At 36.0% G+C, this 60,948-nt stretch overlaps 1 protein-coding gene and 1 long non-coding RNA gene across 2 annotated transcripts; one reads left to right on the top strand and one right to left on the bottom strand.

Moving 5' to 3' along the window:
• The first annotated feature begins 33,415 nt into the window (after positions 1-33,415).
• LOC114307823 (GYF domain-containing protein) lies at positions 33,416-57,458 on the top strand. The gene is made up of 10 exons (XM_028253241.2): positions 33,416-33,729; positions 45,772-45,860; positions 46,062-46,976; positions 47,057-47,177; positions 47,270-47,344; positions 47,665-48,417; positions 48,571-51,244; positions 56,187-56,380; positions 56,452-56,511; positions 56,842-57,458. The coding sequence occupies exons 1-10, from the start codon at positions 33,681-33,683 to the stop codon at positions 57,231-57,233; spliced, it is 5,322 nt and encodes a 1,773-aa protein (XP_028109042.2). The 5' UTR covers positions 33,416-33,680; the 3' UTR covers positions 57,234-57,458.
• A 2,004-nt stretch (positions 57,459-59,462) lies between these two features.
• LOC114307751 (uncharacterized) lies at positions 59,463-60,339 on the bottom strand. The gene is made up of 2 exons (XR_003645232.2): positions 59,951-60,339; positions 59,463-59,801 (listed from the first exon to the last, which is right to left on the bottom strand). It is a non-coding gene; the product is annotated as an uncharacterized LOC114307751 (long non-coding RNA).
• Positions 60,340-60,948: the final 609 nt, after the last annotated feature.

Below are 60,948 nucleotides of genomic sequence, written 5' to 3' on the forward strand. Positions count from 1 at the left end.
GGAGCTATATCAAGCATGCCAAAATCAACTCAAACAACCTAGGACAGACCTAGAACATGGCAAAACATGCACAAAATCTTCACAAGACTAAGCCTAAAGCATGCTCCAACAAAGGCTAACAACCTAAGACATGTTAAGGCATAACAAGGCATTAAAAGGCAACTATGCTAAGCATGCATGGAGTACCAAAACCAACTTAAAATCATGTTATATTATGGATATATAAGCATGAAAAACAGCCTAAACATGCTCAATACACACTCAAGCATAATGCTCTCTCAAGAGGCCAAAACATGCCCTTTTCAAGGACAACAAGGAGAGGGGGTGGCCCTCTCCTTCTTGGGACTTCAAGGCATCATCTTCACCACTGAAATCCCTCAAGATTTCAGTGGTGAAGAGACCCCAACACCAAAATCCCGGAGCTAGCACAAAATGGCTCAAAATGAGACCTTTTAAGGCCTAAGGGTGGTCAACAACCCTCAAACAACAAAACACTCTTAATAAACAACAAAGAGGGCCTAAAAACAGAACTTTTTTATGTTATACAATAAGCACAAAAACAGCTCTAAGATAGGTAGAAAATCAATGCAAAAATAGGGAATAAAGATGTAAGTTTCTTACCCTTGATGATCCCTTCACAAATGGTGCTCCAATGGCCTCCTTTAGCTTGAATCCAACACCAAAACTTCAAAATCAGTCCCTTAGAACCTCAAGAGCCAAGGGAAGGTGAAACACTAGGTGTTTCTGTGCAATAGTAAGACACAAAACACCTAGTGCACAAATGAGAGGGAAAGAGAGATAGAAAATGTATGTAACTCAAACCCTAGAACTAGAGCTCAACAATGGCTGTCTAAGCTCTCAAAAAATCCTAAGTCTCTAACCTAAGTCCTCTCTTCTTGTTCTAAGAGAGAGCCTCTCTCTATATGTCTTGTAAAGCTTACAAGACAAGCTTTACAAGAGGGAGATCCCTCCATACACGTGTATGGAGGGATGCAAAAGTAAGACAGCTGTCTAAAAATATCTGCAAAAGCAGATGAACAGCAATCGGCCGGCCAAAAATGCCATCATGGCCAAAAAGAGTGCCGACCGGCACAAAATAGTGCTGACCGGCAACAAATAGTGCCGGCCGGCAATATACATTGCCGGTGGCAGCAAACACCAGCCGGTGGCCTCTAGCCACTGCCGGTGGTGGGTGGGGATGGTCTACAAGCCCTACCCTGCCTCTCAAAGGCAAGATGCAAGTGTTTGGTGCAAAACCAGACACTAAACGGTCAAGTTCGGAGATCCTAAGGCAAGGCGCGCGAGCCGAGACCTCTGGGAACTCCAAACGAACACAAACATGGATAATCACCGAGTGTTCAAGCGGTGACGTCCAAGTCTTGAGGACGGTCAAAAATGGGGTGTCTACAGTATGTCTTCCAACCTCACGTCTTTCTTCCCTTTTATTTACCTGCTTATGGTGGTAGACTAGGGCATTTTTAAAATTAGCATACCTTATGCTATGCATGCGTGCATCCATGCATTTGTATTGCATGCACCGGGCTCGGTACATCATGCTAACTGCATTTGTACTTCAATTCCAAATTGAATACGTGCATCAATTGATTACATTTCACATGCCATGTTTAGGTCAACCGAGCCTATTCTAATTGCATTTTTGCATGCGATGTATTAGGCAATTTAACATGAGCTAGGACATACATGTTTGCTAACTAGTTTATTGTTTTGGCACGGAGTACGATGTAAGTGTTTTCGCTTTAGCATATTGCATGAGTGTGAATGCTATCATGACAGCATGCTTACCATGTGGCTAGATGCTTATGTGAGATAAACTGTTTGAATGCCTGTGGGTGAAAGTTGGATTGTTTGAGTTGGAAAAACTCATTGAAATCCGTGTTTTAGCCTACTTGCGAGTAGCAAATTCCAAAGCGCTTTTCAAAACAAACGGATATGCAATGCTTGTTTCCAACTTAGGCAATCTAGTCTATACTTGTTTGCTGTGCGCATAACATAGTAATTCTAAGCTAATACCCGGAATAAGAACACATAACGTTTTCAAAATCAGATATCACGGTTAGTAGGGGCCGGTCTTCGGACCGGGCGAAAGGGGGTGCTCATAGCTGACCTTCCCCGATCGTACCCAAGCTCCCGAGCCGAGATAACTCCGGTGATGACGGACATGTGGCCTTCGGCACCGAGTCAGGGTTTCCTAAATTCCCCCATTTTAAAATATTTAGGTGGCGACTCTGTATCTGGCAAAGCAGTCCATGTTTGGCACTTCTTCTCAAAAAAAAAATCTATTTCTCAAAACGATTTGCCGGATTTGGACTCTTTGGTTCAAGATTAAGAACCGTGACACAAATCGAGTCCGAACTGTAGCGGGGCCCCTCGCGGGCGCGTCTACAGCAGGGTCACAAAGCTTCAGCTTGCCCTTAGAAAGAGGGAATGCAACTTCAATAGCGATCAACTCATTTTCAGAGCCAGTCTCAGAGTAGTGGTCTGGCTTCCACTTGTTATTAATGTGAACAATTAGGGCACATGAAGAGACTTTGTGTGTAGTTGGTAGAAATCCCTAGTGTTTCGGGATCCCAGTAGTCGCATGACCTTCAACCGGATTCAAACCAAGAATAACTCCACCAGTCAATCTAGTTACAAGATAGAAGACTACCCATTTGTTTTAAGTGCAATCAGCCGGGCCATGTTAAGCACCACTGCCCTCAGAGTGGGCGAGATCAGTTAGGTAGTTTGAACAAGGACAGTGAGGTTATAAGGGAGTAGCATGATGTTTTGTTGTTTTGGTATTGTATAGCTATGGTAATATTGGTGAAATAGTGTAATTACAGATGTTGCACATGTATAACTGTGTGTCTTTCCAAGGGAATTGGATTGTAATGAATTGTAAATTCTATATGTTTTGATGAATTCTTGTTAAAATGGGTAATCTTAGTATTGCACGAAGATGCTAGTATCTCATAAAGTTATTTTACGCTAAGTGTGTATGGTTGGGAGTAGTGTAACCAATAAAGTTATAGAGCATGATAGACTTATTGATGTAATGTTGAGGGAAATTCTTTGAGAACATTGTAAGAATTGTGTTGCTTGAAGAAGAAAGTAAGGGTCAAGCTTGTTGTCTTGTGTGTATGGGCCGCATGGTTGGTTAGGTTGTTATTAAGTCTATTGATTCCTTGATGGTAGGAGGAGTTTTAATTACTATACATGTATGTAGCATAAAGTCGGTGGTGTGAATCATATTTTTTGTGAATATTGCTTCCTTATTGACCTTGTGTGAAATCCCTGGTGATGGAACGATTTCCTTGGAAGTTAGGGTGCTTGTGTGTGATAATCTAAGGGGTGATGGAACGATGTTTTGGCCATATAGGCACATGAATGGTGGTCTGTTTGGAAACATGAGTAGTATAGTTTGGTTTGGGAATCTAGTATGAGTTCGAGGTATGCGTAGAATGGGGTGTGTGGAACTCTTTATAGGAGTGGACAGTGTTGGGTAACATGTTGACGTTTAGTATCGTGTGTAGGATTTTGTTGAGTTGGTTAATCGGTGGGTTGATATCGGAATCTATTTGACAAGTAGTCACCTAGAGAATAATTGGGCTTAAGTAAGAGGGTTGTAAAGTATGGGTGCCCTAGTGTGGTTTAGCGAGTGTAGAGCCTCGTGTATGTGGTTGTGAAACTAGTGTAAAACTTGCCTTGGGTTAACGAAACTCCTCAAGTTAGAGTACCATGTTGTAGACTCATTGTCTTAGCATGTGCGAGATGCCTCGTAAAGGTAAAAAAATAAAAATAAAATTATAATCATGTTTATGGCAGAAAGAAATTGCAGAATCGTGAATTTTCTTGTGCTTTACTTGTGTTGGTAGCACATTGTTATTCCTATTAATTATTATTATAAAAATGTGGAGTACATGTTGTTGTTGTATCACTGGAAGAGTGATGGGTGTTATTGGGTGACGGTAGAGGTTCACCGAGTGTTATATGAAAAATGAAGTAGGAATGACTTTTTATTTTATTTTATTTTTATTGTAGATGGTGTGAGTTTGAGTACCTTTTGAGAAATATTTTAAATACAAGGGATTGACTTTCAAAGAATTGTAAAAAAGAGAAAACTTTCTTTTAATAAGGAATTATGTTGTTAATTGTTTTACTTGGAATAAAGGGGTTGGGTAGCAACTTTGTTTGAATCGTTAGTCATAGGTTTGTGTGGTTGATTTGAGGAGTGTTTTGGGATGGTTGGGGCTTATTACGCCAGAGTGTTGTTTTGACCATGTTTTGCTGTAAGTCATCTTCTTTGGTGAGAGTTGACCAAAGGTTCTATTGTGAGAGGTTTTTCTGTATTCGTGTTAAACACTCAATGTATGACATTTTGTTTCAGGTGACCGCTCGAACAATGGAAATACTGCTAGAGCGGAGATTAAGTGCTCCCAATAGTTTGTTTTGTAGGTCTAGGGACCGCTCAAGCAAAGATGAGGGGTTCCCGGTATCTCATTTTGCAGACAAAGATAATGAGAGATATCGTTCACCGCTCGAGCGTTGAAATGACCCCTCGAACGGTCTATGCAAATTCAGCATTTCAAAAATTAATTTTTAGATCATTTCTTTCACTTTTCTTTTCTCTCTTCCTTTCTCTCTTTCTAAGTCCAAAAACCCTAGATTTCTCTCTCTGCATATCTCTCATTTCACTAAGTTTCAAGCCAAAATCACTTGCAAGTAGGGGTGCTCGCAATTTGATTTTGGACAGTTCGGTTTGTAGTTTGGACCTGCCCATATATGTGCGGTTTGGGGAAAATTGAACCCGCAACCGCCCGCAGTGCGGGTTGCAATTTGTGCGGATAGGGTTCGCGGATATGCAGACGATTGTGGGCGGTTTGCAGATTGGCCTTTTTTCTTTAAAAATAAATGTCAAATTATGTTTGCCGAACCAAGCCTTCAACAAAACTTCCAGGGAAAATTTTCCTACTGTTAGGCAAACATCTTTATTTCTAAACAAAATCAAGTATAGTCACTAGTCATTCAAAATATGCACCTTCACAATCTAATAGAAAATACAAATTAATTTCAAGAACTGAGATGAAGAGAAAGCTAGTTCAAAACATATTTGTTTTTCCCCTTCTTTATTCTAAAAAAACAACAAAGCAAAACAACTGTAGTTTAAATTCTTTAGAACACTCACGAAGCAAAACAATTTGGTTTTCCCTTTTTTTATTCTAAAAAATCAATGACACATAGATGAACTGAATAAAATTTCACCTGTATCAGTGCTTCAAAATCAATAACCCCAATAAAGGGAACAACCCTTCAAATATCAACATAAAGGGAACAGGTGAAAAATTGGAAAGAACGAAATCCTCTTCTTTTTTTTCTTTTTTTTTTTTTTTTTGCATTACCTTCAGTTCCGATCAACTTCTTTCAATTCTGATCACCGGCCGCCAATTGCCACAAAGAGAGTTGCTTCTTTCAGTTTCGATCAACTTTTTTTAGTTCCGATCATCGTTCACTGATCGCCATAGAGAGAGAGAGATAGAGAGAGAGATGGAAGAACGAGTATGAACAAAAGTGAGTGAGATGAGAAGAGAGAGGCTGCTCAGTGCTGCCTTTGTTAAAAGATTAGGGTTTGGTTTATTGGGCAAAAATATCTAGGATAGGATGAATGAAATCAACGGTCTAGGTTTAAAAATAAAAAAATTTAAAAAAAGGGTCTAAGTACAGGCGAGTTCTTGCGAATGCGGGTAAAACCCACAACCCCCAATAATGCCATATTCCAAACCGCATCCGCCTGCATTATGTCTGCGAAACCACTCTTTTGTATTCAAATTGGTTCGGGTAGGGCGGGTTGTGCGGTTCGAATAATCCTATGACCAACCCTACTTGCAATAGCTGGAGTCTACGTAAGAATCTTGCTTTTAACATTGGATTTTGATTCTATGAAGGATTCTTCTAAATAGTCTAATTTTCTTTCTCTTCATTGAGGTAGGGTTACTTTTAACTTAGTATCTCTTTCTTTTGAGGATGATTATATGGTATTATTGGGACTATAATAGAGTGTGAGTTCGGGTAGAGAGTCGGTTTTGAGAATAATGTGTTGTGTTGGTACCCATGCGGGAAATTAAGGTACCCAATTGCCCTATCTTGAGCTTATAGCCAGACGAATGTGGGAAAATATTTTTGGGTGTCCACTAATCCTGCCGTATAATAGTCAACAAAAGTGGAAAAACGGATGGTTTTGGGTGCCCACCACCTGTCATATTAATAGTCGGCAAATGTAGGAAATAGTTTTGGTTATAAACCTATATGTATATGTAGTACAGGGCTCTTATGAGGGATTCATGGCATATTTACCTCCTATATTGAGAAAGCTTTTCTTTCCCGTGGAATAGAAATGTAAATGTTTTCTTACCCATCTTATTTGGGAACATTAACTCTAAATTATAGTTGAGTTATGATGATGCCACTTGGGTGTTCAAATAATTAGATACTCTGTTAAATATATCTCTACGGGGCATATTGCTCATCCATATCTAACATTTTTCAGGAATTGGTGATGTGCCACCACCTCAGTAAGATGAAGCATACTGTTTTGTTTTGATTGGAGCACCGAAACTCATGGATGTTCAAATGTGGAAGCTCCAAGCTTATATGCTTAGGACTGTGAGTTCATTTTTGTTTGTAACAAGGAAATGCCTAGAATTGTTGTAAGTCATTAAGGCAATTTATTTTGTCTTCTATCTTATTGAACTTTGTTATAAATGGAAGTGTAATTAATATGTTGAACATGGAACTGTAAATGAAAACCTTAGTTCAATGAGGAAGAGGATCTCTTGGTGTTAACTATGTTTTGATTGATGTATTTATATTATGTATTTTAGGGGCGTTACACGATGGTTTTGTGCATGTTGTTGGTGTTTGAAGCGTGGTGAACGTTCCTAGGGTGCAAGTTAATGTTGTTATTGTTGTTCGTGAGTCTTTGGGATCCCGAGATGTTGGACCAGAATTCAGGGGCTTTGTCATGACCCAAACCCGCCCCTATGGATTAGAGTCATAACCGGCCAGTAATCATGAGATTACTTGCGACCTCAGTCAGAAATCAAACCATATTTAATAAAAGGGGGCCAAACTGCGAAAGCAACACGTACAAGAATTGTCCAACGAGGCGTGCATACATGGTTTAATCAAAAACTTTCTCATATACATAAAATAACTCACATCATGCAATATCTACGTTATGTATGTACTACGTATATCCAGGATCACTTTACAGTTTCAACACCAAGTTCCAAGGTTATACACAGCGTTGGTCATACCTGACCATAAGAGAGCAAAAACAAAAGTAAAACAAAAGTAAGGCCTCTGCATGAGGCGACCTTGGTTGACCTCACAAAACTTGGTTTCTCAACGCTCACTAGGGTCGGGGTTGGACGTCCTATTGCTCACTTGCATACATATAAATACAGAGTGAGCTAATGCCCAGTGAATAATACCAGAGTAAAGAGGTTAATGAGTCAGTTTCGTTCACAATTAGTCATACTTATAAATTAAACATTTGAACTACCATTCCCATTCACATACAGATTTGTAGATCACAACAAAGCAAAACAACCTTGGGTCCAATACATCATAGCCATATACACAACGACCTCGGGTCTAACTCAATATAAAACAAAACGACCTTAGGTCCATCCATACAAAACGACCTCGGGTCCAACACTCATTGATAGACCAACTTTAGGTCTAATGGATCCATGTACCAAGGACCACCGGTCCTCCATATCATATTACTAAACGACCTTGGGTCCACTATTCTTATATTCATAATTATGTGCATATGATCGTGATCACATCCATACTCTTATTCAAAACGACCTTTGGTCCAATCAATTCTTTATTCAAAATGACCTTTGGTCCAATTTGTATATAAGATGACTTTTAGTCTATCTTGATAAGCATCCCAAACAGCCTTAGGCCCAATCTGTGTCCTCGTCAAACATGCCAAACGGCCTTAGGCCCATTTCATACTCATATATCAATCACTTCACATGCTTTACTACGAATCGAGCGAATAGAATACTCATTCATAGTACAAATTTATAGAGTCAGGATTTTACCACATAGGTAACATTTAGAAAACAATGCATACATAAAAATATCGTTACTAAGATATTACTCACAATGTTCCGGTGCTTGATTTGCCCTTGCACTTGACCCTACATAATTCATAACACATTGGGTCATAATTCAATTCATTTCGTTCTTTAATTTGCATAATGTTCTTAGGCTTCTTTCATGCTCTTTAATTCATTTAGAATGTCCAATGCATGCCTAAGAGTGCTTAGAAATGAAAAAGAATGGAAAACGAATCATAAAATGACTTTTCAAAATTTTTGAAACAGGGCCCTACGCTTGAACGCAACTTCCTTCACTCGAGCGGGGATTAAAAAATAAGGGTGGTCACTCGAGCGTAACTTCCATCGCTTGAGTGGTCTGCAAAAGTACTGGTTGCGTAAATTTCACACTTGACGGTCGCTCGAGCGGAAGACTAAGTAAAAAGGGTCCTCGCTCAAGCGCCACTTTGGTCACCCAAGCGATCTGTAAGATTTTGTAAAACTTCTGGGAACTCGATTTCCACGCTCGAGCGACACTTTCTGTGACGCCCCAAAATTTAAGGACATCATAATAAGATTTAGAACTTAAAATTAATATTTCCACCAATATTATTAACATCCATTAATTAACAACCCAAAATTTAAAGTTCTTACATCACAACTTAGTCTTACTACATAAAAGAAACGACACAAATATAAAAAGAAAACTAGAGAAAAACTAGAAATTTTAGAAAATGTTTCATGGAACTTGGGCACTCTTTAAGCTAACCAAGGCTGAGTGTCGCCTTACAAGGCCTCAGTATTTCTTTCGATTTCTTCGGTACCTGGCATAAAACGCCAGGGCAACGGGAATGCCAATGAGCGACGAGCTCAATAAGATACTATAACCCAAAAATACCCACCCCGATAATAATACTCACAATTTATGAATAATGTGTAGTAACAGAACAACAAATAACATTTAGTAAGCATAAAAGGAATGTTATCAGTTGAAATAATAACAATAGATAATAATAAATAAAATAAATAAAATATATAACAAACGGAAGCAGTATTTCATTATAAGGAATATGCCCACCTTTCTTTTTAAATTTTCATAGATTTAGTTTATCAGATAAATTTAAGTAACTCCCCGCGGAGCACTATTTCCACTCAACCGCTAAGCAATAGCCACAGGCAATTCTGACTCCCCCTTAGTCAAATGTTCAAATGTTACTTACTGTAACTACCAATGATGCCCACGCACCAGAGTTACATACCCGAGTCGCGACATCACGGTCTGCCCCAAGGGAACGGTCTATGTTGTGACACCTGCACCATCAACCTTATATCGCCTACACCGATAAGAGCCGAAATACCTTCCCGTGCCATGTTAGGGTTCGCAACTCACTTGCGCAAGATTCTAAACCGGGCTCATCCCATCACTTTTAAATTTTAATGTATCGTTGGTTAAATTTCATGTTTCTTTACTCGTTGAGATATTCACAATAATTCAACATTTAATTACCAATAATGTTATACCAACTCATTAAAATTTCCAACATAAAATATTACATATGTCACACAATAATAAATAATTGTACAAAATTTAAATAAACAATTTATTTAAACCATGGTATGAAATAATAATGTAGATATCAAAAAGAAGAAATAAATCATAATCACACACATGCATGGATTTTTTAATCTACAAGATTAGATTAGCACAATATTAAATTTTTGTCCAAATAAACAATTGAAGAGATAATTTTTTTTTTTATTCCTCCTTAATCTGCCAGAATTTTCAAAATGCATAACTCGTAATTAAAATTATAAATAAATTGCTTATACAACTCTAAAATTCATATGAAGTTACAAAATACTCAATAAACATGTTATGGTCATTTTTCAGAAAGCCTTTTCCAAAAGTAAATTATAAATAATTTTGAAAAATCCCAAAAACATTTATGACACAGATTTATCACATTTTCTTAAATTAATTCCATACTTAAATTTATAAATTAATTCCATAATCTAAAAATTTATTACGAAACTAGACTTCTCAAATTTCATTTTTTATTTAGAAATTACCAGATTTGTTTTAATATAAAATTTTTAATGATTTTTCAAACACATAGTAAAATCTGCCTATAACTCCAGATTTGGTTAAAAATTTGTATAAATTCGTACAAAACTCAATAATTGTTGAAAATGTTTTTGGATGAACTAGACATCATTATCAATAACTTTTTAGAAGAAATCATCTTAAAATTTTGAGTATAAAATTATCTAAAAATTTGTACAACTTTAAAGGGCCAAATAACATCTTCAATAATCTTTGTAATGGCATAAACTACACATGCAAGTCCAAATTCCACAATATTATCATGATTTTTCAGACTACCAATATTTGATATACCATCATAAATTTTCATACAATTATAAATAAAATTCTATCTACAAGTTTAGACATTTTATCATATGTATATAATCTGAAATTTTCAAATATAAAAAAAAAATGAGAGGGTTAAGAGGGTTTTCTTACTATGTTAGGTTGCTAACAATTTATCGTCCGAGTTTGATTTATGATTCTAATCGTATGACCGTCCGGGCTCCATGATCGTCTCGCTGAAATTTCATATTAATCAGACGCGATCTCACCGTTGATCTTCCATTGGATTCTCTTAGAACTTTTAGTTGTTGATCATCATCTTAGACTTAGAATTTGCAAGATCTAACCCCAAAAAATGGATTCTACACGTCGAAAAACCTAAGGGTGGTCATCCCCAAAGTCATAGGACCACTCGATTAACCTAAATGTATTAGGATGCACCGTAGCACCATGGGCCGAGAAACGCTGGATAAAATTCAATTCATTTTCTCCAACAGCTGTAGCATGTACGAACAGAAAGACAAGAAATTTAGTTTCAAATCCACTACTTCAAGTTCTTATATCTTTTTTGTCTTAACTCCGTTTCGTCTTATTTTAACGTCATTGGATTTACCTCACAACCTAGTTTTTGTTTCACTCCTTATACGCCTCGTTCCGTCTCTTTTTTTGCATGCCATTAGATCTCTAAAATTTGACCAAAAATAAGATTTTTCCTCCCATCTCTAACTTTTCTTCGAACCATCTTTCGGACTCCATAACTTTATTAATTCTTAACGGTTTTACTTCATTCTTTCGCCAATCTCTTCAACTTACTTTGTACTTTATCTTACATAACCTATTTTTCTCACTTCTTCCCGGAATGGATGGTTTTGGCATGCTGAAAGTAAGCCGAAAACCAACTTTTAAAATTCAAAATAAACTTCTCTAACTTTGTTTCTTTCTCCTCCATCTTCCTTCTTCTTCTCTTTCTTCGCCTACAACACTTTGTGAATGGTGGTTCTAGATGATAATGGAATTAGGTGATGGTGGTGATGGCGGCCCGACGGTGTGCCGGTGGTGGAGAAGTTCGCGGTTTGGTGATAGTATGGGTTAAGGCCGTGGCTATGGAGGTTGGGTGGAGGAGGAAGAATAGAGATAAAGAAGAAGAAATAGAGTTTTAAGAATGAGAGGTGGAGAGATGAAACTGGAAGTGAAGAGATGTAACGAAAAGTTAGGCTCAATTTATGGGTAAAATGAGGAAGAGTAAAAGAAGATGAAAATGAAGAGAAATTAAAAAGAAGGAAGGTGTATAGCATCTGCATGTCCACCACATTTCCTTTTGTTACAGAAAATGATTGCACATGGAAGGTGGGAGGCGAGAAAACATGGGGAGCAAACCCATGGTTTTTGATTGGGTTTTAGTACAAAAAAATATTACGTTCCAGTGTAATTTGATTACAAAAGAATACAAAGAAAAATATAATAAAAATATCATACAGTTCAGAAATTAATATTGAGTAATATTATAAAGTCAAAAATATTTTATTTTATTTTATTTTGAATAAATTTTTAGTATAAAAATGTACAGACTATTAAATTCAAAATATTGTGAATAATTATTTAAGAAAATTAAATATATATATATATATATATATTATTTTTATTATATAAAATACAGGGTTTCACACTTTCCTCGCTCGAGCGGACAAGTCGAATTCTGGGTTTTCCAGAACTCTGTTTGAAGCTCAAAACTCATCTTCAAATGTTCAAAACTCATATTTTCAGTCCAAAATTATGGACAACCATCATATGACATGGGAGCATAGATAATTTGAGACCAATTACTCAAATTATGGATCAAATCTCCGAAATCAAGCTTAAACCATGAGGTTGAAACCATGTATGTAAAATCCATGTTTCATATCTTGCATATACAAGCTTTAAGACTTAAAATTGGGCTTCAAAACATGACAATTCATGCATGCATGTGTCAAACAACTCTCAATTCAACGTGATCTTTATGATTTATGCTCAAACATGAAAAATCACAATAAATTCATGCATGCATGCCCAAGTTGATCTTAAATTCAACACATTAGCTTAATTCTCATATTTATCAACATATACTTTTTGAATTCACTTAATTATGATCTTAAACTCATAAATTTGAGTTCAATTACTCTCCTAGAGTCTTTAACTCTTCCAAATCTAGTTAGTTCTTAAGCCTAGTTCTTTAATTCTCCAAGCTTTGAGCTCAAGTCCTCAAATTTGAGCTTCTTCTCCCTTAGAATCACACTTTCTCTCTCTATATAGGCCTTTCTCAGATTTTGCAAGGTTAAGAGCTCAAAAATTATGAGCCTAGGCACTTGCACTATATATATAGTGGTGATTAGTTTGACTAATCATATTTGCTTAGAGTTAATCAATTGTACTTAACTTAATCAATTTGATCTAATTATTTTGATCCGAATCAATTTTCAATTAAATTCCACCATAGGCTCTAAAAATTATGCTAATCGCAACAATACAGCCAATTTTGGTTTATGTCGCCTCTATGGCCTTCAATTTAATTTTTATAGCAGAAAATCAAACAGATTTTCCTACAGTGAATAGATATAAATTCACAAACACTCATAATCATATAATTAGCACTCAAAATCATATCAAGCTCATAATTATAAGCATAATTAAGATTAATTAACATAACATAGAGTAGGGTTATCACAAGCTTACTCCAAGTCTGGATCTAATATGAGTTTGTGAATATTCTTCTGTTGGTGGTTAAGTTATCTTTGTGTTAGCTCTTTCTTTAATTTCAGGAATAAAATTTCCTAAGTTGGGAGATAGTATGACTCTGGAATTTTTTTTTTTTCCTTTTCTCTTTGCTCGACCGACGGATTGTTTGCTTAAGCAGTCTTTCAAGGCATTTATTACTTTTGTTTGCAGGCTTGAGATGCTGAGAGTTGGCTGTGTTTTCTCAAGCACAAGAGTGGTAGCTCGAGCAGTCTGTTCAGGATCAGCATGTATAAAACCCACTTTTTGTTTCTTTTCTCTTATTTTTCTCTCTTTTCTATCCCTCCCATTTTCATGTCCAAAAATCCTAGCCATAAAACCTTTGATTTTACCTCATTACACCAAGAAGCCACCTTAAATCATGCAAGATTAGTGAAGGAGAAGTGAAGATCTTTCTTTTGACTGATTGGATTGCGAATTCGTCGAAGTTCTTGCTTGGGTCTTCATTGTTTGCTCACTTTCTTCAGGTAGGGAGTTCTCTTAACTCTAATCATTTATAATTTCATTCAATTATGTTGTATTATAGGAAGTATGGGTCAATTTGAGTTTGAAATCTTTGATTAAAAGATGTTTATATTCAAAATTTAGGGTTTTCACTCAAACTTTTGAAATATTTAGAATGTTTTAAGATATTAATGGGTAACATTTGATGATTAGTGGATTTGATGATGAAATGAAGAAAACTCTCAATTTTCTTGAAACCTTAGATTTGGGATTTGGTTCTTAAATGAGGGTTTGAATTAAAATTGTACTTTAAGTGGAAATTTCAATTAATCTTCTTAAGTATCCGTATATGGAATGGGATTTTTGTTATGATGATGTTAATGAAAGATTTAAGGAAGTTGGTTTGGGTGGAAAATTTCTACAAAGTTAAAAGGTTCAATGTACGAATTAGTATATAATTAAAATTGATGGTGGGGATGACATGGGGACATGGAAATATATTAGCATTTCATATCGTATTCATTGGATTGGTTTTGTGTGTGATTGAATTGGACATCAATTAAGTTACAATATGATAAACTCTTATATTGCATTGCATCCACAAAATGTTCGATTAAGTGTTGGGTTGTATAATTGTGTGTTTGTAAATTTAGAACGTGTTCTGTGTGTTGAGATGCCCAATGGCCTTCCATGCTCGGAGGTCGAAGAATGTGGGAATATCATTGATATATGGTTTATGGTGCCTAATTGCCCTTACGTACTTAGCGCCGGTAAATGTAGGGATACGGTTGAATAAATGTGTTTGGTGTCCAATTGCCCCTTCGTGCTCGATGGCCGGTAAATGTGGAGGTATTTTTTAAAAAATGTAACGATGTCCAATTGCCCCTCCATGCTTAATAGCCAGTAAATGTGGAGGTGTTTTTGGAAATGTAAAAGGTGCCTAATTGCCCTTCCATGCTTGGTGGCCGATAAATATGAGGTTGTAGTTGGTTTTTCGCGCTCCTCAGAGGGGTTTAGTTTCCCTGGATGCGAGTCCCTATAGTTTGGACTCCCATGGTTCTGAATCTGGTTTCACGAGTGCAGTGTAAAACAAAAATAACGAATGAGAGTCCAGATCCAACAAATCTTAGAAAAATCCATTAATCACTAGAGATAACAAAAATGGACTACATTGCCAGATTTCAAAGTTGCCATCTAATATTTTTAGGAGAATTAGGAAACCCATGACTCATGCCAAAGGCCAATTGTCCGTCATAACCAAAGTTGCCTCAGTTCAAGAACTTAGGTATGAGAGAGAAAGGTCATGAATTGAGCACCCCACTCACCCGATCAAAGATCGACCTCTACTAAATCATGATGTGAATCTTATAGACATTATATGCTCATATTCTGATTATTAATATGCTAACATTACTATGTCAGGCAAATGAGTATAGACGACGTCACTTACTTTGGATTGCTTTGATTTCATGCTTTCTTGAAAGAGTTTCGAATATAAACAACTTAAAGGAAAAATGATCTCATATGTACAACAATCAAAGTCATTCCAATTTAAGCAAAATAGCCTCCATCCATAGGCATTCATAGAGATATTTCAAGTAAACAAGTAGCCTCATGGTAGTATGCTCAACTTGGTAACAACAAACACACTTATGATATGCTAAAACAAAAATGCTCACCTAGCACTTGTCCGCGGCAAGCCAAAGAAAAAAAGGATAATTAGAAAAATGCATGATCCAAAAAATGCACATGACTAATGCAACACATACAAAATGCAACTATTAGATTCAGCTATTAGGATGATATGTGAATCAACTCAAAGTATGAGGTAGCATACATAATTAAGTAGGAAATGATAATAGCATCAAAGTGATGAGCTGAACCTTAATGCATACAAAAATGGATACAAAGCATGGAAAGGAAAACATGATACTTTATACAACCACGGTAAGTATGTAAATAAAAAAGAGAAAGAAATGGAGTTTGGAAGACATACATCAAGTGTTACAAATTTGCCCTCTTACAAGAATGTCCAAATGGCCTAATCAACTAATTATTACAACACCAAATGAATTAACTAATTATTAAATATACAAATTGCAATTACACAAACAACAAACCTAAATAAGCTAAATAAATAACAGGAAACCTTGTATGCGCAAATAGGAACATCCTCCAGAAACTGCTATCTATCTTTGGGAGAACTACTCTGTTATACCCCCTGCCACTGCTCTGTTTTGCCAACAACAATACCCTGTTTGCACACTCTGAGGCCCGAGCGTTCCACAATAGGTCCGGCCGGGTCCAATAAGGGCCGACCTTGCTTCAGTTTCAATCAAAAAACCTATTTTGTGTAGTAAGGTAGCCATATTGCAGACAAAGTGTTTCTGAAGAATGCTCATCCTTTCTGCCCCCTCCTATCATGAAGATATTCGAGGAGGAAATAGGTTTGCTTCTTAAATCATCAAATATCCCAAGGGTATTACATGATGATTTTTGAAACAACGGGATGAAAGATCTAACAAATAATGAGAATTAAAGCTTGAAACTTCAAATGAAGAAATGACTCAAACCTACTACATCCCATAGTGAATAAGAGTAAATGTGTACTCGAATTAAAGAGAATAGGTTAATGGAAACCATTTTAGGTAAAAGCCTTGGAAACGAGAGGTTGCATCATTGAAGAAAGGAATTAGAGACTCCTCTCCCTAGTTGTGGAACATGGATTGATATCCATTTCCACACTTCAAAATGGAACTAGAATAAAGTCTCTAATCCTTTCAATGAAAGAGCTCTTGTTTTGCTTAGAAGAGAACAAAATCAAAAACTAAAAGAAAACAAATAGACAACTCAAAAAACAAGCTAACAATCAAAACATAAACACACAACTCGTCAAAGTTATTGAAAACTCCACTTTTAATCATGGAATAAGGATGAGACATCCATTTCCATGTTCCGAAAATGATCGAAAAGAGAATTTTTCATCACTTTTAACACGGAAGCTATCACTTAGCTTAGAGGTAAACAACAATATCATGAATACGAAAGATTTACAACTAGTTAATCAAACTTGTGACAGGGTGGCTAAGCTCTAAACCTCCCATGACCACAAGGTTCCAATATATCTAAGAAAAGCTATCAACTCAAATGGATTGGCGGTTACATCCTAAACACACCAAACCCGTGAGGACTATTTCCCTATTAAGAAAAGCTATAAAAACAAAAGAAAACTATCAACTCAAACGAATTGGCGGCTACATCCTATACACACCAAACCCGCGAGGACTATTATGCTATTACAACAATGCAACTACAATATTCAAAGCATGATTAATTAACATACTAAACAGCCCACAAAAAAACAAAAGAAAAAAAAAAGGTGCTAAAACTAAGGGGGAAAAAAAAGAATGAAGAGAAGCTATGGTTAACAACTAGCAATCAAGCCTATGGAAGGGTCGCCAACCCCTCTACTTTTATAACCTTAATCACATATTTCAGCTCCACAAAACAACTCAAAAATAATATACAAAACAATAAAAGGAGAGGAAAAGAGTAAAAGAGAAGTAGATGAAAAGAAAGTAAAGTTCTACCTCTTAAAAAGAGAGGAGTAACTTCTTAGTTATCAAACCTCAATCCTAACACCCTGAAGTATCTGAAATATAGTTTGAAACTTTAGCAAGAAGCTTCAAGAACAACCTCTAATGTTGTATGTATCGTGTATGCATAGTTAAAGCTGGTATGGAGGTCAAAGAAGCTTTTACAAGGAAGAATGATGGTTTTAACTCTCAATATCCTTCAAAGCCTTTGGAAAAATTTTCTAACCCTAAATTCTGAAGGGAAAGGCTCTATTTATAAAATTTAAGATCTTTTGGTTGAAAATTTTTCAAAAAATGACAACTGGCGAAATCCTGCCAAATACACTATTTATTGCTAATGAGACCCGGTTGGTCCCAAATATCCCTGGTCGGGCCCAAAAACCCACGGCCAAGTCTAAAAGCTGCTAATTGGCCTACTGCTGCATAGCCTGTGCAGTTTGGAGAAATTCTTTGAAAATATGGTTTCAAGGCCTAAAACGTTTTGGTCAAAATGGGGTGTAAGGTTGGGAATTAGAGCTTGAATCTGGATTTCTTTGCTGAAGATTCAAAAGATTGCACAGTGTAACTTTTCATCATTGGGTGTTTGGAATGAAGCGCCCAGGTCTTAAAGGTAGTCAAAATGGGGTATCTACAGTTGCCCTCTTTAACAACACTCAGTACGTCATAAAAGGACGTGAGTGAATGTCAAAGCCCGAAGACGACCCATTTGACAAGGCCGTAAGACTTGGGCAGACAAACAAAATGCAAATGCAGTTGGTTGAACTCAAAAGTTGCTTACGTATCCCTTTGCAAAGAATCAAACCAGCGTAGTTCTGGGGCAGAATACAAATGATACACAATGCAACAATCAAAACCACAAATAAGCATATCGCCAGAAAATCACAAAGATGAAATGGAGTAGAAGCCCAAACTACGCATCACGTAGAGAGGGTGAAAGATACAAGCCAAACTACATATCATGTAGAGAGGGTGAAAGATACAAGCCAAACTATATATCATGTAGAGAGGGTGAAAGATGAAGGCCAAACTACGTCTTACGCAGAGTTGGTGAAAGATGCAAACCAAACTATGTCTCACGTAGAGAGGGTGAAAGATGCAAACCAAATTATGCCTCACGTAGTCGATTTCATGATGCTTATGAAATAATGTAACTATAAAAGATGTAATCCAATAATGCGACAAGGCAAACTTTAAATATGCGTTCTACATGATATAGCGAAGACTCAAAACAAACTGGGACACAAACTCATGTGTCCCGAGATAAACCCATTTGAGGACACATTGTCACGTATCCTAAGATAAAAAAAAAAAACCTCTCAAGGTCGCTTTCCTGTATGCATCCTAAAAAGACCGCTCAGGGTTGTGTTCTTGAACATTCTAAGATAAAGATTGGTCAGGAACGCATTTCACGCGTCCTAAGAAAATCGTTTAGGGTCGTGTTCTCACACATCCTGAGATAAAGACCGCTTAGGAACGTGTCTCATGCATTTTGATAAAACCGCTTAAGGTCATGTCTCATACGTCCTGAGGTAAAAATCGCTCGAGAACGCGTCTCACGTGTCCTGAGAAAACCACTCAGGGTCATGTCTCATACGTCCTGAGATAAAAATCGCTCGGGAATGCATCTCACGCGTCCTAAGAAAATTGCTCAAGGTCGTGTCTCACACGTCCTGAGATAAAAACCACTCGGGAATGCGTCTCATGCGTCTTGTGAAAACCACTTAAGGTTGTGTCTCACACGTCCTAAGATAAAAATCGCTTGGGATAGAGTCTCACGCTTCCTAAGAAAACTACTCAGGGTCGTGTCTCACATGTCCTGAGATAAAAACCACTTGGGAGTGCGTCCCACACATCTTGTGAAAACTGCTCAGGGTTGTGTCTCATATGTCCTGAGATAAAAACTACTCGAGCTTGCGTCTCACGCGTCTTGAGAAAAAAAAGACAATAATCTTGATAGATAAACAATGCGATAGATACAGGAAATCATAACCAGTAACATGATAGATGTACAAAAATAGAGATGCGATAGATACATCAACTTTTGACCAAATCAATAGAAAGATATGATATCTCGAAACACCAAAGATTTAAAAGAATCATACCTCAAGATTACGGCTTGTATGCCCAGAAATTTGAATGCAATTCTTACTTAGTATTCGTTGGAAGTCGGGCTTGCGTGCACTAACACTGTCAGGAAAATAGCGAGGCACATAGAAATGCATTCTGAATTACGGCTCTAGAATTCTTGAAGTTGGGAGCAGGGTCTGATATGCAAAAACACCTTCTTCCAGATGGAGGATGGGTATACCCCTGCACAAGGCCAAACTGAACCCAAAAACACACTATTGGACACTGAGAGTCGGCCGGGTTAAAACACATACGGTCGGGCCCAAAAATCTACGACTGGGTTACGATAACAAAACAGGGGCAGTTACGGGTTTTCACAATCTGTGGCTCATTTAAACACATTTTGGCCTCTCATTTCACACACACCTTATGCGAAAACACCCTCCCTCTCTCTCTAGGTACTCTCTCTCTAGATTTTCACTCTATTCACATTACCCAACGGTCCTTGCAAATTTTCCCTTGAAAACCCTTCTAATCCTCTACATTTTTGACCGATTACATTTTGATTTGGTTGAGTTTGGGGTTTTTCTTGGTTTTTTTTGAGTTTCTCATGGGTTTGCTCGAGATTTCCCCTTCTCCCTCTTGATTTTTCATTTTCTCTTCATTCTCTTTCTCTTAGGGTTTGGATTTGAGTTATTTCACCTATTTCACTTTTCTTGTTTTTCTCTCACCACCCATCACATTTTCTCACTTTTCCACTTTTCCATGGCTGATGATGAGGTTCCATAGGGTGGTGTGCCTTTGGTTGATGTTGACATGCCCATTCTAGAGCCGGCCACAAGTATTAGAGCCATTCTTGGCGAGGATTTGACAGCAAAGGACATTCATCATCTTGTGCCCGAGCTTGAGTTGCTCCCCTTTGCTGATAGACCCTTTGATCCAGCTACCTATCAGTCACGCTCACATGCATTGGCTCCCGGTGGCATTCTGTGATTTAAAGGCCTCATTCCTAGGGCTGATGAAGACATCCTTCTACAGAAGTCGATGGAGTATCTTTTTGCTAACACCTCAATGATAAGAAATCTTTCTTTTTTTACTTGAAGTCCATTTCTCTAAGGAAGAAGAAAAGACAAGTCATTTGAGATATCAAGAAGATCTTGAGATGGTTTCTCTCAAAGTCCATAGACAGGTGGATGAGCTCATTAATGTTATCTAGAATTGGCTACTATCTAGAGATAGCTAACTCCTTCATCCACCAAAAATAACTTTTGGAATGAGGCAAATACCACTACCTGGAGGTACCTCTGTGGCAAGGCCAACCGATAAATCATAATCTTTGAATGCTAAAGGCAACAATATGGGATTCAAATCGAAGGTAGTGTCCTTTGAAAATCATATGAACTCAATTTGTCTCATATTAATTGTTACAAAATGGTTTGCAAAAGCATACATTTCACTTTCAAAATGTCATTGTGTATTGAGAACCTAGTGTTGCTTCATATTTGTTGACAAAATCTTAAAGCATAAATACAGGAGCAAAAGATCACCATTATACAATTATGTGTCAAATTCACCCAGAAGATCATAACCAATCAATAAGAATACAATTTGAAAAGATCTTCAGTAGTCAATTCACCCATTTATCGAGGAAGTCAATTGGAAATCAAGCTTGATGTCTGATATTGAAGCATCCAAAGCATGTTCTTTATGATATGTCTCTCTCATTTTTTGCCCCCAACCAAATCATTAACGTTGTGTTTGGTTGGGGGATTTGAAAAGGGATTTGGAAAGGAAAAGGAAAAGGTAGGTGAAATGTGAATAAAATATACCTGCATTTCACCTAGTTTCATACACCTTTTTCTTTTCCAAATCCTTAACCCCCCAATCAAACACAGCGTAAAGGCACGAGTCCACTTTGTCAAAGCAACTGCTATTTCCCTTAAGGCAACATCTTGCTTGGCCCAAGATTAGTCTCCATCCAGCAAAGCAGCCTGCTTATGACTACTATAAAGAACATTTTTCAAGGAAGCAATCTGCTAGTCTTTGAATGCTATCCTTTGGATGCTAATCTTTTTTTGCAAAAATGACCTATCGGGTTGTCATACAAGATTAAAAGGCCACAATAAGTCTCTTGAAATATGGTAGGAATGATGGACTGAGCTTCATTGAAACCCCCATTCAAGCCTCATTTCAAAAGTTCAAATTTCAATTTCCAAACCTTGTGGTGGAACAAATCCACACCCAAATTTCACATGGGTAGTATGTCAGTCTTAGTGATTGGCAAATGTCACAAAATTTCAAAATTTCAAAATTCAATTTCCAAACCCCACGATAGGTCAAATACACACCCAATTTTAACAGGGGTAATATGTCAAATCCAGTGACCGAGAAACATCACAAAATTTCAAATTTTCAAAATTCAATTTTCCAAACCCCGTGGGTCAAATCCACACCCAATTTTGGCATCGGCTTTATTTGTTTCTCTTTTTTTGTTTTTTTTACTATGCACAGATAATTCTGAAAATAAAAAGATGATATAGGTAATATACAATGGATGTGAAGTTGATGCAAGCAATACGTGTAAATATATATATATATATATATATTTGTACAAAAGTATATATGTAGATACATATATGATATAAGGTGAAACAAAAAAACTTATACAAAAAGTCTACACATAATGATGTGGCATATTTGGTTGCTATTTTAAATAAAAAGATTCACAAAAGTATTTTTATTTTAAAGATACCATTACTGCATCATTTGATTATACGTTTTGTACTTTTTTATTTTATTTAATATTATATTACTAGCGAGGCCAATTTTTAATAATATATATACATATGAAATCAATAAAAATAAAAAATTATATATATACATATAAAGAGGTTATTGTACGGTCTCCAATTTGCCTGAATCCATAAAATTTAAAGACAAATCTTGCAATGTTCAGATATTGGAATTTATATTATGTTAAAAGAGCAAGTAATAAAGTTCCGGTGTAGTATGAAATTTTTTTGCCATTACATAAGTTAGTAGAGATGGAGAAAGGGTTAAAATTGTTATCAATACAAAATATGATGATTTTGTTTAAAAAAAAAAAATTCAAAGTTTAGTGTCATGACCCGAACCCGCCCCCAAGGGTTAAGGGCATAACCGGCCAGTAATCATGAGATTACCTACGGCCTCAAACCCAACCGGACATGACTCATCAGAGTAAAGGGGGCCAACGGGAAGCAAAATTTAAATCTTTGTCCATAGAGCTATGCTTACATGGCACATTATAACAAATCATACATATACATATTAATAACTCACAGCAGAAGACACAGTAACATAAAGTTCTGTACAGACAGGATCATTTAAGTCTAAGTCAACCCATGAAAACTATATACAACAGATTCGAAGTCTTCGCCAACATGACAGAATATAAATACATAACAAAAAGGCAAAGTCGAGTCTCGTGCGTGAGACATAGGGGCTGACTCTTCAAAACCTTGGTTGTTCTACACAAACTTCACTGAGGCTGGGTCTAGACCTCTCTTGGCTCACCTACAAGCACATGAATAAGCGTGAGCGAAAGCCCAGTAAATAATATCAATTAAAGAAGATGCATTAGAACAATATACATCAGACGGCCTTAGGCCCAATTCATAATTCTATCTAGTATATAAATAGATATAGATCAAGTAACTTCGGTTCCAAACACTTCGGACGGCCTCGGGTCCAATCTATTCATGTCAAACTGGCCTTTGGCCCAACTGTCTTTTATTCATGTCAGACTGGCCTCCGTCCCATTCATTCTTTCATGCAGATCATACTGGCCTATGGCCCATTCATTTTATCATTTAGATCGTACTGGCCTCTGGCCCATTCATTCTATCGTTCAAATCATATTGGCCTCTAGCCCATTCATTCATTTATGTCAGACTGGCCTTCGGCCCATTCATTCTATCATTCAGATCGTACTGGCCTCTGGCTCATTCATTCATTTATATAAGACTGGCCTTCGGCCCATTCATTCTATCATTCAGATCATCCTATCCTTTGGCCCATTCATTCTATCGTTCAAATCATACTGGCCTCTGGCCCATTCATTCATTTATGTCAGACTGGCCTTCGGCCCATTCATTCTATCATTCAGATCGTACTAGCCTCTGGCTCATTCATTCATTTATGTCAGACTGGTCTTCGGCCCATTCATTCATTCATTCATTCATGTCAAACTGGCCTTTGGCCCATTCATGCTTTCATGTCAAACTGGTCTTTGGCCCATTCATACTTTCATGTCAAATTGGCCTTTGGCCCATTCATTTGGCATAGCAAACATTGTCCACCAACCAAATTAGCAAACTTATAAACTTACATAGAGGTAAGCAATTGGACAACAACATATTTTAGATATATTTGTCAAGATATTACTCATAGTGATCGGTTGGTTGATTTGCCCTGGAGCTTGACCCTACACATCACACAACACATATGGGTCACAAATGATTCAATCCGCTCTTTAATTCACATATACCTCTTTAGGTTTTATTCTTATCCCTTTAATTCATTTACAATGCTTAATGCATGCCTAAGAGTACTAAGAAGTGAAAGAGAACGGAAAACGAAACAGAAAATGCACTTTCAAAATTTCAGAAATAGGGGTCCCCGCTCGAGAGTGGACTTCCCCGCTCGAGCGGACCCATGAGGTCTGCAAAAGTGCTGGTTACATCAAATTACACTCGAGCGCGCACTCGGACGCTCGAGCGCAAACTCAGTCTACATAGCTCCCCACTCAAGCATGAACTTCCCCGCTCGAGCGGACGTCATGTTTGCAGAAAATACTGGGAACACGAATTTCTCACTCGAGCGGCACTTCCCCCGCTCGAGCGGACATCATAAATTCTGGGTTTTCCAGAATGGTTCTTGAGCTCAAATTTATCATTCCAACCAACATTTCTTGCATATTATGGCTCAAACTTCATATATACATGTACTCACATGATACAAACACCAAATTACAACACAATGAAGCTCTATTCCTTGAATTACCTACATGTATGTTCCAAATTACACCAAACTTGTTTCCATCATAACAATTCCATGTATTTCAAACTTATATTCTCATGGATGGTTCATGCATGTGGAACACAACTTCTATTCTCAACTTAGATGATGAAGAGATGGTCAAAAACATGAGCTTCAACTAAAAACTTACATGGATCATACATTTTGTGTTCAAACATGCAAATTCAAAGCAATTACACACATGTATGCATACATTGATCTTCAATTCAACATGATCAACTCATTCTCATTTCAATTCTTACTCTTGATTACCCAACTAGCTTGAATACACAATTTACAAACTTATACTTTTGAATTCATGCTCACTTGCTTACCTAGAGGTTCAATTCTTCTAATTTATAGCAATTTCTTGAGTAATCTTTAAGATTTCCAAACTTTTTGAGCAAACCCTCAATTCCCAACACTCTCTCCCTCTAATTCGGCTCTCTCACACTCAAGAGCCCAAAATCAGCCAAAATAAATCAAAAAGAGAGAGATTGAGTGTATATGACCCTTTATATAGCCCCACTAAGTCAATTTATCAACATTAAATAATTGAACACTTAATTAATCGTTCTGAATCTAATTATTTTGATTCGGATCAATTTTCAATTAAATTTCACCGTAGGCTCTAAAAATTACACTAATCACAATGGCGTAATCGATTTCGGGTTTCGTGGCAGATAAGGCCTTCAATTTAATTTCCAAAGCAAATAGTCAAACAGATATTCCTACGATAAACAGATAGAAATTCAAAACCACATATTTTCACATAATGGCATACAAAATCATATCAAACACATAATTATATTCATATTAAGGACCAATTAGCATACTACGGAATAGGGATATCACATTTAGTTTGTTAAATATGACAAAATTTGAGGTTATTAATTTTCTCTTACGTTTATTTTTTACCTCCCTTTTGCCTCTTACATATGAAATTCTAATATACACTTTTAAAAGGGATGCACGATATGTATCCATGGTTAAATCATTTCTTTTTTTAGTTATAATCAAATTTTTTTCAATTATGACATTATTTTAATAATGGCTTATGAGTTTTTTTTAGTTATACCTCATGTTGTATTTAGTTATGACAATTTTTTAATTATGACTAAAAAAATATAAAATTATGCCATTTTTTACTTTTATAATGTGCATATGGTACACCCTGAGTAAAGCGTTTTCCATGTGATGATATATATGGAAATTCTATCATACACACCCTTCATTATGTCATTTTCTTCTTTAATTATGACTAATTCTTTTTTAGTTATAATTTTATTTTAGTTATATCTCATGACCATTTTGATTATTTGGTTTATTTAGTTATGACTCATATAAAACTATACCATTTTCTTTTTTAATACCACATCGCTCGAGCGAAGAAATTATCGCTCAAGCGCACATCTCATGCATCCAGTAGTTATGTAGAGTCTTGTAGTCGACTCAAGTGACCAAGCAACCACTTGAGTGACCTCAATTTGTTTTGCACTTTGGCTCGAGTGACCATCGAGCCTAGATTCCATCTAGTACTTTTTCAAACTATGTGGTCCACTTGAGCGACCACTAGTGTGCTCGAGTAAAGTGCTCTATTTCAGCATATTTTGAAAAGTCATATTTTGTCCATGTTTTCATTTTCACTCCGTTCTGAGCACTCTTAGGCATAAATTAAGCCTTATAAAGAATTAGACATAAGAAAATTGATAAGAAAAGTAAGATCCAATTAAGCAATATATTCCAATGTGTGTATGTGTTTATTGTATTATGAGGTTGATCCATAGAGACATGACAACAACTTAATCGCTGTGAGTAATATCTTAGTAAAGATATTTTTATATATTATATTTTCTAATTGTTTCAAAGTGATAAGCTTTTCTAAACTTGTGATTTTGAAAGTATGAATGAGCTTTCGATCTGTCCAATATATATGATTTCTATAAATGTGATTGACAAGTATGAATGTATATGATGGACCTAAGGTCATTCTATATAATTGAGATGGACCCAAGGTCGTTCCGAATCTCTGATAAGTCTGAATATCCTATATGGGTTGACCAAATGGTCATATATAGCTGTAAATGATTAGACCCAAGGTCGTTCCGCCAAATATGATTTGTTCTATTATGAATTTCTGTTTATGTTTGATCAGAGGTCGTTCTGTCATGTTTTGGACCCAAGGTTGTTCCGCTATGATATAAAATTGATATGAGAATGATTTAACTAAGAATTAGAACTCATTCATATAATCTCTTTACTTTGAGGTTATAGGTGAGCAGCGAGATACCTAGCCTTAGTGAACCTGTGAAAGACCACTGTGTTTTTGTGATGTCAGCTTTGGAGCGCCTCACGGACAAGGCTTTTGTCGCTTTTCTTTTATTTTTGATTGGTCATGTTTGACCATACTTTGTATATATTTCTTTCAGTTTTAAGAGTTAATGACTTGTAATGAATGATCTTTGGTTTTATAATATCTCTCTGTATTTGATGGGATGTGAGTTATTAATGTATAAAATGTGTTTTTGTTTATGCCATGTATGCACAACTCATTGGATGAAATTTTATTATTCAGCTTTCGCCTCTAGCCCCATATATTTAATAAAGATTTGAATTTTGTCTAAGGTTATAGGTAATCTCATGATTGTTGGTCGGTTATGATCTAAACCTCTAGGGGTGGGTTCGGGTCTGATACCACTCTGTTACGACTCGAACCTATCCCTAGAGGTTTGGATCGTAACCAGCCAGTAATAATGAGATTGCCTATGGCCTTAGATAGAATTTAAATCCTTATTAAATATATAGGGCTAGAGGCCGAAGCTAGATAATAAAATTTCGTCCAATGAACTGTGCATATATGGCATAAACAAAAATACATTTTATATGTTAATAACTCACAACCCATCATGTATTATACTTATATCTGTTTAATTTTGAATGTCAATTAGGTGTTTGATACATATGCGTATCTGTTCGTTGTTGGAATATCTATTATGATTTCTATTATAAATTTGAAATTGAAGGCCTGAATGACTTTAGAAACCGAAATTGATTAGTTTAATAAGAATGATATAATTTTTAGAGCCTAATGAGAGGTTTGATTAAAATTTGATTCGGGCTAAAATTAATTAGATAAAATCAATTAAGTTAAGTTTTATTTAGTTAGCCTTAAGCTCAAACAATTATTTTAATCCCTAATTAGTGTATTAAGATAATTACCTTGTATATGTATGTTAAGTGATGAGGTTTAGCTCAATTGCTGAAAATACATTTTAGAGAGAGGGAAAGAGTTCATTTTGAGAGAGAGAGGCTTAGACTTGAAGAACTTAGTACGTAGGATTGAAGAATTGTGAAGTAGAACTCAAGTTCTTGCTAATTTAAGTTGACCTTAGGTAAGTATTTAATCCTCAATTCTTGAATTTAAGCCACCAAGTATGTGAATTCAAGAGATTAGATGATTAAACATAACAATTGAACTAAAAGTTGATGAATTTGAAGCTAATTCATGCATGCATGCATATATGAGTGTAGAATCATCATTTTGATCATAAGTTTTGTTACTTATGTTAAGTTTAGAAGTTGAATTATATATGCATTCATAAATCATGTTGATTTGAAGTTCAATTTCATATTTTGAGAGTTGGGGAAGAAGAATTTGAAAATAAATCATACATGTATGAAGATTTAAGTTTCAATGTTGAAGAATTCATGGAGTTTTGAGTTGTTGACCTCAATTGGGTACATGTTCATGTTTATCAAAGAATTTCTAAGTGTTTGTAAGATTCTGTACAAGCCATGCAAGTTTTTGATTTCAAAACACAAGTTCTGAAGCATAAATTCTGTTCTAGAAAACCTAGAATTCGACCACATCGCTCGAGTGAAGAAGTTATCGCTCGAGTGCACATCTCATGCATCCAATAGTTTTGTAGAGTCTTGTAGTCGGCTCGAGCGACCTCAGTTTGTTTTACATTGGCTCGAGCGACCATCGAGCCTAGATTTGAACTTTCTAGTACTTTTGCAGACCATGTGGTCTGCTTGAGCGCACTAGTAGACGTTAAGAATACTGCATTCTGAACAAGGTATGGTCAATATCAATTTTTAGTTATGTCGTTTGGAGTAACGAATGCACTAGCAGCTTTTATGGACCTTATGAACCGAATTTTCAAATCCTATCTTGATGAATTTGTTGTGGTATTCATTAATGTCATTTTGATTTACTCGAAAAGTAAAGAAAAACATGAACAACATTTGAGAACCATTTCGCAAACACTTAGGGAGAAGAAATTATATTCAAAATTGAAGAAATGTGAATTTTAGTTAGATGAAGTTGCATTTTTAGGGCATATGATTAACAGGAATGGGATTTCAATAGACTCGTAAAAGATTAAGGTGATTGTGAATTGGCCTACACCGACAAATGTGACGGAAGTCCGAAGTTTCATGGAATTAGCTGGGTATTACAGAAGATTTGTGAAAAACTTCTCAAAGATAATTGTACCACTTACCCAACTTACCCAAAAGGGAGAACCGTTCAAATGGACTAATGAAAGAGAATCCGCTTTCCAAGAACTGAAAACAAGGCTAACCACATCACCAGTTTTAACTTTACTGTCAGGTACGGAAGGTTTTATTATTTATAGTGATGCCTCGCATAAGGGTTTGGATTGTGTTTTGATGTAAGACGGTAAGGTGATAGCTTATGCATCTCGACAGTTAAAGCGTCATGAAAAGAACTACCCGACTCATGACTTGGAATTGGCCGCCGTTGTGTTGGCTTTGAAGATTTGGCGCTACTATCTTTACGGAGCTACATGTGAGGTTTACATTGACCACAAGAGTTTAAAGTATTTTTTTCACTCAAAAAGAGTTGAACATGCAACAGAGGAGATGGTTAGAACTAATTAAAGACTATGATCTTCAGATTCAGTATCATCTGGGGAAAGCTAACACCGTAGTCGATGCTTTGAGTATGAATTCAATAGGGAACTTGGCATGTTTGATTACTGAATAGAAAGAGTTACTATAAGACTTAGAAAGTTCCAAGATTGAAGTGGTGTTACATGAACAAGGCAGAATGATAGCCACCATTTCAACTCAACTGGCAATCATTGATGAGATAAAGCGAAAGCAAAGGGATAATGAATTCTTCAAGAAGGTATGTGATGAGATAGAATCGAAACCAAGACTGAGGTTCAGTGTTGAGAACCAAGTGTTGAAATTTAGGGAAGATTATGTGTCCCTAATGTACCCGACCTCAAGCGAAAAATTTTAGAAGAAGCTCACAAGTCCAAGTTTGTAATGCATCTAGGCAACAATAAAATGTACCAAGATTTGAAGCAAAGTTATTGGTGGCCTAACATGAAAAGGGAAATTACAGATTATGAATCCAGATGCCTTCAATGTCAGCAAGTTAAAACGGAACATCAGAGGCCGACAGGGCTACTTCAACCTCTACCTATTCCGGAATAGAAATGGAAGCACATACCATGGACTTTATTCTTAGATTACCTCAGACACCTAGAGGTATGAACTCTATCTGGGTTATTGTGGATAGGTTAACTAAATTTGCACATTTTCTACATGTGAGAATTAGCTATGATGCTTATAGACTTGCAACTATTTACATCGATGAGATTGTTCATTTGCATGGAATTCCAGCATCCATTGTTTCAGATAGGGATCCTAAGTTTGTGTCTAGATTCTGGAAGAGTCTTCAAAGAGCAATGGGAACATAATTGAGTCTTAGTACCGCTTCCCATCTGCAAATCGATGGGCATCAAAGAGGACTATACAGACTTCAAATGATATACTTCGAATGTGTGCTCTGGATTTCTAGGGAAGTTAGGAAACTTATTTGCCATTGGTGGAATTTGTATACAATAGTTTCCACTTTAATATTAGCATGACACCGTATGAAGCCTTATATGGTAGGAAATGTAGATCTCTAGTTTGTTGGACAGAAGTTGGGGATAGAGTTTTACTTGGTCCTGAGATTATGCAAACAACTACTGAGAAGATTAAGATCATTCAGCGAAGGATCAAAATTGCGCAAAGTCAACAAAAGAGTTATGTGGATAAAAAAAAAAAAAGGACTCTTGAATATGACGATGGTGATCATGTGTTTATTATAGTGATTATGATGAAAGGTTAATCAAGCAAGAAAGACAAGTTATCCTCTCGGTATATTGGGTCGTTTCAGATTTTGGAAAAGCTTGGTTCGGTTACTTACCGAATTGCTTTATCACCGAGAATGAAACAAATTCATAACGTGTTTCATGTGTCAATGTTGAGAGGCTATCTCCAAAATCCATTGCACGTTATTGATCATCACCAAATAGCTCTCGATGATAATATGGAGTAAGAAGAAAAACCGATTCAGATCATTGACCGACAAGTGAAACAGTTAATGCATAGAGCAATCCCTATGGTTAAGGTAGAATACAAAGAACACTATGGCATGAAAGCAACTTGGGAGAAAGAAGACGAAATGAGGCAAAGGTACCCCGAATTGCGACACAAGGTAATACAAGTATGGATGACCAAACTTCTTAAAGGGGGGGAAAACTGTGACAACCCCATCATGTATTATACTTATATCTGTTTAATTTTGAAGGTCAATTAGATGTTTGATGTGTATTTGTATACATATATGTTCGTTGTCGAAATATCTATTACGATTTCAGTTATAAATCTAAAATTGAAGGCCTTAATGGTTTCATAAACCGAAATTGATTAGTTTAATGAGAATGGTATAATTTTTAGAGCGCCTAATGAGCAGTTTGATTAAAATTTGATTCAGACTAAAATCAATTAAATAAAATCAATTAAGTTAAGTTTTATTTAGTTAGACTTAAGCTCTAATCAATTAGTTTAATCCCTAATTAATGTATTAAGATACTTGCCTTGTATATATATGTTAAGTGATGAGGTTTAGCTCATCTTTTGAGCTTAATTGCTGAAAATACATTTTAGAGAGAGGAAGAGAGTTCATTTGGAGGGAGAGAGGCTTAAACTTGAAGAATTTAGCAAGGGGATTGAAGAATTATGAAGTAGATCTCAAGTTCTTCCTACTTTAAGCTGACCTTGGGTAAGTATTTAATTCTCAACTCCTGAATTTAAGCCATCAAGTATGTGAATTCAAAAGATTATATGATTAAACACAAGAATTGAACTATAAGTTGATGAATTTGAAGCTAATTCATACATGCATGCATATGTGAGTGTAGAATCATCATTTTGATCATAAGTTTTGTTACCTATGTCAAGTTTAGAAGTTGAATTATACATGCATTCATAAATCATGTTGATTTGAAGTTCAATTTCATATTTTGAGAGTTCTAGAAGAAGAATTTGAAAATAAATCATACATGCATGAAGATTTAAGTTTCAATGTTGAAGAATTATAGAGTTTTGAGTTGTTTACCTCAATTGGATACTAGTTCATTTTTTTTCAAAGAATTTCCAAGTGTTTGTAAGATTGTGTACAAGCCATGCAAGTTTTTTATTTGAAAACATGAGTTTTGAAGCTTAAATTATGTTCTAGAAAACTTAGAATTCGACATCGCTCGAGCAAAGAAGTTGTCACTCGAGTGCACATTTCATACATCTAGTAGTTTTGTAGAGTCTTGCAGTTAGCTCGAGTGACCAAGTGATCGCTCGAGCGACCTCAATTTGTTTTGCGGTTTGGCTCGAGCGACCATCAAGCCTAGATTTGGACTATCTAGTACTTTTGCAGACTATGTGGTCTACTCAAGCAACCACTGGTGCGGTCGAGTGAAGTGCCTTATTTTAGCATATTTTGAAAAGTCATATTTTATCCATGTTTTTGTTTCCACTCATATTCTATCCATGTTTTTGTTTTCAATCCTTTTTTAGCACTGTTAGACATGAATTAAGCCTCATAATTGGCCTAATAAGTAAGAATTGGACATAAGAAATTGATAAAAAAAAAAAATGTAAGATCCGATTAAGCAATGTATTTCAATGTGTGTGTGTGTTTATTGTATTGGATAGGTTGATCGACGAAGATGTGACAACAACCTAATTGCTGTGAGTAATATCTTAGTAAAGATATTTCTATATATTCTATTTTCTGATTGTTTCAACATGGTAAACTTTTTTGAACTTGTGATTTTGAAAGTATGAATTAGCTTCCTATCTGTTCGATATATGTGATTTCTGTAAATGCGATTGACAAGTATTAATGTATATGATGGATCTAAGGTTGTTCTATATAATTGAGATGGACCTAAGGTCATTTCGAATCTCTGATAAGTTTGAATATCCTATATGAGTTAACCAAATGGTCATATAAAGCTGTAAATGAGTGGATCCATGGTCGTTCTGCCAAGTACAATCTGTTCAGTTATGAATTTTTGTTTATGTTAGACCAGAGATCATTCTGTCATGTTTTGGACCTGAAGTCGTTTTGTTATGATATCAAATTGATATGGGAATGATTTTAACTAAGAATTAGAACTCATTCATATAACTTCTTTACTATGTTATTATTTATTAGGTTTTAACTCACTCCATTATATATATGTATGTAGGTGAATAACGGGATGTCCAATCTTAGAAAAGTTCAATGTTTACTTGAGTGAAGTCAACCAAGAGTACCTCTCGGATGAGGCTTTTGTCTTTCTGCTTTGTTTTTATTGGTCATGCTTAACTTTTGTTTATAGAAAGTTATGTTTTGTAAGCTTTTGAACAATGTTCTTATGTATAAGACTTTGAACATGTAGTCTGAAATAAATTTATAATATATATGTAAGTGTGTGTTTATAAGATTTTGAACATGTAGTCTGAATTAAATTTATAATATATATGTAAGTGTGTGTTTATAAGATGTGAGTAATTAATGTATGAGATATTTTTGTTCATGTTATATGTGTACCATTTATTGGATGAAATTTTATTATTCAATTTCTACCTCAGGCTCCATATATTTAAAAATAATTTAAATTATATTTAAAATTATAGATAATTTTATGATTGCTAACCAATTGCGATGTAAATCTCGAGAGACGGGGTCGTATTGTGACATAACACGGTACACGCCCTTTAGCATTGTGTACGATCTTTCCCTATGTATATATTCAACGTTCGTGAGCCCTCCATCTCACCTCTTTCAAGCAGTCCATAGCAGCACCAAAAAAAGGGTTTTTTCTTGGGTGTGCTCGAGCTATCTCTCTATCTCATTCTCTCTTTGCTCTCTATCTGTAACTCTCTCTCTCTCTCTCTCTCTCTCTCTGATCATCCATGGCTGACAAGACCGACTTCGAATCTCGCAACAACCAGATCTCCAAAGGTATCTCACATTTTTAAAATTTTTCTGTTTTCACAACTCCAATTTTTTCCTTGTTTGTTTAAATTTGGCCTGCGTGCTTCGATTTTCAGGTTAGGTGATTGTGTTTCGCTCAAAACCCTAGTTTGTTTTGTTGTGTTCCACTTATTATCTGCGAGAACCCGACAGTGGGTTTTGATTTTTTTATTTCCCTTGATTAACTGTGTGTTTGGTTACTGGGAATACGAGGACGAAGAAATGAAAATGCTGGACTATTATGTCGCATTTCATCAATTTCTCTCCTTTCTTTGTTCTAGTAGCTAATTCACCGCCATCTGATTTGAAGTGAGAATTTTTCTATTTAGGGTTTAGTGCAATTTATCTTTATATTTCTCTATCTCTATTTTAATTTAAATATGTATAATAATTTCCTTCAATTTTGGGGATTTATCTATTTAGGGTTTAGTGCAATTTCTCTATCTATATTTTAATTTAAATATGTATAATAATTTCTTTCAATTTCGGTAAATTCAATCTGAAAGCGACAGCAACTGAATGCAAGTGTTTGGGTAATCTGTTTTGTCCGGAAGATATGTGTTATGTCTTGGTTTTTTAAATTATTTTTATTCTTATTTTTTATTTTTATCAAGTTTGCCTTGTTTTGTTGGAGTTGCTTCACCAATGACTGCACTGGGTTTGTGCTAATAAGCATATTGAAAATAGATCATTTTTATTAAAGATTTTCACTTCAGAGGCTGGTGTCTGTTTTGATACGCTTTAATGGCATGGCATGGGTGGAAATGGTTTTTGGTCAATTTTGATAAAACCTACATTGAGCCCATTATTTGGGGTGAATGTTAGATAATATCTGAGTACACATAAGCATGTTGAATACACTATCTGTGGTATACTAATTCTCACTTTGTATATTTTGAAATTTTGATTTTTGTAATGATTTGAGTTTATTGTGACATATACTTGCACGATGGATGTATGGAAAACTTAAGTAGCGTGTATGGAAATGCCTTGTGCTACACGAAAATGTTGTGGAGATATATATAGCTTGGTGACAGCAAAAGATTGGAGTAGCTGTTGGCTGTTACTTATGTGTAATGCTTGCTTGAGTTTAAAAAATAAAAAATAAAAAAAAGGGGAAGATCAATCCTTAGAGGTAGTTCCTTTGGCAATTGAGGTAAGTGGACCACCATTCTGATGAATTGGTGCTTAGTTCTGTCGTATTATTTTATTCGTCACATTTATATTATGTTACAAGAATTTTGGGAGTTGGTGTTGGTGTTGGTGTTGGTGTATATTTTAGTCTGTTTTAATCCTTCTTTATTTGTTTATTTATTTATTTTTGCCTTTCCCCTTTCCTTGAAGATGAACTCCTTTTAATATGTGAAACCATCACTCTTCGCATTTACTTATAATCAATTTAAATTATTGGTGATGCCTCCATCATACGTCTAGTCTACAGTGAAGCCCTTGCTGTTTGATTGCAATATATGTAAATATATATATTTTTGGAAAGATTACTGGTGAAGGATGGAGAAATTAATGAGAAATGGAAGAAGTATTTTAAGAAGTTGTTAAATGAGGAATATGGAGGAATGTCAAAAGGGGAGGAAGTAGCCAGTAATAAGAAAAATCAAGATTACAGGTTATATCGCAAGATTAGGAACTTTGAAGTGGAGATTGCACTTAAGAAGATGAAATCGAATAAAACTTTAGGACCTGATGATATTACTATTTAAGCTTGGAAATGTTTGGGTAAAAAGGGGGTTGCTTGGTTTTCTAGGCTATTTAATAAGATTTTGTTGATTAGGAAAATTCCAGAGGAGTGGAAGAAGAGGATTTTAGTGTCAATCTATAAAAATAAAGGAGACGTCCAAAATTGCAACACCTATAGAGAAATCAATCTAATGTGTCATATAATGAAAGTGTGTGAGAGAGTGATGACATGTCGATTGCGAGATATAACAGAGGTGTCAGAGAATTAATTTGGATTTATGTTGGGTAAGTCAATAATGAAAGTTATCTATCTTTTGAGGAGAGTAATAGAAAAGTATAGACAAAAGCAAAGAAAAGAGATATTCATATGGTTTTTATCGATCTTGAAAAAGTATATGAGTGCCTCGGGATATAATCTGGTGGGTGTTAGAGAAGAAAGGGATGACAAAAGGGTAAATTGATGTGATTGGGGACATGTATGAAGGTATGGTGACCGCTATTAGATCGCGTGCCGGAGAGACAAGGGAATTTTCAATTATTGTGGGGTTACACTAAGGATCAACCTTAAGTCCTTATCGTTTTGCTTTAGTTATGGATAGCTTAACGAGAAATATTCAGGATGATGTATCATGGTATATGTTTTTTATAGATAATATTGTGTTAGTGAATGAGACTAGAGGAGTTAACACTAAGTTAGAGATTTGGAGAGAAACACTTGAATCTAAAAGATTTAGGATAAGCAGAATTAAGAAAAGGTATATGGAGTGTAATTTTAGTAATAGTAACAATGGAAACAGAAGAGAAGTGAAGATTAAGAACCAAAAATTACCTGAGAGTGAACATTTTCGTTATTTATGATTGATTATTATAATGGTTGGGGAGATTGGTGCGGATGTGATCCTTAGAATTAAGGCAGGGTAGCTTAAGTGAATGAGTGCGTTTGTGGTACTGTGCAATAAACAATTATCCACTAGACTAAAAGGAAAATTCTGTAGAACGGCTATTAGACCAACGATGTTGTATGTGACAGAATGTTGGGTAACTAAGAAACAACATGTAGTTAAGATGAGTGCTGTTGAGATGAAGATGTTAAGGTAGATGTGTGGCAAGATTAAAAAAAGACAGAATTAGGAATGAGTATATTCGTGAATGGGTAGGAGTAGCACTAATAGAAGATAAGTTGAGAGAGAATAGATTGAAATGGTTTGATCATATACAACGGAGAACAACAGAGGCAGTAATGAAAAGATGTAATACAGTGACGGTAGATGGAAGTGTTTAGGGGAAGGGCAGAACTAGATTGACGTGGGCAAGTGTAGTAAATAGAGATATGAATCTCCTTAATTTAACTAACCAAATGGTTGTTGACCGAGTCGAGTGAAAAAGAAGGATTCAGGTAGTCGACCCCATTTGATGGGACTCAAGGCAAAGCAGTTTGGTTTGGTTTGGTTATTGGTGTTCATTATCCTCTTACCCTCATCTCTGAATGGCCTTTTGATGAGTCATTGTAACACCTAAATATAAGATGTTTCATGTGCTCTAGTGGTGGAGGCAGTCCAATAGTTGATAGGTTTTCATTATTGTCACTTGAGTCACCTAGTGAACTATAATGAATTTTGGGGATACGTGGATAATCCTCTATGTTGAACATCTTTTTATGCTTGCATTTAACATCTAGTCAACTTGCATGTATATACTGTTATGTTAATCAAGGACTTGCATTTTTAGCATGTTTGATATCTTTGATTGGTTCTTTGTTTTGTCATTTGCCACTTGTAACTGGGAGATATTGATGGTGTTTGGGAAGTGAGTTTTTATGTAGATTTTATTAGATGTAGGTTTTTATGAGATAAAAAATTTTTGGTGTTTGGGAAGATAGTTGGGTTTTTATGTGGTTGGATGTGATGTTTGTGAGAGAAAAAGTGAAATGATTATGGGGTTGGATGTGATATTTTGTTTGGTTGTGTTTTTTTTGGTTTTGCAAAACTTTTGTCTTTTAGTGGAAAAAATGAGAAAAAAATTTGGGAACTTGCTTCCCAAACACCACCATTATTGTAGTAAGTGAAGTAATTGCATGATGTGTGAAGTAATCACACGATGATACTGTTAGGAACGCATGTTATGCATTGCCCCTCTGTTGTAAATAACATTGGCCAGTCTCCTTTTTGACACACTCCAACACTGCTCCTAGTGTTTACATGTGGAAATAGCTTTTAATACTCCCATAGGCCATTGGCAGAGAGAGTTAAAAATAAAATAGAATTTTCTACTTTCTTCTCCACATGACTTTATTTATTTATTATTTATCTCACATGGAGGAAACCATCATGGAACCAGGCCTACTTTCTTCCCCATTGTTGGCAACCATCTCTTCTTGTTTATCTGTCTTTCTCCTTTTTTATTCCAATAGTTTATATTTTGCACTCCACAATTTTTTTTTGCATTTACCTTTATTTCATTTTGTGGCCTCACCCAAGCCCTTGGCTTTTAATTTCTTCAATCTTTGTTCCAAGAACTTGAGGGCTGGCATTTTAATTGATTATTGGTTTATTATTCATTGCATTGGCATGAATTCGTTCAAGTCCCAAACTTGAATTTTAATTAGTAACTTTGGTTTGAGACTCAAATGAAATGTTGTCGCAAATAGTATCCAATGTCCTTAGTAAAATGTCAAATTTATCTCAATCGCTTTTCAAAACCTCACTCACATAGCTCCACTGATGTCACAAGAACAATCAACTTGCAAAGCATCACGTGCATCATTAATTATCTACGTTAGTTTTACCCTTGAAAACCCTAGCTTATTTGAATCCCTATCCAAATAAGTTGTCACCATCATTGACACTGTTGATTTGTAGACCACCATGAGCATTGAACGCCACTTAGTTGGTTTATGCCCTTCAGACCTAGGTGACAGAGGAGTTGTGGGGAGGAGTTTGGAAGTCCTTGTGGGGGCTTACTTTTATCCTTGTTTGGTAGAGAGACCATCCCGATTCCGGAGGCAAGGGACAGATTTGGAGGTGGTGCCTGGTGGTTGGTGTTAAGACTAGATGAGGGGAGGCAAAAAAAGTGGTGATTGAAGGGTTGCTAATGATGCTTTTGGTTCTAATGCAATCATCAAGGAGAAGGATGCATACTTTTGTATTTTATATTTACATAGTTGTAATGGAGAACTGAGAGTACCCTTTAACAAATTTCCTCTCTAGTGGAGCACACTTGGAAGTCATACCGAGTGATTGTTGGAGAGTGGCACGATGATCGAATAAACTGGACATTCTTCTTCTCCATATAATTGCATGGTTTGTTGCTGCAAATCCATGGGCTAGATTTAAATATTAAGCAAGCCTTTCAACTACTATATAATTTAAGCAATTTAGCATTGTTGGATTTTGGTACATCCAAAAGATGGAGTAGATTTTGACCTAAAAAGTACAACATTCTAAGGTGCCTGTTCGATTTTGTTTACTCGTTGGTCACTTCCTGACCCCTATTGGATACCAGTCCAAACATGGCATATTATTTTCTTAAAATTTTTAGAACTTTGCAAAGAGCACCGCGTGATGTATTGGTGTTAATCTTGGTGATTTGGTTGTGCATTCATGTTTGTAAACTACGTAAATTATGGTACCTGTATTGGAGCCACATCAACATACATTTTCCTCTTTATATAGAGTACAACCTATTGCAATATTGAGATGTTTGTTGCTAAAGTAAGGATCTTGAATTGATGAAGTGTCCAGACAAGTATTGCACTTTTGAAGAGCTAAAGCTAGTTTGGCTTGAGATGGATTTGATAGAAGAAAATGCTGCATTTTTTAGAAACTGGAGGTGGCTCTATTTGAGGGCATGAAGGGAAAGTCAACAAAAGATTGATACAAGGGATTGTGTGGGTCACAAGAGGGGTGTGGGTCTAGTGGGAAAGGGGCTAGGGAGTTATTTTAAAGAATTTAGCTTGTGGTATCAATTATGAGAGGTTCCTAAAGCATGAAAGGGATTGGAATATTTCTAAAGAATGATTATAAGTTGGAATGTTAGGGGTCTTATGTCTAGGAATAAGAGGGGTGATTGAAGACCTTTTTGGAGAAACATAAGCCCGATATTCTCATGTTTCAAGAAACTATATTAGAAAAGTGCAATAGGCATTTTATTAGGAGTTTTAGGAGATAGGTTGTGCTAGTACTGTGTGGTACCTCTAGGGGCAGTTTGATTATTTGTGATGAGAGACCTATTTATGAGTGTGAGATAGTGTTTGGGGGGAATTTGCTCTATCTATTAGATTTAGGAATTTGGATCATAATGAATTGTCTAGGGCAATGTTACCAGAAAATGTTAACATCCTAGCGATTTACATTTTGGAACGCACGTTCCAAAACATGGTAGACTTTCATTTCAAAACGGTAAATTTAACGATTCAAAGCAATCCCACAAATATTTCAATGTTTTCCATTAAAAGTTCTTTTTAATAGGGAAAAATCAAATATAATGAACTAAAATCTAGATGCAATTGAGTTTTGGATTGACAAAATGTAAAACATTCGGTCATTATGTTCATAGACTGTGGAGTTGAACGATTAATTTGAAGAAAAATACACTAATGTATTGGATGTCAAATTAAGAAGTCTACCCTTATCGTACTATATTTTAAAGCATGTGGCGTGCCATGTTCCCATTCTCAACCAAAACAATCCACATTCTAGGTAACATAGGTCTAGGGTTTGCCAGCCTAACTCTCCTAAAAAGAGACTTAAGTTGTGGATTGAGCTTGTTTTGTTGGTCTTCACGGCTTATGTTCGCCTAACTGGTGCATGGGAGGTGAGTTCAGTGTGGTTAGATTCATTTTCAGAGAAGCTGAATGGGTATAGGATAACTAGGGGCATTCGGGATCTCGATTCTTTTATTAGGGAGTGATTTGATTGATCCCACTTTGTCTATTGCTTGGTTTACTTGGCCTAAGCTTTAGGCTAACTTGGTTAACAGGTTGGATACATTTTTATTCTCTTTGGGACAGGATAAGAGGTTCCCAAACGTTAGGCAAGAGGTTCTTTGAGGAGTGGTGTCAAATCAATGCCTTTTAGTGCTAGAGTTGTCCTTTTAAGTTGGGCCCCTTCACTCTTTAGGTTTGAAAATTTGTGGTGTGAACTTGAATCTTTTAAGAAAAACTTTGGAGATTGGTGGAGTTGTAGTTGTCATGGGTGGGAGGGCTTTAACTAAAAATGATGAAAAATTAAAGGTTTGGAATAAACAAGTGTTTAGGAATTTGAATGGGAGTAAAAATGATATGATTAGAAGGGGATTGAGGAGTTGGTTGGACATGAGAGTAGATGAGGCCTTGATGATAATTTGCGAAAAACAAGAGTTGAATTAAAGACAGTTGGAAGGTGTAATTTATCCAAAAATAAAATAAAATAAAAAAGAAAAAAGACATAGTTGGAAGGCGTAAAATACACTTTACACCAAATCCCACTTTGGTTCCTACACATGAAATATTGACAATCAATTTTTTGGTCAAATTTCACTTTGGTCCTTACATATGAAATCGTGACAGTCAACTGCTTGCACTTTTGGTCAAATCCTATTTTGGTCTCTACGCAGGTATCAATGTCCCCTTTCTATTATTCCATTGTTTAAATTTTTAATAGAATCTAGTCATATAACAAGAATATGACTACAAAATGAGGGTACGAGAAGTGTGTATTGCTCTCTTAGGCAAGTGGTTGTGGAGATTTCTCGTTGAAAATGAATTGCTATGGTGTTCAGTTGTTAAAAGCAAGTATTGAGTTCAACCCAATGGTAGAGATTCTAATGTGATTAATAGAGGCAATTGTCGCTCACCGTGGAAGTCCATTACTTGTAGCCACTTGTATCTAATTTCCTTTCGTTGAGAGTGGGGAATAGGGGTGAGCATCAGTTTTTGGGAGGATGTTTAGTTATGGGATATCTTGTTTGATAGAGTTGGTTCGTTCTCGGAATGTTTCAATAGTATCGGTAGCATGCTCTTCTATGGCAGCCATCTTTTGGAATTTTGATTTCCTTAGAACCTTAAATGATAGTGAGGCTACTGAGTTAGCATCTTTGTTGGTATTGCTTGATGGGGTTTTTCTTTCTTATTCTCCTGACATTAGGGTCTGGAATCTTATTTCTTCATGGGTCTTTTCTTGTAAATCTTTTTTTGATAAGCTTATTGATAATCTCTCTGTTCCTTTGTTTCCTATTCATAAGAGAATTTGGAAAGTTGTTGCCCCTCATAAATTGAAGTTCTGCGTGTGGTCTTTAGCTCAAAGAGGTGTCAAAAAAGAAGGCCTAATCACTCTCTTTGCCCTCAATGGTGTGTGATGTGCAAGAGAAATTCAGAGGTAGTGGATCATTTATTCCTTCATTGCCCGGTGGCTTTTGTATTATGGTAGCGTCTTTTCAGCTTATGTGATGATCAGTGGGTTGCTCTGCGAGATTGCATTCAAATGCTTCTTGTTAGGTTCAAAGGGTTCGGGAGCACCAAAAGAACCAAAACACTATTATTAAGCATTATTTTTGCTATTTTCTGGACTATATGTTTGGAGAGAAATGCACGAATATTTGATGGCAAGGAATCAAATGTAGAGGCTTTGTGGGATAGAGTGGGATATTTGACTTCGTTTTGGGCATTTGTATCTCCTACTTTTAAAGGAGTCCCTTTGTTCTTGATCTCTAGGGATTGGGCCGCTGTTTGCCATCCCTAGTGCTAGGAATTTTGTGCTTTTATTTTGTTCTTTCTCCGTCTTTGTTTGAGGACTTCTTGTCCTCGTTCATTTTTCATTTTTAATAAAATGTTTGTTGATGCTCAAAAAAAAAAAAAAAAAGTGTATTGGTGGGAAATAGAGATGATTTTCCTTTCTTACCCTCATTTCGTAGTGACATTCTTGTCACATGATTGGATTTTATTAAAGATTTAAATAATGGAGTAACAAAAGGGGAACATTGACACTTGTGTAGGGACCAAAGTGGGATTTGACCAAAAGTGTGGGGAGTTGATAGTCACGATTTCTTGTGTAGGAACCAAAGTATGATTTGACCAGAAGTGCAGCGGCCAAAGTGAGATTTGGTGCAAAGTGCAGGAGTTTAAAGTGTAATTTACCTAAGGTGGAAGACACAATATTTAGAGAACAATTTTTTGGGAACATGAACTAAAATGAAATGGATTAATGAGAGACAATGACTCTAAATTGTTCCATAAGGTTGTTGAAGGGAAGAGGAAGAATTTGTTAAAAGGATAGAGGTAGACCGTTGGGTGATTGTGGAGAGAGAAGATCAAATTACCAACTAATTTTTTACTTATTATTCATCTTTGTATGCATGATGGGATTGAGGGTATTGATTGGGGAGGGTTTGGATTGGGATCTGATTCATGTGTCAAAATCTACGTGGATGGAGAGGTCAGTTGATGAGATGGAGATTAGAGAAGCAATTTTTGAATGTAAGAGGGATAAATCCCCTAGTTTTGATGGGTTCTATATGGCCGTTTTTCAAGATTGGTAGGATGTGAAAATTGATTTGATTAGAGTTTTTGTGGAGTTCTTTGTGGGTGGTGTGGTTAATGCCTAGATGAATGCATCTTTCATTTGCTTGATTTGTAAAAAAGAGAATTCGTTGAAGATTAGTGACTATGATTAGTTTGGTTCCATCCTTGTAAAAAAATTTGGGGGAAGTCTTGTCCAAAATGTTAAGAGTTGTCTTGTTGGACACCATCTATGTGGCTTAAAGGGCTTTTGTGGGAGGCTGTGAGATTTTGGATGTCACGTTGATAGCAAATGAGGTGGCTGAAGAACATAGGTTCTAATAAGGGGTGTTATTTAAAGTGCAATTTGAGAAAGCTTATGATCAAGTTGGTCTTTTATTTTTTATTTTTTTGGGCACTATACAAAATAGGATTTGGTGAGAGATTGAGGAGATGGTTTTGAGGGTTTGTCTTCTTGTAACATGTCGATCATTGTGATTGGGAAGGTAGGTAGGGGTTTTAAGGTCCCTAGGGGTTTTGGGCAAAGTGATACGTTGCCCACCTTTATTTTTACTTTGATGGTTGACATTCTGGATCGGGATTATGTTTTTGGATCTTATTTACAGTTCGCGACAATTCCTTTTTTTTGGGGGGAGGGGGTTCCAAGGTTGTTAATTTGCTTATGGTGTTGAGAATTTCGTGTCTTAAAGTTAACATGACCAAGAAATAATATTGTTAGCATTGAATTTAAGTAAGGTAGGATTCAAAATGTTGGTGGGTATTTTGTGTAGAAGGAATGAGGAGTATCTGGATCACTTTTTATTTTTCACTGTCATTTTCGCAATGACTTTGTGGCATAGGCCTTTTCATTTGGTAGATGCTTGTTGCATGGCATTGGCTTCTTGCTCTCAATTGTCTTTGGGGGTTTTGGCACCAACAAGAAAGCAGAAGTTGAATTGCTTTCTTTTTCTCAGTAGCGTAACACGAGAGTTGTTGAGGATAAGTTTGGGGAAATTGATTCTTTATGTAATAGAGTGTTATTTGTCTTCTTTTTGGGCTTCAGTTTCTCCTCCTTTTCATGAGATTTCACTTCTTTATTATGATTTTATTTCCAAGGATTAGATGGCTGTATGTCATTTGTATGAGTTTCTTACATTTCCGTAGTTGTCCTTTTCTTTTGTCTTGTCCTTGGCGGACTCCTTGTCCCCCATTTCCTTGTAACTTTTCTTTAATCTAATAATTTTTCATTTGTTCCTGACAAAAAAGGAAAAGAAAAAGGAAAAATGAGGTAGATAGTTGAGCCAATAAAAGGAGCTATTTAATCCTAGTTGAAGGTAATAAAAAGACTATGGTTACCAGAATCTCGATCCGGATCTTACGATCCATTTGAGTACAATCGATCCGGATCGTGTAAAAGATTCTTTATTGGTAGGATCTTTCAATTCTGGTAATGGGATCTTATAGGATCGTGGAATCCCAATCCAAATCCGATCCAATTTACAAGCCTTGTTTTGTATTGTATGACATATTTTATTGTAAATTTTATGTTTGTTGTCTAAATATCAATTTATGTGGTCAAAATAAATAATAAAAATAAGTAGTATTGGATCAAATAGATTAAGAAAAACAAACTAGGAAACAAACTAGGAAACAAACATTTAAATATTGCAATAATTTAGGAAAATTAACTAGTTGGAAAAACAAACTCAGTTAATATCGAAGTCTAAGGAGGGTAAGATGAGTGCAACTTTATCCCAATTTTTGGAGAAATTATTTTTGTGACTCGAATCCGCTCCACCAGGAATGCTAACGACAACCTTATCATTCGGTTAAGCTGCTCTTTTGAGTTCTTAATCTATTTTCATATCCAACTTTGTTAAATATTTTTTCTTCACTTTTTATGTATTATTGTAGATTGTAAAGTATTTTGTTACAAAATTCTTCTTCTTCACCTTCTTTTTTGATGAAATACAAAATTTTTACCATTGAGTTTTCTATTGTATAATATTATATGTACATTTTACATGGAGTATTATATTTTTTACAATATCCTCACTTCTTTTTAATAGAATATAGGCTCATTTTGTGTATATTTTTTAAGAAATATTTATTTAAATTAAATTATTATGTAATTTGTCTTTTTCGGTAGGATCTTACGATTCTCGATCTGATCCTATAAACACCTTCAACGATCCAATGTAGGATCCCGATTTTAACAACCTTGAAAAAGACTACTGGAGGAAGGCCAAATAGAATGTGGGTTAAGACAGCGAAATACATGATGAATGTTGTCCGCACACAGCAATTCCTCATGTGACTTGGCTGAGATGAATATAGCCAGCTGTTGCGACGATGCCTATGTTTTGATCGCTAGACATCCAAATGGTTCAGAAATTGCACCACCACTTCTACTTGTACACAAAAAAATAAATAAATAAAATTGCACAGCAATTTATGTTTTTTCTGATTCTCACAATAGGTTAATAATACTTTATGGTTCCATGTTCTTATTGTGGAATAAAATAGGTTTAATAGTCATGCTTCTTCATTCTTATTTTGCAAGGATTTCTACAATTTTGATTAATTAGCTCCGTGAGTGTAATGATTTATGCTTCATGTAATATGTTCCACATGCAAACAACCCCGACTATATTGTTTTCTCTTGTTTCAAATACAATAGTGTTTGTGGATGCTCAAAGAAATGTTAGATCTGCTTTTCCCATTTCAATCAATCCAGGTGTTTGGAAATGTGACTAATTCATATCTGTAATAGCCAGTCAGTTTAAGAATTCTAACAACATATATTTGATGAGGATTTTTAAAATTTTATTTATTATCATTTTTTTTGGGTTTATTATGTGTAGATGTGCATGGATCTGACAATTCTGTTCCACTTTCACCACAGTGGCTTCTTCCGAAGCCGGGGGAGAACAAGTCTGGAAATGCAACTGGGGTGCGTTGTCATTTGTTCCTTTTCTTTTTCTTTTTTCCTTTTTTTTTTTTTTTTTTTACATAATAAAAAAAGAGTTGATAATTCTACTAGCCCTTTTAGTTTCCCTACACTTCTCTCAGCTCATCTTCTTCTATTTTATTGCCTTGCAATAGCCTCTTGGAAGGGTTGGAGACTCTACTCTCTTTTTTGCTTTTTGTACAGGAGAACAATTTTACCCCAAATCCAGGTTATGCCAGTCTTTCAGATGTGATGAAGTCATCGGGAAATGGTGAGGAGATGCATGATACCCAGAAGAAAAAGGATGTTTTCAGGCCAACTGTGCTTGACATGGATTCTGGTTGCCGTGACCGCTGGCGTGACGAGGAAAGAGAGACCACCAATTCCTCCATCCGTAGGGATCGTTGGAGGGAGGGAGATAAAGAGTCTGGGGACACTCGTAAGGTGGACCGGTGGATGGATGGCACTTCTGCAAGGCAATTTGGAGAAGCACGCCGTGCCCCATCTGAGCGGTGGACTGATTTGAGTAACAGAGAAACTAATTATGATCAACGTCGTGAGAGCAAATGGAACACACGCTGGGGCCCTGACAATAAGGAGGCAGATAGCTTGCGTGATAAGTGGATGGATTCTGGCAAGGATGCTGACATGCCTGTTGATAAAGGATTGTCTCATCTTACTCATCATGCGAAGGATGAGATAGAGGGGGACCATTATCGTCCATGGAGATCTAACAGCCTCAATCGAGGAAGAGTAGAGCCTCCCCATCACCAAACTCCAACGCCAAACAAACAGGGCTCTACATTTGCCTATGGTCGAGGACGTGGTGAAAATCCTCTACCAACCTTTTCGCATGGTCGGGGAAGGGTTGGCCCTGGTGGAAGCTCTATGAATACTATTCATTCTCAGTCTTTTGGAACCCTCTCAGAAAAGGGTGAAATTGGCCATGGAGAGCCTTCCCCTTTAAGATATAGTAGGACAAAATTGCTTGATGTGTACAGGATTAACGATACAGGGTCTTGCCAGAAATTTTTAGATGGGATTGTGCCTGTGCCTTCCCTTACACAAGAAAAACCATTAGAGCCTCTGGCATTTTGTGCACCTACTTCTGATGAATTGGTACTCTCCTCTTTAAGTTATTGTTATGAACTTTATTGGTCTTACTTGCAGCTGTATTTATTGCGTTGCATTTTGAGCAGGTTATTTTGAAGGGAATTGATAAAGGGGATATAGTAAGTAGTGGTGCACCTCAGATTTCTAAGGATGCATCCATTGGAAGAAACTCAAATGACTTTGTGCAAGCTAGACGACCCAAGTTTGGTACTGAATGTGTTCATTTTTATTCATCCTGAATATTTTCTGCAGTTTTTTGGATGCTTTTAATATTTATTGGATGTGGCCTGTGTGAGCAGGTAGTAGAGAAGATTTGCCGCTTGCTGTTGATGATTATAAAGGTGAAAATGTTGAGAAGCAGATGTATAATGAAGGTACATAGAAATCACAATATTAATAATTTCTCTTGCTACAAACTTGAGATGCTTTGCAGGATGATCAGTGATGCCTTGTGAAAGGTTTTACAAAATGATTTCTTGATTACACTCAATACATCAGATGGTTAAGAAATCTTAATGTTTGAACTGTCTGATAAAATTTAACGGTTGAGGAGAGAGGATGCATAGTTCGATGGATGTTATCCTCTGGTTTATGTATCCTCAATTCAGGGTGTTCTCTCTGGATGAGTTCTATTTAATGATAGGTCCTGTATCTTTATATTGCTTGTGTCTCTAATTCATTTTATCATGTTCAGCCTCAATTGAAGATGGCGCTCGTTATAGGACTGATGAGGTGCCCATCAATAGGGAATCAAGTGTGCAGGGAAATGCCTCTTTTCATCCTAGCACAGCATGGAGAGAGATTCCTACTGATGGCAGGTCAGGAACTTCTGACATTGGTTGGTTACAATCACAGAAAGATCTGAACAAAGAATGGGGAAGTGGTTTGGCAGACCTGTCTTCCCCCAAAGATGAATCTAAATGGCAGCTCAGTGAGGATTCAATTATTAGAAGGCAGCCGTCTGCAGTCCTGGACAGGGAATCGGAAACCCGGAAACTTTCACAGCCTTCTCCAGAGGACCTTCTGCTTTATTATAAAGATCCACAGGGTGAAATTCAAGGCCCTTTTGCTGGGAGCGATATTATTGGGTGGTTTGAGGCTGGATATTTTGGCATAGATTTGCTGGTGCGCGTTGCAAATGCACCACATGATTTGCCATTTTCATTGCTTGGTGATGTTATGCCGCACTTACGAGCAAAATCCCGAGCTCCACCTGGATTTAATGCACCAAAACAGAATGAAACTGTACCTGCATCGAGTAGGTCAAACTTCAGCAACTTTGGAAAGCTTCATGCAAGTTCGAGTGAGATTGATATGATGAAGGCTGAACAAATATATAAACATGGTTCAACAAAAGAAGCTGAAAATAGGTTTTTGGAGTCCCTCATGTCTGGTAATACGAGTAATATGAGCACGTCTCCGCGTGAGAAGTTTGTTTTCTCTGAAGGTTGGTTTTTCAGTAGAAGATTTTTTTATTTGGTTTTAAGGAATGATGGTATTCTCTAATCTAGCTTATTTTTTATTTGTTTTTATTTCATTAGCTACTATGATTTCAGGTGGCTGTTTCGATCTTACACCGCTAACTGTATTCACTTTGCAGGTATGCAGGGCTATATTGGAAATAATTCTAGTGGTATGCCCCCCTTGGGATTGGAAAGTGGTGACAATCTGTACCTCTTGGCGAAGAGAATGACGCTTGAACGGCAGAATTCTCTGCCAAATACTTATCCATATTGGACCGGAAGGGATGCAGCTCCAATGGTTCCGAATTCAGATATTGTCCATGACTCCACTCCTCCACATTCAAATCTTCTATCATCAATTGGTGATAATCCTCGCCAGCAGCCTCATTCGCAGAATTTGATGTCCATCCTTCAAGGCTTACCTGACAAGTCTCCAGTTAGCCTCAATAATGGAGTTGGTGGTTGGTCAACTTTCCCAATCCAGGGTGGCTTGGACCCTCTTCAGGAAAAGCTGGACTTGAATCATAGCCCAAATTTCCCTCCCCAAGCTGCATTTGGGATGCAACAACAAAGGCTGCAACCACAGAATCAACCCTCTTTAACAAATTTACTAGCTCAAAGTGTTGATAATTCGTCTGGCATTTTAACCCCTGAGAAGCTACTATCTTCTGGTATCTCTCAAGATCCACAAATTTTAAGTTTGTTGCAACAACAATACTTGTTGCAGTTACATTCCCAGGCACCAGTTCCATCTCAGCAGATGTTACTATTGGATAAACTCCTGTTGCTTAAGCAGCAGCAGAAACAGGAAGAGCAACAACAATTGTTGCGGCAGCAACATCAATTGCTCTCTCAGGTGCTTTCAGATCATCATCCTCACCAGCGTTTTGCTGAGCAATCCTATGGACAGTTACAGGCTTCTGCATTGCCAGCAGTAAATGCTTTTGCAGATCATTCTAGGTTTCAGCCGTCACAAGAGTTGTTTCAGATGGGTTCACAGATACCAGTTCCAAATTTGCAAGATGATCACATATCTAATTTTGTTAATTTGCCTCCCAGAGTTTCCCAGGATGTCAGTCATAATGTTGGTTCTGAAGCTTCTTCTATACATTTGCCACATCAATTGTTTGGGAATAGTGTCCACCAAAAACGTTGGGGTAGTGCTCTGCCAGAACAAATTGATGACATTCAACAAAATGTTTCTTTGCCACCATCAACTGTGATTGATAGCTTATCCCAATATGAGGTGGTTGATAAATCTCCACAGGAGCAGATATCACAAAGCCTTTTGAGAATCAATGAACCTGTCGCAGTTACGTCCGAGGCTTCTGTGGAGACTTTGGAACATCTGGGAAAATCTGTTGCAGTAGATGCAGTGGGGAATTTTGAGAATCAAATTTCATTGTCTGAGCAAGTAAATGAACTGATAGTTCCGCCTACAATTGCCCTTGAGGAAGCAGATGTTGAAGGAGAACAATGCAATGAAGAGGCCTCTGCGGTGAAAGAACTGAAAAATGTTGAAGTGCGTGAAGTAAGAAAAGCTTCTGAGAGGAAGTCAAGAAAGCAGAGATCCTCCAAGGCACAATCTTCCGACCAAGGGAAGGGAGTTTCTAAAGCACCCTCTTTACAACAATCAAAGCCATCTGAAACTGAAGTTTCTAATATTGCAGACGTGAAGAATGAAACACACAATGATCTCGAAGAAATATTTCATGGAACATCTGCACAAGAAACTAGAGAAAGTAAATCGGAAGTTGGTACGGTTGAAATCGTGGATGCTCAACAAGTAAAAAGCTCATTGCCTATAGGTGCAGTCAGAGATGGTGAATCTGTGGAGGCAAAGGGTGATTCCAGACCAGTTGGCCCTGCCTCACCGCTTAGTGCACAAGTACTTACTGGACAACGAGCTTGGAAGCCTGCTCCTGGTTTCAAGCCAAAATCACTATTGGAAATTCAACAGGAAGAACAGAAAAAAGCGCAAACTGAAATGGCAATTTCAGAGATATCAACGTCTGTTAAGTCCACTAGTTTTTCTACACCTTGGGCTGGGGTTGTTGCCAATTCAGATCATAAGACAGACACAGGTAGTGCTGAGTCAAATTTGGGGAAACCTGAAAGTGCTATAAATCAAAAGAGCAAGAAGAGCCAATTACACGATCTTTTGGCTGAAGAAGTTACAACAAATGTTAATGAAAGAGATATGGAGGTTCCAGACAGTGTTTCTGTACCAGTTATGAGTGCTCAATTGGATTCAGTTGATGACGACGACTTTATTGAGGCTAAAGACTCTAAAAAAAATCGTAAAAAGTCTGCAAAATCTAAGGGGATTGGAGCTAAAGTTTCGGTGCCAATTGCTTCAGCTGATACGTCTGTTGGATCAAGTCCCACTGAGAAAGGCAAGGGTTCTCGCCTGGTAAAGCAGGAGAAGGAAGTGTTACCTGCAGTCCCTTCTGGTCCTTCTTTTGGAGATTTTGTTCTCTGGAAGGGGGAGTCCACAAACAACCCTCCCCCTGTGCCAGCATGGTCCACTGACTCTGGCAAACTTACAAAGGCCAAATCATTGAGGGACATCCAAAGGGAACAGGAAAAAAAGGTTTCCTCTTTGCAACAAACTCCAATTCCAACTCAGAAGTCACAGCCAACTCAGCCCTCCCGTGGAACTGGCCCTTCCTGGTCGCTTTCTGCATCATCTCCAGCCAAGGCTGCTTCTCCCATACAGATTGTTTCCCATGCTTCTGCTCAATCGAAACATAAAGGAGATGATGACCTATTCTGGGGTCCTTTAGATCAGCCAAAGCAAGAAGTGAAGCAGTATGACATCTTCTCTTTCTTTGACTACTGTGCTGTTCATGCTTTTTGCTGTGAATTAGTTGAGCAAAATTTGTTTTATTCCATACTAAATGGTTGCATTTGGGATAAACTCTCATGCTAATTAAGTTTAGTCTTTCATTTTTTAATTGAATTCTGTTTTATGTTTAAATAGATTGAACTGTTTTGACAGCAATATGTTTTTTTTTCCCCAATAAGCAATAGATTTGTGCTTTCATTTAGATGCTCGTCTCTACCAAAGAAAGGGGGAAAAAAATATAGAAGGAAATCGAAAAAGATAAGGGTCCAGAATATTACATGATAATGTGTAGACAATATTGGTATTATTCCTGTTGTTATTTGTTAACCTTTGATTCCTGTGTCTGGCAATACCTTAAATAATTTCTTGAAGGTGTGTAAAGTGATTTTATTGCAGCTTCACAGGATTAACTAAGCACACCCTGAAACTCTTGAAAGTAGGCACAACCCATTAGTCGAAGATAAAAAAAAATTTAATAATGTAGAACAATCAAATGTTGTGTGGACTTTAAAGCTGAATTTCTGTGGATTTTTATTGTGGTTTAAAGCTGAATAGCAATGGGAAATTAGGGCTTCTACTAGTGTATGAAAGAATTAGGGTTAGGGCTTAATGTAATAGAAAGGAAGATTGAATTTTGGGGCTATTCTAGGTGTTGTGAACAGTCTTTTTTTTAATTTGATGTATTGAAATTCAAGGAAGCAAGAAGGAGAAGAAGATAATTGTAGGAATCACTCCTAGAATATCTTAGGCATTACACTTAGTGTTTGATTGCATTACACAATCTATAAAAGAAGCCTCAAAGCTTTGAAAATTTTCTAAAATAATTCTATTAAATCAGAAGCGTTACATGACTTTATATAGATTTTGGAGGATTCCTTTTTCCAACTAGGACTAGGATTCCAAAATAGGAAACTATTAAACTTTTGACTTCTAAAATCTTTTTAAGACCAAATAAAACCCATCAATAAATACCCAATTAAACAACTTGACCCACAAGACAACCCATGGGCAGGTTTGCACAACCCATATCCAGAAATTCTATGAATTACCAAAACACTTCTAATCTTAAAACTGACTGCAGCTTTCTTAACCTAAAATAAACATAAATAAACTCTACCAAGACTAATTTAAACATAACTATAGATAGTTCCCATTGATCCCAATTGCGTTTGGCTTGAAACCAAGCAATTTCCATACATAAATGTTTTCTTCATTTTGGTTTTTGGTGCTCCTATCGTGGACTGCATCATTCTTCCCTGGTTGGGGAAAACTCAGCCTCAAGTTTTAAAATACTTAAGTATAGGAATCCGTGAGCTCCAAATTTGAAACCACAGCTTAGTATGAAAATTTTCAACTTGATGCTCATTTTTTTTTTTTGTTTTTTGTTTTTTGGTTTGGGGCAACAAATAGTATAATGATTGACTCTTCTTGTTGATTGTGTCATGGAATCTGACTGGAATGACAATCTATTGACGTGGAAAGCACATCCTTGAATCAATCCAAATTTGTATTCATAAAGTCTTCTTTGATTTTCCTTGCAACAACCTAGATCCTTCTTTTTATCATCTTGTCCTTATCATAAGGTCATCTTTGATTCAATTTTGGCCTCTTTAGGCTTCATAGATTTTGATAAGCAAATTCATTAGGTGGCTTTGTGGGCACTACATTGGAGACTAGAATGCAATTTAGTGACTTCTAAGGGCATGTTTGATTAGTAGGATGATATAGTATAGGATTGGGATTGTTAGTTCATGGACTCACACTCCTATGTTTTATTGCAAATTTTATTAACTGAACTGAATTACATGTATGGCGGACATTCAATCTGACAAAATTGGCAAATTTTTAATATTAGGAGGGGTTGGTGATCATAATTTCAAGTATGAAACGGAAAAAAAAAAAAAAAAAAACAAAACAAAACAAAACAAAATGAATACATAATAAATGGTCATCTCACTGATTTAATCGGATAACTAACCCTACACTAATTCATGGGATTATTAATGCTTTCACTATTAATCTTGTTAATCAAACAAGGCCTAAAAGCATATTAAGTTCTGGACCAGCAGCAGGCTGCCTTAAATCTTCACTCCTTGCAGCATGTATGACATCCAAAGTCTTCATTTGGACGCCATCCTCTTCTTGAGCATATTTGTCAAATCAAGAATTGTATTGTGAATTGAAATCCTAATTTTACGAATCATGAATTGTTAAGATTCAATACGAACTATAAGAAAATGATGTTAAATAGATGTGTATATTTTAAAGAATGAAACCAATTGATTTTGACATATGTTATAAATTAGTTCTTATATAAGGACATGATTACACAGTCTAATTGGAAAAACATTGGCTTCATACCAAGAGACGTGGGTCCAAATCCAACTTTATAACATTATGCAACAAATATAATATAATCTCTCTTGATATTCAGAAATGAACCTAGAAACCGTATATAGAAAGAAGAAAGAGTTAAGTAAAATATTTTATTTTAAAACTTAAAACACTTGAAAAGGGATGCATGGTTATTGTTTAAAAAAATAAAATAAATAAATAAATAAATAAATAAGTTATGGAATCATTGGATTTGACTAATTTGACCCGTGTAATATTGAACCATATTTATTTAATTAAAATTACAATGGGTAAGTCATGAGTGTAAGTTAGTTTAACTTTAAATATCTTTAGAAGATATATTATGACATTTTTGGGAAGAAAAAAAAAAAAGAAAAAAAAAAGTTAAGAACATATTGGGCCTGATTGGATCTATTAAAAATTTCATGTTCACCAAAATAACAACAAATCATGTAGAAGTATTGCTTATTTTCATACTAAACACTCTTACAAGTTTATTATGTCATTTTTACTGAAAAATATGTAAAAAATGTCAGAATCTGGCAGACACAATAGAATTGCATTAGTTGTAAAAAAGTGAACTGAAATGTGAGTCTTGCAATACACCATAGATTCTATCCCAAAATAGATTGACCCATAGATTCATATTGATTTATGATAAATTGTGAGTCGTACGATTATGATAACAATAATAGAGTATTTTGAGTAATAACTATATCTTCTAGGGGTGTTTTTGAATCATCAATAAGAGCCTTTTCACTCACTAACCTTGTCATTCATCACTTTGGCTTGATTTCCAATGTAACTCTAATGAATTAGAACTTTGATGTTCAACAACATTCATTGCCTCTTAATGGTTCATGATAGGCGTGAGTATGTTTCTGTTTGGTTTGGTTTTGAAGTAAATCAAGACCAAACCACTACCTACGATTCCATGAAATTTGAAATTTTTTGTTGAGTTGTGGGGGTATTTTTCATCTTAATATTGTGTAGGAGGTGATAAGCAAAATAATTCTGGATTTAGTCCCTCCCTGGACAACAATAGAATATCATGCTCAAGTAAGATCATGCTGTTGTCCTTAAATATAGTTAACATGCTTAAGCCTTTGCCTGAGTATTTCTTTTAACCTAATCATCTTGTTTTCAACCAAAATCAAGGCAGTGAAAGGCATGATAAACAATCTACACTGTTAGTTGATTTCCCTGGGTGGAGGAGCTTTTGATGTTTAGCAGCTTGTTACAAGTTGAAGGTGCTACAAATATAATATAGTACATACAATAGTCGAGCCTCTTGGGTCTCTTATGATTGAACATCTATGAGGTAGCAGTGTGATAGTATAAAAACATGTGTGCGTCTTGTTTTGCCATTCTGCATGTCAAAGCCCATAGTGAAATCATAAGCAACCGATTATACTTTTTCTTGCTACTTCAATATGTGCCACATTATGTGTTCCTCTCAAATTACAGTAACCTTCAAGGCTGATCATGCCACTTTATTTGTAATTTTGGTCACAAGTCATGTTTAAACTACGGAGGACTCAGCTTACCCATCTACTTTAAAAAAATAAATTGCTATGATTGTTTTAGAATGTAATCAAAAATTTGACATGGCACATTGGTGCAAATGTCACTTTTAATATCTTCTCCTAAGCCTTGATATTATATGATACAATGATTGTATTTAGAATAACTATATATTAGAATCGCAGTGTTCTTGAAAAGATAATCAGGGCATGGACACAAACACGAGATACGGACATGTTGATGTGGAAAATCTTGAAAAAGTAGGAATTGAACACGGAAACATATTAATACATTTATAAAAATATTTTATGCATGTTGTGTAAGAAAAAACATAATTTAATTTTTTTCTCTAAATATGTTTACTTTTTGATAACTTGGTATCCGGCCTGTTGGACCGACTAATCTGGGGGACCAATCCCATCGTTCACTTGTAGAGGTCCCAATTAAAGCCAAGGCAAAAGCCCCTTATGGACTGGCCCCAAGAAATTTTTGCACCTAGAAAGTTTGGAACCGGAGACCGTGGCAGCACACTCCCAAGTCCCAAGCCTTGACCACTAGGCCAACCCCTTTGGGTTATCTAAATATGTTTACTTGAAATTGTGAAATGTGGGAGATGAATACATCTACTATTTTTAATTTTAATTTTAATTTTATTGTGAATTGCATACTTTGTGTTTTGATCATGCATATAATATGTTCTTTTTAGAAATGTTTAATGCAAATTTGGGGTATTGGAGTTGCTTTCCCAAAATTTTTGCGGTGCTATTAAGAGATTCACCACATAGATTTTGTTGGAAAGTCTCCATGAAGTGTTGTCAAAGGGTGTCAAAGGGTTTGAGAAGTGTCTGAAATTATCAAAACCGATCACATTCAAGAAATGTTGGTGTCCAACATGAATACAACTACTATCTAGAAGTGTCAATGCGATTATCAAGGCTTTTGGTTTTATGAACCTATTGTTGTTTGAATTATTTACAATGATAAAGTGTAAAGGCAAAATTAAGAGGTCATGTTTCCTGCAAGCAGGTTGGATTTTCCTCATCTTGCAAACCAGGGCAGTTGGGGAACTAAAAACACCCCTGTGAAAGGAACTCTTGGAGGGTCATTGGGCCGACAGAAATCTGCGGGTGGCAGACCTGCTGAACATTCTCTTTCATCATCACCTGCCTCTGCTCGGTTGTCCCTGAAAGGAAAAAAGGATGCCATGACCAAGCAATCAGGTAAACCATTATGGCTGGTAGGTTTTCTAATTGAATAATTTAAGTGACCTTTTAGCCTCCAATCCTTGCAGAGGCCATGTACTTCAGAGATTGGTGTGAGAGCGAGTCTGTCAGGCTTATCGGGACAAAAGGTATTGTATTGTTATTTCCATTGGCATCTCATTTTCCTTGATTTTTTTATTGTCTTTTTATTTTTTCTTCTAAAGCTTTTAACAAATTTGTTTGCAATGAAATGAACCAAACGTTTCTGGTATGCCAATAAATAAGAAACACAAAAAAAGAATTTGAGTATTTTATTATTGTTATTTGGGGAAAATTATTGGGGATTGCTGGTCATGTTGTATTGCTCTCTGCTCTTCTACAAATATTCAAAGCAGCAGATTCAGAAATTCAATTCGTTTGATGGTGGTACTGTTACTCAAATCGATTGGTGATACTCAGTTTCGTATTTTCTTTCCTAGATACAAGTTTCCTGGAATTCTGTTTAAAGCAATCCAGATCGGAGGCCGAGATACTTCTGACAGAGAACCTTGGCACGTTTGATCCTGACCATGAGTTCATTGACAAGTTCCTGAACTACAAGGAGTTGTTATCTGCCGATGTTCTTGAAATCGCCTTCCAAAGTCAGAATGATCGTAAGCCCGTCGGATTTGGTGCGGGAGATATGAATTCTGACAATGCAGGTGGTGGTATTTGGGATTCTGAACCAATGACGGCTCATGATGGGTTCAAAGCGGGGGGAGGGAAGAAGAAGGGGAAGAAAGGGAAGAAGGTAATGAGCTCATCAGATCTGGGATTTAATATTGTTAGCAACCGGATCATGATGGGAGAAATTCAGACTGCAGAAGATTAGGAAGGGTACTTTGTAAATACATTTTAGTATAGAAGTAACTGTCTGTAAATGGTTTTTACTTGGGATTGTTTTTTGTTATCCTCCATAGAGCCGGAGCACCACCACTACTAATTTGATCTGCCCAGGCAATTTTGTGAAGTAATATTTAACGTTAGCGTTGTTATTTTGGTAATAGAACTCGAGTGGAGTTTCAATCGTAAATCAGTTTAACCTTTCTTCTTGTTATGTTATGTCGGGTTTTGATCTCTCTGATGGAACTTTTGGTCCTTTCTTCAAGTTTTGATTTATGTGTGTTCCCTGAATAGAGAATAAGATTGAGGCTGAATCTAAGCCTGTGCTGACAGATTGCTGAGAAATGAAGCAGTGGTGGTGCAACCACCCGACACCCTAACTCGCCTGATGATACAAGGAGAGAGTGAAACTTGTGCTTACATTGCAAACTTCTCATTTATAACATGAAGATACTATACAAATTAATAATTTTTTTTATTTTTGTTACTTATATGTAACATGCAATAGTAATATTTTGGTATTTGAAACTGACTAACTAGAATAATATAATAAGGAAAATGAGTGAGAGCATTAATTAGTGTTACCACTAATGATGTGGCAGTGGATTTGACCATGAATGATTTGACCATGAATGATTTGATGTTTTGATTTTGGTGTTGTATTTTTTTTTTTTTTTTATTGAGTGCCATGTCATTAGTGATCTTTTTAGAGTTTTAAAATTAATGGTCTCTATCATTATTGATATAATAATGAAAACTGAATTATCACATCTATGAATAGAAAGAGTCGGTAAAATTTATTTTGTTTGTATAACATTATTTTTATAATGTTAGCAGTTCAAGTCATTGACGGTAAGATGTTCATGTTATTTGGGAAGGTATACTCGTTAATTCTGTTTTGATGAACTTCCCTAACAAATTAGTGTGTCACATGTGATGGCATCAATTTGTGATTTTAAACGAAAAGAAGTATTAATCAACAAGACTACAAATTTAGAATTCTTTATCCAAAAATAGCAATTAATGTTTCAATTCATTTTACTCATGAATAGATACTTTATCAATTTAATCTTTACTACGCAAATTGATTTTGGACAAATTCTCTTGCGTCTAGATTTCTAACTTTTTTGGTATAGAATTCATCAGTCATTTGAAAATATCTATTTAACTCTCTATAATTTGTGAATTAAAATCAACCAACATATTTTTCATTCAAATTAAAGCAAATGCATTACGGCTGCTTGTATTTTCAAAGGATGGGATTATGAGGCTAACTAATATCAAATGAAGTAAAATGAATGTCGTTAACAAAAGTTAGTGGTTGGTTTTGGTCCATAAATCACATGGTATAACATGTCTGGGGGTACTCGAGTGCATTAAATGGTTCAGACCCTTAATTTCTTTGATCTAGTCTCACGAGTGCAATGTAAAATATAAATAAGAGTCCAGATTTGACAACTTTTATAAAAAATTTATTTTATTGCAAAACATTTGCTAGAAATTGACTGCATCACTAGATCTCAGAATCGCTACCTAATATTTTAAAAAAATTAAAAAACCCATGACTTGTGCCAAAGTTACTGTTCGTCGTAACCAAAGATATCTCGATTCAAAACCTTAGGTATGAGAGGAGAAGATCTTTTAATTGAGCAACCCAATTCACTCGATAAAAGATCGGCCTCTACTAAACCATTATATAAATTTTGTTATTACTTTATATGTTCATATTCCGATTTATTTAAGAAATCCTAAAATTTATCATGTGATGCATACAAGTATAGACTATATCATTCATTTTGGAATAATTTAATTTCATGTATTTTGAAAGAGTTTGAATAATGTTCAACTCAATAGAAATTGAGCTGACAAACACGAAAATCGATATTATTTCAAATTGAACAACACAACCTCCATCTACTGGCATTCATAAAGACATATCAAATAAGCAAATAGCCATATGGAAGAATGCTAAACATAGTAAGATGGGATGTAAAGCATAAAAACTTATATATTTACCGACGTCCCGCGAACAGTTACAAAACAAAGTTAGTAAAATATGCATAATCTTATATACAAAATCCTAATACAATTCATTGATGAAATGTAACTAAAGATTCAGCTTCTAATATATGACATGCGAATCATCTCAAGAACATGAGGTAACGCACATAATCATATAAGAATTGATTAAATCCATAGATGCAAATTTAGCCAAATCTTAATGCATGAAACATAGATGCAAAGCATAGATTTGATGAAAAACAAAATATGATGTTTATGTACAAATAAAGAAAGCAAGTAAAAGAACGGGATAGAAAGAAGGGAAGCTGGAGAATTATTACATCACCGAATAATTACGAACCAAATAAAGGAGTGAGGGGGAGAGAGAGAGAGAATATTACAACATAATGAAACTTCACAAATCTCTCAAATTAAAATAAAAATAGAAACTTCATGTGCTTCGGAAACCATCAGAAATTGTTGTGCTCATCATCGGAAGATTGCTCTGCTCTGTCCAGAAGAAGTTGGTCGACTGGCCAATTAGGCCTGGCAAAATCTGTTTTGTTGCAACACCGAAAAGAATAAACATAGAATATGTAAGTGGCTCAACTAACCACTTCTAGTTAGATTACAACAAGTTTATAATATGAAATCAAAGCAAGAAAATTAATATAAGAAAGAAAATGAAAGAAATTGAAAATTCACCTTTCAAAAAAAGGGTAAACTCCTTGATTTCCAAACTCTCTTTTGATCACCCTCAAGCTTGTGAATTATGTTCTCAATCCTCAATTCGAAAACTTTGAATATTAGTTTGAATGGTGACTTGGATTGTTTAACAATGTGTGTGGAGGGAGGGGGGGGGAATCGGTGAACTCCCTGATTTTCTTTTTTTTAACCACAATCACTCTCTCTTTGATCAAAGCTCTAGAATGGAATTTTTGGATAGTTTTGGCAATGGAAGATAATATATCAATGAGATGATGATATATAACAGTGTATGGAAGTTCAAAGCTCAACTTGTTAATTTTGGCAACTCTCTTTTATCAATGCTTACAACCTCTGTCAATCTAGTCTCCTCTCTCTCTCTCTCTCTCTCTCTCTCTCTCTCTCTCTCTCTCTCTCTCTCTCTCTCTCTCTCTCTCTCTCTCTCTCTCTGATCATTCTCACATATATGCAATTCAAGAGCACCATCTCAGTGGAAAAAGATGATAGAAGACAAATGGGAGCCCTTACTTTAGCTACTCCTTTTGTGAAGAGGCAAGATTCCAATGTAATAGAGGCCGAGTGTGTAGGCCATTTCGCACGAGGATATGGCAGAAAATTCAAAGATGGCATGCCCCACGCGCACTGAACCAGAATTCTGCCGAACCTGTCCTGTTCCTAGACAAATTAGCCAACCGGCCAAATATTAGCTGGCCGGCCAAAAAGTTGGCTAGTTGGCCAATTGATTGGTTGGTCGACCAAAATATTGGCCTTGGCTTAACTATTTTGCACAAAACTGAATTTTTCAACAGAATTATCATATTGTCCTTCTATTTCCATATTGTTCTTTACTCAATTTTCTGAGAAAACATTTCATTTTGAGTTTTAAAAAAATGAGTCTCGGAATATTACGAAAATGCTTGGAACAAAGCACATAAAGAAAGTTTCGAAACAGAGTTTTGAACAGATCTTAAACACTTGGCCAAAACAGGCTTAAGGTT

This window comes from Camellia sinensis, chromosome 6 (genome assembly GCF_055761805.1).
Source record: "Camellia sinensis isolate YWXY chromosome 6, ASM5576180v1, whole genome shotgun sequence".
In the NCBI taxonomy this organism is placed as follows: Eukaryota; Viridiplantae; Streptophyta; class Magnoliopsida; order Ericales; family Theaceae; genus Camellia; species Camellia sinensis.

Bases quoted from the DNA above. Each gene is read 5' to 3' on its own strand.
- LOC114307823 (XM_028253241.2), top strand. From the start codon at position 33,681: ATGGCTGACAAGACCGACTTCGAATCTCGCAACAACCAGATCTCCAAA. The intron at 47,178-47,269 runs GTACTGAATGTG...CTGTGTGAGCAG, and splicing joins AGCTAGACGACCCAAGTTTG to GTAGTAGAGAAGATTTGCCG. The intron at 48,418-48,570 runs GTTGGTTTTTCA...TTCACTTTGCAG, and splicing joins GAAGTTTGTTTTCTCTGAAG to GTATGCAGGGCTATATTGGA.